General features: G+C 35.1%; 1 long non-coding RNA gene across 1 annotated transcript; it reads right to left on the bottom strand.

Moving 5' to 3' along the window:
- Positions 1 to 18,738: 18,738 nt before the first annotated feature.
- Positions 18,739 to 52,787, bottom strand: LOC101895535 (uncharacterized). Its single transcript, XR_009341607.1, has 3 exons — positions 51,830 to 52,787; positions 31,229 to 31,278; positions 18,739 to 22,744 (listed from the first exon to the last, which is right to left on the bottom strand). It is a non-coding gene; the product is annotated as an uncharacterized LOC101895535 (long non-coding RNA).
- Between the last annotated feature and the right edge of the window lie 19,302 nt (positions 52,788 to 72,089).

Raw genomic sequence — 72,089 nt, 5'->3', positions numbered from 1 at the left:
TTTACATCGCAAAAGTAACCCTAAATAGGGTAAAATTTCCCCCTTCTCCAAATTTTTTGAAATTTTCGAATTCAAATTTTTTGAAATCCTTACATTGTAGGTATTTAGTGTTTTTGGCAATATTACAGATAACACGATGATTATTTTTTGTTTGCCCTCAATCGATCCAGCAAATCTATCTTTTTCTTCCTTTCTTTCAAAATATGACTAAAAACTACTATGGTTTCCAGAAGTCTAAATCCTACCAGAACGACAGGAATTCATAAATATCAAAAACTATGGTTAAGATCGTACTTTATGAGAGTTTATGTAAAATACCCCTACAAGGCATAATTTTAGAAAGTCTTTTCCGAATTGATGTATGAAAGTAACATAAAATTACATTTTAGGCAGAAAGTGTCGGAAAAAGAAATTTTCTACACAAAATTTCACTACACATTTCAGAATAAACCTTACAAGTTTCGAAAATATTGTGGTCCCTTTGAATATTGCCAAGGCTATATTAAAGCCTTGAAAAAGTTTTCCTAAAAACCCAAACCTCTTTTGGAGTTTTGATCTATGCTGTTAAATCACATGGGCTATTAGGCAGAATTTAAGCAAAATTTTTTTTTTGAATTTTAAACAATTTTTTTCTAAATAAAAATTAAGTTATTTTCTTTAAATGTATGAGAAATCTAAATTAAATATCAACCAAACCACAAAGGCCAGCCAAAGGATTTTTTATTGCAAGCTATTTATAAAATCATCATTTGGAGGACATTTCATAGCCTATATTCCTTCTATATTATATCTTAATACATACATTATTTTTGGAGAAGCTCCAAAGTTGTTCGTTTTTTTTTTGTTATGCCATAAGTCTGTTTTTTTTTTGTACTACGACAATGACAAAAAGTGCCAAGTCTTCTTTAAAGCAAAGAAGAAGCAAAAAACTGTATTATGAAATAGCAAGTGAAAAGGGAAAACGCAGTGAGTGTGTGTGTGTCGGAGAGTGTGAGAAAAGAAAATCGTGCCACATTTAACATTGGCACAATTTTCAAGTACTTTGACCAAATGTAAATGCATTTTGTTGTAACTATGTGTGTGTGTGTGTGTGAGTGCATACTCACACCGTCAAACGCATAAAATGCAACACTAAAGGATAATTGACGGTCATTCCAAAAATAAATCAAATGCCAAAAATAAAAATAGTATTGGTCATCCCACCCCGACACCACCATCATTGCCGCCGCACCGCCAACATTTTGCCTTGCCACAAAATTTGTTTTAGTTGTTTCTTTTTTGTTCTTCTTCTCTCGCTGTGAAACAAATCGAAATTGAATGCAACTAAAAGCGTTTTATTTGTATGTGCCATGGCAAAATAGGTGTGTACCAAGAATATGTATAAAATATGTATGTATGTATGTATATACTGTGTACATACATGTGTAAATAAAGACAAACGGTCAAGAATGACAAATAATGTCACCACAAAGTCTTTGCAGCTAAAAATGAAGGAAAAAACTAAGGCAAACAAAAATCGATCTATAATGTCCCAATCGGTGGTAGAACTGCATTTTGGATGTGTGTGTGTCTGTGTGTGCGTGAGCGAGTGTGGCAAATTATTTTACAAATGTTATTTGCCAAAAAATCAAATATTATTTTATTCAAGGTGGGATGGGGAGGGGTGATTTTTACAAATGGAAGCCATAATATATCATCTTCATTTTGAAATGCAGTATTTTTTTCAGAATTTAATTTTGAAAGATGATAAAAATGCAATTTTCAACCATTCGGATCTAAAGGTGAAGTGAATATTTGGCTATAGGAATTATCTACGGGAGACCTACATATCGCTCATTTACTCAAAGAATGTTACATCTCCAAAAAAAGTTTCAGTTTTGAGAAAAACACATTTTAGGTTATTGATTGAAATTTGACTTTGCGAATTAAACAGATTGTTATCATTATTAGGTTAACTACTTTAGCAATCTGTAACTTCTTGATTTTTGGAGATATTATATATGAGCGAAAGATATTATTTTAAATTATGTCACATTTGGAGTAAATGGACGATAAATTATTCCATTCATAAAAGACTAGTGGAAGGACTTTCTTCACTTAAAGACCCTTCGAAGGACATGTATTTATTGTAGACCCAAGAAGGTTTTCTGTGCGGGATTTCTACACATAGAAAACTTCTAAGGGCCTTTCGAAAAAAGAAGAACTTCCAAAGATTTTCTTTTGAAAGATTTTCTATCTACAAAATATATTGAAAATATATTTGTATTTCTTCCTTAGAAAGTACTTATGGGCTATTTCGTTATAAGAAGACGACGACGAAGGTCCCCTACCTACATATGATTCGAAAAGGCCCCTTATTGAAAGGATACCTGTACAAATTCCATTTAGGGTATTTTATTTTTAAAATACTATAATTGATTCTAGAAGATCCTTTATTTAAAGGATACTTTAAAAGGTCCTTAAAGTGTTTTTTTATTTAAAATACCTCCCGAGAGCCTTCTACCTATATATCATTTTAGATAGTCCAAATTAATACCTTTAGAAGTTCCTTCTAGGGTATATTATTCTTGGAAGATCCCTAAAAGGCGCTTTACCAGCAAATGATTGTAGGAGGTCCTTTATCTAAAGGATACCTCTAGAATGTTATATTATTTATATTTTATATTTTATTTTATTTTCCTAAAGACCTCCAGAAGGTCCTCTACGTGCTTCATATGCACTTCATCTAGAAAGTACTTTATCTTAAAAATTTCTGCAGAAAGAGCTTTATCTAAAAAATGTGTTTAGAAGTTCCTTATAGCGTATTTTAGTTTTAGAAGGCCCCTATAAGATCCTCTACCTATAGGTGATTCTAGAACGTCGTTTATCTAAAGAATACCTCTAGAAAGTCCGTATACAGCATATTATTTGTCGAAGATCCCCATCGAGGATATAGATGATTCTAGAAAGTCCTTTATCTTAAGGATATATCCAGAAAGTTTATTACCTAAAAAATGACTGTAGAAGTTCCTATTTTTAGAGGACTTCTGAAATATTCTCTATCCGTAAATGATTCTAGAACGTCCTTTATCCAAAAGATCCCTCTAGAGGATCCTAATAGGATAGAAGTTTTAGAAGACGTATATTAGGTCTTTTGACTGTAGATGATTCTTGAAGGTCCTTGTAAAAGGGCACCTCTTTCAAGTCCTTATAGGGTATTTTATTTTTAGAAGACCCTAAAAGATTTCCTATCTTGAAAATGTTTTATCTTAAAGATATATCCAGAAGGTCCTTTATTTTAAGGAAGACTGTAGAAGGTCCTTGTAGGGTATCTTATGTTTTAAGAACTTCTGAAATGTCTCCTACCTACACCTACTTTATTAAATGTATCCCTCTAGAAGGTCATTATATGGTATTTTTGTTTTAGAAGGCACCTATAAAGCCTTCTAGCTATAGGTACTTTTTTTTAAAAGACCCTAGAAGGTTCTCTACCTATAGATGATTCTAGAAGGTCTTTTATCTTAAGGATATATCCAGAAGTTATTTTTGTTTAATTTTTAGAAGATGTCTATAGGATCTCCTCCAGAAGATCTTTCGTACTAAGGAAGACTGTAGAAGGTCCTTATAGGGTACCTTATTTTTATAGGATTTCTGGAAGATCCTCTAAATTATTCTAGAACGTCCTCTTTCCAAAGGATCCCTCTAGAAGGCCCCTATAGGGCATTTTAGTTCTAGAATATGTCAATAAGGTCTTCTAGCTTTAGATGATTTTAGAAGGTTCTTTATAAAAGGATACCTCCAGGAGGTCTTTCATCTTAAGGATACCTCAAAAGCTTTTTGTATAATTTTCAGAAAATGCCTATAGGGTCCTCTACCGATAAATATCTCTTGAATGACCTTTATAAACGGATTTCTCTGGTAGGTCCTTTTAGGGTATTTTATCTGAAGAGCCTAGAAGGTTCTCTACCTATGGATGGATCTTCACTTTAAAATCTTTTGTAGAAGATTCCTGGAGAGTTTTCTATGAAAGAATCTATAGAAACCCCATAAAAACGTGGATCGATAGATATTTAAAATATCCTACGAGGAATTTTGTCAATGAAATATCCTCACGAAGTCTTCTGTCAATAGAAGACTCTACATAGCTCTTCCGTCTCAGAAAAAAACCCTTAAGTTTGTTTCTAAAGTTGGCGATCCTCAAAGAAAAACGTCTCCCCAAAAAAAAAGATCCTCTGTCTATAAAGGACACTTGGAAGGACTTTGGCATCTCTTCAGTCTATAAAGGTATTCTGCCTACAGATCTTTCAAAATTCTTCTTCTATCAATAGAAAATCTTCCATCTAAAAGAGTTCCTACAATTTGCTTCTATGCGTAGGGGGATTTTGTAAAAGATCCATGAAGTTATTAGATTTAGGTAGGTCTAGATCTAGGATACAGAACCAGAGGTATTTGTTTCTATAAAAAGCTTATAAAATTTCCTGCCTCAATAAACGACTTTTTTGAAGTCAGTAGAGGTTTTTAGGAAATTCTTTTGTTTATAAACGATACTTCAATGTTTCTCTGATTTTTAGAAGGCTTTAGGAATATCTTCTCTCTATATATAAGATCCTGCAAAGATATTCTGTCTATAAAAGATCTTTGAAGGTAAAATACCTTTCTCGTGCAAAAAACTTTCGATAGGTCTATTTGAATAAGGCGTTTGGACGGTCTGTTATCTAAAAAAAACTTTTTGTAGGTTGTCTGTCGAAAGGAAAACATTCTGCCCATTTAAGAGCCTTGGAATTTCTTTATCTATTGAAGGTCTTGGAAGGTATTCTGCCCATAGAAGACTTTTGGAAGATTTTCTGTCTTTAAAAAGGTTTTGGAAGGTCTTCTGTTCATCAAATGTTTTTAGAAGGTATTAAGTATTCTCTTGAAGGGTCTTCTTCCTGAAGAATCCTTACGATATGTCTTCTATATATTGAGGGCCTTCATGTGTCCATAAAATATATTTTTTTTAGTTTTTTTCTACATATGAGGTCTGCTGTCTATAGAACACCTATAGAAGCTCTTCTCTCTATACAGGTCCTCTACAAGGCTTTCTGTCGATAAAAAAACCTTTGTACATGTTTTTCCTATAGGAAATCTTAAGGAGTTCTCCTGACTAAAGAAGACCCTTGAAATATATTTTATCTAAAGAAAATCTGTAAACTTTATTATTTCTTCAAATGGCTTGCAGAACGTCTTCTCTCTATAGAAACATTTAGAAAGAAATGAAGGCTGTGCAAGATTTCTAAAATGTCTTCCATCAATAGGAGATCTGAAAAGTCATTTTTCTCTACAGAACACCTGAAAAGGTCTTTCAACAAAAAATCGGTAGTGGGTATTCTATCTTCATGAGATTCTATCTAGATGAGGAGGGTTTCGATCTGCATCTCCAGAAAAACCTGTAGAAGGTCTTCCATTTAAAAAGATCTGTAGAAAACCTTCAGTATACAGATAATCTTTAGAAGGTCTTCCACCAGAAGACCTGAAAAAGGCCTTTCAACAAAAGATCGGTAGTAGGTATTCTATCTACATGAGATTCTATCTAGATGAGGAGGGTTTCGATCTGAATCTCCAGAAAAACCTGTAGAAGTTCTTACATCTACAAAAGGTCTGTAGAAAACCTTCAGTCTGCAGATAATCTTTAGAATGTCTTCCACCAATTTCTATCTTCAAAAGACCTGTGGAAGGTTTTCTATCAACAGACGAATTCCACCTGTGGAAGACAAGGAGGTCTTCCCAATTTCAGATCTTCAGAAGAGTTTTATCTAGGATTTCCGGGAACCTCTCTTCTTATAATTATTCTAGATATCCGCCACTCTCTCATCTTAATTAATATATAAAGCTTCAATACAAAATAAATATTTAAGAGATCAATCTCCTATCTGCTAATCACCAGCAATTCCGTCATCCAAGTGATGATGCATAGTTTTCTATTTTTATTTTCAATAAGAAAAAAAAACAACAAAATCTAAAATCTTGATAACTTATTGCGCTTTTCATCGATGCAATCAGATATAATCCCAGAGACCAGCTACACAATGTCTACGAAGCATTGTGTTTTTATTCATATAGTATTCCGAACGAAGAAATAAATGAATGGAAATGGTCTCAATGCGGTGGCATGTTTTTGATGTTTACGATACACTTTAATAACTTTATGAGCCATTACATGCTGCTGCTGCATCATCACACATACATACATACGTACACACATTTATATCTACCTATGCACTAGGTTGCTTTCTGTTTAAAATAAAAGATGTTGATGTATTATTGTTCTTCTTGGGTTTGTTATTTATGTTTATATTGTTGTTTTTAATTTTTTTCTATTTTTTTAAGTTGTGTTCTTATCTAATTATGAATGCTGCCATTAGGTGGTGGAGGAGGTCTATTTCATTTCAATGTTGTTTTAAAGTTTTAGAGCATTTCCATTAATCACAGCTTTTTCTTTACTTTTAGAGCGTTAAATACATAAAGATAATGTAAGTGAACATCGGCGGTAAAATGCAAGTTGTTGTTAAGATTTAGATTAATTAATTTTATGTTTCGGTTTCTTTTACCGAAAAATAAAAACAAGGTGCTAACATGGTTGCTAAATAAAATATATATGTGCTCGAGTTTTTAAATGTAGATAAATGAAATATTTTCTACCCTATATTTTGCAGATTTATATAAATACAGCTTATTTGATGAAAACGGTTCAAATATGGCTATAGCTCAAAATATGTAATATGCACCTCATAACAATGATTTTCGGTACAAGATGTCAGATACAGCTAAAAAATACCTATGCCAAATGTCAATATCAATTCAGCTTCCCCATATACCTTGATCCGAATTTATATTTATTGATAACTAAAATTGTAATATCAGTCCAAAATGAAGGGATTTCGGCACATACGACGGACTTGTAGAAGAAAATATATCAAATTTGATTAAAATCGACTCAGATATAGATATAGCTCCGATATATATGATTCACACGATTTTAATTTAAGTCGTATCAAAGGCAAAACATGCACTCTATAGCAATGATATTTGGTGCGAGAGGTCACGTAGCTCAGAAAAATAACTCCGTCAAATTTATGATATAATTTCTAGCTCTTTGTATTTGGTGAAAAATCTATAAAAACAAGTTAAATGTCGGTTTACCTGACAGATATACAGGGTGAGATAAAAAATCTGCAACCAACTTCAGACCGCTGTCATTTCCAAGTCACTCGTCCGACAGCTGTTAAAATTATTCCAGTGACAGCTCATTCTATTGTTTACATGCGTACAAAAGCATTTTGGTGAGAATTTTCCAGAAAAGAAGTTATTCGTGATGGAATTCAAGCGTGATAGTGTGATTTCTTTATACTTGGCTGGAAAATCACAAGAGGCTATCGTTAGAGCACTCCAGCATTTAAATGTAAATAAATCTTTTGTGTCTCATCCACCATCGCTCGATACCGTGATACTGGTAGCGTAGCCCGACGTCCAGGAAGTGGACGGAAGAAAACAGCAACATCTTCGCCTCAAAAAGGCAAAACTCCAAAAAAAAAAAAAAAATCTGCAGAAATGGTTCGAAAAGTAAAGAAGCGACTTGATCGAAACCTGCCTCGCAGTGGCCGAAAAATTGCTCGTGAGCTGAACATATCGCAAAATTCCATTCGGCAACTTAAAAAAAGAGCTCGGGGTAAAGCCATTGAAATTCCAAAAAGTGCAAGAACTTACACCCCAAAGGAAAGAAACTACACTCAAACGAGCTAAAGAGTTGCTGCGCTTGACTGAAAGTGGTGAACTGCCGAATTTGATTTTTTCCGATTAGAAAACAAACGTTGCCCGCAGTTTGTAAATAAACAAAATGACTGAGTTTACTTGGCAAAAGGGGTCAGCTGAAAATGTGCACCTTCAGTTGGCCACCAGAACTCAAGCGCCGGCCATGGTGATGGTCTTGGCCGCTCTCCGCTCCTATTAATCGACTGTGGCATCAGAATAAATGCCGAGTATTATCGCTAGAATATTCTGGAGGATGTATTAAAGCCTTGGACATGCAAACATTTTGGCCGCAGACCTTGGACATTCCAACAGGACTCAGCACGCGCCACCCAAGAATGGTTACAAAATTAGGTTCCTCGCTTCATTTCCAGCGCACAATGAATGACCACCAAAATCTCCGGATATCAAGCCGTTGGACTATTGTGTCTGGAGTATTTTGGAAAGCAAGGTGTTTGAATTTGGTGCACTTTTTTATTTCACCCTGTATATATTCTTGATTGGCGTAAAATTTTAATTAGATTTGGCGATGACCGTCCGATTGCTGAAATCGCAATTGAGCTTTGAAATTTGGCACAAAGATTTATATTATATGCGGGCTGATTTTTATTGAAAATGGTCTAAATGGGGATCCACGTTATTGACATAGCCCCCATATAGCGGTGGTATTTCCAGATTTTCAATTTTTTGAAGGTTTCTGTTACCATTTTTAACAAAATAAGCTAAAACTATACATTCCCATAGATCTATTCGATTCAGGTCACTAATTGATATAGCTACCATATAACGATACCTCCAGACATTCGGTAGTTTGAAGGTTTCTGCCACAATTATTATTATTTTTATACCCTATTATTATTATATTAACGTTGACATTCCGTTTGTAACTCCTCGAAATACTCATGTCAGACCCAACAAAGTTTATATATTCTTGATCAGCGTAAAATTCTAAGTTGATATAGCCATGTCCGTCTGTCTGTCTATCTGTTGTAATCACGCTATCTTTCGAACGAATTGAGATAGAAGGTTAAAATTTTCCACACGGGTTTATTTTTCTAGTAAGCAGGTTAAGTTCATAAATGGGCCATGTAGGTCCACGTTTTTATATAGCTCCCATACATAAGTCCCTCCCGATATTCGGTATTTTGATAATTTTAGCGACATTATTCACCGGAATTGTTTAAACTTTGGTATTTGAAGTTCGAAACGAATACTACAGGTCCACGTCTTCTTATAGCACCCATATAACGGTACCTCCCGATATTAGGTATTTTGATGATTTTAGCGACATTATTCATCGGAATTGTTTCAAATTTGTTATTTGAAGTTCGAAATGGATACTACAGCCTATGACAGAAAATTATCTGTGCAGGTCTACGTCTTCGTATAGCCCCCATACAACGGTACCTCCCGATATTCGGTATTTTGATTATTTTAGCGACATTATTCTCTGGAATTGTTTCAAATTTGGTATTTGAGATTCGTAATGGATACAACAGCCTACGACAAAAAATTGTCTGTGCAAGTCCACGTCTTCGTATAGCCCTCATATAACGGTACCTCCCAAAATTCGGTATTTTGACGATTTTAGGTACAATACCCATCGAAATTATTTGAGATGTCGTATTTGAAGTTCGTAATGGATACTACAGTTTGTGACAGAAAATTGACAGGTCCAGGTCTTCTCACAGCCTCCTCCATATATACGATATTTCGATGATTTCAGCTACATTATTCACCGTTTATTTCAGGTTTCGAATTTGAATATGGTAATGGCTTATAACAAACAAGGCCTATGTAGGTCCACGTCGTATAGACCCCAATATAACAGCTATATTCGGTATTTCTAAAAAATTTAACAGAATTTTTTAAGGACTTTATTTTTTGAAAATTTCCAAATTCGTTCCAAATGGTGGAGGGTATTCAAAGTTCGGCCTGGCCGAACTTACTGCTTTTCAACTTGTTTATTTCAATTTAAATGAACTGACACTTAAAGTTAACATATTTTAGTCTTTTCATTTTTCATAAACCCTACATCACGGGTATAAAAAGTTTGGCCCGACCGAACTTAAGGCCCTTTTTACCTTGTTATTGTTATTTTTTACATATTCCTCAAAAATCGGTTTTGTGGAAGTTACCAGAAGGAATGGTTTGAATGTGCGTACTGTAAAAGTTATGATAATTCAAAATTTTGTTCTAAAGAGAGTGGGTCGATAATGCCAATTCTCGCACTTGACTTGATTTTTGATATAAATACAACTTCCAAATTCTCGGTATCCAAATCGGATATTTTTTACAAAATGTTTGAGATTTATAATTTTTTGAATATTTGGAAGTTTTGTGACACCAAAAGGAGTAGAGGGATAGTATACATAATTCAACCTAACTTAGATCTGTCTAAAACTCTACGATTTGCCCAGCTTGAATGAAATCGGTGACAAAGATAATAATAGTGAAATATTTTTTTTTTTGTATAGTTATTGTTGACCTTTGATAAATATATTTTCTTCTGGTTTTTCGTTTGGCTCGAGGTCAGAATTTAAAAAAAAAAAAAAAACAGACGAATTTGTCAGTTGGAAAATTCGAGTAAAAAGGAAAGGATGGAAAAGCTGCATCAGAGAACTTAAAAACAGAAGAGTTAAAATCCAATTCAAATCCCTGATGATGACTATCGAAGATAGTCGTAATATCGGACAAATAAATTAATATATAAAAAAAAAACAAATTCGTCTGTTTTTTTTTTTTTTTAATTCTGACCTCGAGCCAAACGAAAAACCAGAAGAAAATAGTGAAATATGTTAGGTATTTATAAATGTTATGTCGGTGACAAAAAAAATGCGTTTTTTTTTTTTTTTTTTTGTGTAAATAACATCATATTTAGGAGATAAAAGTTCTTGTATCCATTTCATCACAGATACGATAACATTTCCACAATTATTTTTACATATTTTTAATCTAACCTACAATATAAAACATTAAATAAAGTAAATTTATAACTGCACCATAAATAAACTAATAAAACAATTCTGTTATTTATTTTATTTTTTTTTCAATTGAGTCATAAAAGAAACGAAAATTTCAAACTAATTGTCGGACTTCCAAAATAATAAAATCGAACAACAACAAATAATAAGTAGTGACTTTCTATTGCATTGCATTTTTTCTAAGTGGGTTGTTTGATGATCGATGGATGTATGGCTGTCGGTGGATGGGTGGCGGATGAAATGTTTGTGTCTGGGTGGATTTATGGGTAATAGAGCGATTAGTTGTTTTCTAGAGTCGACGACGACAACGAAGATGATGATAAATGTTTTGAATCTTTTTGCGGTATTTCAGTTTTAGTTTTAGTTTTTTTTTTTTTTGATTTTCGCTATTTGGCCACATACGATCAATCAATTTTGGATTTGTTTGATAGATTTTGTTTTTTTGAAATGAAACAAAATTTTTTGATTTTGTAATTTATTTTTCATTGATTACTAGAAAAAAATGAAAAAAAAAACAACATAAATTCTACAGTTATGCAATTTTTCTTGTCAAAAGTTTTTGCGTTTGAAAAAAAAAATTAATAATATATTGAAATATAACTGGGATCATATTTTTTTTAATGATGTAACGAATCTAGTTCGTATCTATATAATATTTTTTTTCTAATAAATTTTATCCAATTAGAGTAAATAAAATATATAATTTTTTTATATATTTGTATAATAAAATAAATAATATTTATTTGTAAATGAATGTAAATGATAAGCTTAGGCTAGATAATAAAAAATATATGTAAAACTAAATATTGAAAAATGAAAGATTAAAAAAAAAAATTGTAAAAAGTGGGAATAAAAGCATAGGGATCGTTTATTAATTTAAAATTATTATAATTTTATTTTTAATTTAAAATTATTTTATTTTTATACCCTACAACACTATGTGATGAGGTTATTATAAGTTGGATTGGGTCAAAAATTATGTAACACCTCGAAATATTGGTTTCCCACATGGAAAAGTATATATGGATCTTCCTATTTCTCCGAGTTGAGAGTCGATCTAGCTATGTATGTCCGTCCGTCCGTCTGTCTGTGTGTCCGTCTTTCCATTTTAATTTGTAACCACTCTACAGTTCGCAATCATTGTCCGATCTTCTCGAAATTTAGAACGGAGGTGGGGCTAGGTCCAGAATAGAAGACTAATGCTTTTGGAGATGATCGCATAATATTTAGGGGTTGAAATGAACCAACAACTAAAAATATTCCTGATTTTGCAGCCGTTATAAAGCTCACAAATAGAAACCAAAGGACACAAAATCTGGCATGAAATTAGAGTTTAGGACGGCGGGTTGAATGAATCACAACTTTTGTGTGAAAAAATGCCAGCATTAGTTGCAGGCGATATCCGAAATACATAAAAGGCAAACTTCTGGCTTTTTATACCCTCCACCATACTATGGAGGGTATATTAACGTTGTCATTCCGTTTGTAACTCCTCGAAATACTCATGTCAGAACCAACAAAGTATATATATTCTTGTTCAGCATAAATTTCTAAGTCTATTTAGCGATGTCCGTCATTCTGCATGTCTGTCTGTCGTAATCACGCTACGAATTGAGATAGAAGGCTAAAATTTTGCACACGTGTTTATTTTGCCAGTAGGCAGGTTAAGTTCGAAAAGTAGGGCCAGGTAGGTCCACGTTTTCATATAGCCCCCATATAACGGTACCTCCGGATATTCGGTATTTTGATGAATTTGGCAACATTATTCACCGAAAGTGTTTCAAATTTGGTATTTGAAGTTCAAAATGGATGCTACCGCCTAAGACATAAAATTGTCTGTGCAGGCCCAAGTCTTCGTATAGCCCCCATATAAGGGTACCTCTAGATATTCGGTATTTTGAGGATTTTAACGACATTATTTGCCGGAATTGTTTCAAATTTGGTATTTGAAGTTCAAAATGGATACTACCGCCTAAGACAGAAAATTGTCTGTGCAGGTCCAAGTCTTCGTATAGCTCCCATATAACAGTACCTCCCTATATTCGGTATTTTTATGATTTTGGCGACATTATTCACCGGAAGTGTTTCAAATTTGGTATTTGAAGTTCAAAATGGATACTACAGCCTGTGAAAGAAAATTGTCTATGCAGGTGCAGGTCTTCGTATAGCCCCCATACAACGGTACCTCCCAATGTTCCGTATTTGGATGATTTTAGGGACATTATTCACTGAAATTGTATCAAATTTGGTATTTGAAGTTCGTAAGGGATGCTACAGTCTGTGACAGAAAATTGTGTATGCAGGTCCAAGCCTTCGTATAGGTCCCATATATCAGTACCTCCCGATATTCGATATTTTGACGATTTTAGGTACAATACCCCCCGAAATTATTTGAGATGTCGTATTTGAAGTTCGAAATCAATGCTAGAGCCTGTGACAGAAAATTGTCTATGCAGGTCCAGGTCTTCGTATAGCTCCGGTATAATGGTAACTCCGTATATACGAAATTTTGATGATTTATTTCAAGTTTCGAATTTGAATATTTCAAATGGCTTATGACAAACAATGCCTTTGTAGGCCCACGTCGTATAGACCCCAATATAGCGGCTATATTCGGTATTTTTAAGATTTTAAAATAATTTTTTAAGGATTTTATTTTTTGAAAATTTCCAAATTCGTTTCAAATGGTGGAAGGTATTCAAAGTTTGGCCCGGCCGAACTTACAGATTTTTAATTTGTTTTTATTTTAAAGTTATTATAATTTTATTTTACAATTATTATTAAAATTTAAAACTCAGTACATAGTATAAATCCAGTACTCAAGGATTTAAACCATATTTTCTCTCAAGGACCCTTAAAACCTCCCCGTTTTCATCATAACTAAATAAGTCATTAACGGCCATGAAAAAAATGTCCAGCACATGACTACCTTCCCTTTCTCTCATTTTAGCTTTTATTCCCACTTGTTGTTGCACAAAAAAAGTAATAAGTAAATAATAACAAGAAGAAAACAAAAAGTAAATAAATAATAGTTTTTCTTTTTTTTCGAAATAGCACTTACCTTGTAATCAATGTTGAATGTGGATGGATGGGCAATGAATGGTGGTCGTCCATAACTACCACAACCACCTGCAGCAGTATTGGTGTAGTGGTGTGCTGGGACAAAAACAAAAGCTTCCTCTGCTTGCATTAAATGGGAAATTCAAATAAATGAAATAAAACAAGAAACTCAAAAGGAAAAAAATGCATAATAAAAATGGAAAAATATGGGTGTGGGATAGAAACAAATCAATATTACTGTTCCCAAGGACCACCATCATTGTTGTAGGACACACACTTTCACTTTTACCTACCAACCTACTAGATAGGATATATGGAAAACGCTTTTTTAGCTCGTTGCAAAAAAACATGCCAGCTACCACTGAGATACCACCAGCTGTGTTCACTGATATCAAATTGTTAGCTTAAACTTCAAAGCGAGCACAGGGTGTATCCCGGTAGTAAAGACATTCATTTGAACTTTTTTTCTTTTTTTGTATTCACACACAATGTGTTGTTTCTTTGGATGCCTGGGGTGAAAAGCTTTTCACCTTTGGAAGAAAAGCTTTCGTTAAGTTTGTTGAAATCAAAAAGTTTATCTGTTTGTGTTGAGTTTAATTAGTCAAGACATTTACCAGTGGCTTCTGTGGTAATGATTTGCTGTATAGAAAAGCTTTTTGTGAGAGCTTTTCGTCATACATTGGGGAAATAGCTTTTTGGTTCGGTAATAAAGAACCACAATGTAAATAATTTTTACTAGTATTTTTTTTAAATGAATTAAAATTTTATTGTTATTTTATATTATTTATAATATTAAAAATATTAAAGATTAATAAAAGTTACTTATTAAGCGTTTTGTTTTATTACCTTATATAAAACTGCAAGCCTGAAGATGATGTTCTCAAAGAGATGGAGCATTGAATATGGGCAATCAAATGGACATTGTTTAGGTTTTTACTTTCTTGGATTGAATGCCAGGGAATTATAAAAAAGTTTCATCATTCATCAACAGATGAAGAAACAAAGTTTTTAAAAATTTGAATCTTAATTGAATCGGACCTATTTATAATGTGGATAAAATGTCCATATATAAGTATATTATACCTTCGAAAATCTTTATGCTAAATGAAACTTAAGGAACAGATGTGAATGAATATTTGGTTGACTGACCTCAGACTCAGATTTGAGATACCCATTTAGCATTTGCTAAATATAATCATTTTTATACCCTCCACCATACTATGGAGGGTATATTAATTTTGTCATTCCGTTTGTAACTCCTCGAAATACTCATGTCAGACCCAACAAGGTATATATATTCTTGATCAGTGTAAAATTCTAAGACGTTTTAGCCATGTCCGTCTGTCTGTCTGCCTGTTGTAATCACGCTATCTTTCGAGCAAATTGAGATAGAAGGCTAAATTTTTGCAGACATGTATATTTTGCCAGTAGGCAGGTTAAGTTCGTAAATGTTCCCGATATTCGGTATTTTGATGATTTTAGCGACGTTATTTAACAGAATCATTCCAAATTTGGTATTTGAAGTTCATAATACATACTGCAGCATAAAAGAGAAAATGGGTCATGTAGGTCTACGTCTTCGTATAGCCCCCATATACCGTACCCCCCGATATTCGGTATTTTGATGATTTTAGCGACATTATTTACCGGGATTGTTTCAAATTTCGCATGTGAAGTTCGTAATGGATACTTCAGCCCATGCCAGAAAATTTTCTGTGCAGGTTCACGTCTTCGTATAGCCCCCATATAACGGTACCCCCTATATTCGGTATTTTGATGATTTAAGCTACATTATAAATAGATTTTTCTTCAAGTTTCGCATTTAAATATTGTAAAAAAATTGCCTATGCAGGTCCACGTCGTCGTATAGGCATTCAGTATTTTTAAGATTTTAACAGAATTTTTAACGGATTTTTTTTTTTTGGAAATTGCCTAATTTGTACCGAATGGTGGAGGGTATTAAAAGTTCGGCCCGGCTTTTTTACTTGTTAAAACTAAATCTCTGGTAGTGAAAAGGTTAGGCTTTCTTCAAAAACAATTGAGATTTCAGAGCTTTTGTAGAGCTAGGTGTATTTGGTGTTCGATTGTTCAGTTGTGTCTTGTAGATCCATATCACTGAGCTCGGGAGGGTGAGGATGTACTCCCGTTCAACTCCCAACGATTACAAAATCGACTATACCCTACGCTTGAAATGCAAAAATATCCCATCTGAGGATTAAGCAAAACCTTGTGGCATGGTTATTATTTTTAAGAGGACGAACAACCTGTTTATGGAATAAATATGAAGGGGCATGCCCTCAAATCCTGATGATCTAATGAATGGGAGTTTAATGCTTTTAATCCATGAGCATGCCGGGAACTCGGAGGAATATGAAGCTAATGTCCCTTTTTTCTCCCCTTTTTCTTTTCTTCTCAACATTTTGAAATTTTTGAACGGAAAGGTATATTCTGACGGTATCTTGGGAATCAAATTTTTAGATATTATATAATCCACCACAAAAAAGAGGTTTTAGAGGTTTTCCAACCTAATCAGTTGTAATCCGACATTTCGGTTTCTCCATGGGTAGTTTAAATCCGAACTCAGTTATGCTACATTGAATTCGTGTTGAGAGGGAATCTCGTTCGAATTTGAGCCGGTTTACTCCTTAGAGCAGAAAAGATAAATTAAGTATATTCTATTTTCTCTTCGCCACTCTAAAAAGAGCTAGAATGCTATACTCGTTCTTCAGTGGGAGAAGAATTCGCTCGAAATCAAGGAGATCCTGTTCTTGCCGAGTAATAAGCACAATCATACGAAGTAACGGTCACTTTGTGATGAGCAATGTTGCCAAAATGTACTCATTGAATTCATTATTTGGTAATGAGATTATTTGCTTGGCAACCGAGAGTGAGTGCATGGTGTGACCGACTACCAATCAAATGATCGCCTATCAGGAAAACAACATATCAAAATTTAACTCGAATGTCGTAAAAATAGAACGATTGCATGTTTAACTCGTAAGTACTTGCTTAAAATAAGGATTTGGGATGCAGATAAGTAAAATGTACTTAACAAACCTATTATGACTTTGTTTTCTTGTTAACTTGATATTTTGGGCTATCAGTGGGTAGATTAACTCCACTCAAAAGTAATTCAATATGCATATAGCCTTCATATAGGGAAACTTTTAAATTTTAAGGATTAAGGGGATAGCTGATTCGACGACAAATCAATTTTCGATAACAAAGTACTTTACTGTTGTTTTTCTTTTCCTGACTTTTGTGCACGATCCTCAACCTTCCTCCCATGGGAACATAAATTTTTTTGCTACTAAATACGAGCACATGAATCAGGCAAGAAAATTTTAATATATCTCCTACCTCCTTCTGGGATATTTTTTACTCGTATTTAAAAACGTGCAAATAAGTACAAACTTCAAACTTTATAGCGACTTGATTGAAACCCGCGTCGCAGTGGCCGAAAATTGGCTCGTGAGCTGAACATATCGCAACATTCCATTCGGCAAGTATTGAAAAATGAGCTCGGGGTAAAGTCATTGTAATTCCAAAAAGTGCAAGAACTTACACCGTAACAATAAAAAATAGACTCAAAAGAGCTAAAGAGTTGCTTCGCTTGGTGTGGTGGTGAAGTGGTGAACTGCCGAATTTGATTATCTCCGATGAAAAAAAATCGTTGTGCAGCAGTTTGTAAACGAAAAAGATGATCGTGTTTGCTTGCCAAAGAGGTCAGCTGAAAATGTGCAACTTCGCTTGGCCACCAGAACTCAAGCGCCGGATATGGTAATGGTGTGGACCGCCATAACAGCCGATGGTCGCTCTCCGCTCGTATTAATCGACCGTGGCATCAGAACAAATGCCGAATATTATCGCGAGAATATTCTGGAGGGTGTATTAAAGCCTTGGGCACGCAAACATTTTGGTCGCAGACCTTGGATATTCCAATAGGATTACAAAATCAAGTTCCTCGCTTCATTTCCAGCGCACAAGGGCCACCAAAATCTCCGGATAGTAATCCGTTGGTCTATTGTGTCTGGAGTATTTTCAAAAGCATGGTAGACACTAAAAAATACCAAAGTGTCGATCACCTTAAGCAAGCGCTTTGCCAGGAATGGACCAAAATACCGCAAAGCAACATTCGGGCAGCGTGTGACGGTTTCATTGACCGTTTGAAGGCTATAAATCGTGCCAAAGGTGACCAATTCGGACAAATCTAAACTTATTCTAAAATTTGATGCTATTTCCGACATTTGTTGCTTTCATTCAATAAAATTAAGAAAAAAAAATGTAAAAATTATGACGTTTGACTTTGTTGCAGTTTTTTTTTTATCTCAGCCTGTATTTTCGATGAAAAATGCTTGATTGTACAAGGAGCTGAAGATGCTGCTCTTCTTCCAGGATCCGTAAGCAATTTTCGCACACATTTTAAAACATTACCATGATTTTCAAACTAATATCGTAATATTTTCCAGCATTGGCAAATGGGCTAAGGTAAATATTAGATTGCGGAGCCAATATTACCGATATGAGGTTCAGTTATTGGATGATTGCCCTTATAGTCATAGGTCGGATACAAATATTACATTGTTTGAAATGTCATACTGGGATACTCTCTACAATTTTCATGAGATTAATACCAGTTTTTCAATACTGGGGAGTTTTGTGGGAAATGTAGAAGAATGAATGGATAGATAGTTGTTTTAGAGAAGTATTTGAAAGCCCAAAGTTTGAAGAAAATCGGTAACTCATTACGCATTTGATGAGTGTAAAGATTATTCGAAATGTTTCTCCTTTTTGTGGGAGGTACCAGAGGAGTGGACCGATATTGATCCTTTTCCCGCTGAACCCAGGTCAAATGGAAATATAATAATACAAATATTCTCATCGCTTCCGTTTAGATATTAATTTTTTAAATTTTTCCTAATTTTACCATTTGTAGGGGTACCAGAAAGAGAAGAACTGGGCCAGTACTGCCCATCTCTGAACTTGATCGAAGTTTGTCAAAAATATAAGGATGATATAAGATTTATCGTGCGAAAACTGAGTTTTTAAAATAACAATAAAGATCAGTAGCCATACGGATGAGGTTATAATAACCAAAACCAAGCTGGACCGATTTTATCTGCCCAACAAAGATATGATTATTAAATTTCATTTATCCGTCCAAAAGGTAAACAATTATAGCGCTTAGATTATACAGAATCGCACATATATTTCTTGTTTGGAGGCAAACTTTTGCAGGAGATTTTTAGTACAGCACAATTACATTTTAAGCACATCTTAACACCGCTCGGCTTGTAGGATTTGAAATAATTTATATTCTTAATTTTTACACCCTCCACCATTCTATGCAGGGTATATTAATTTTGTCATTCCGTTTGTAACTATCCGAAATATTCATACAAAGTATATTCTGCATCAGCGTAAAATTCTAAGACGATCTAGCGATGTTCGCCTCTCTGTCTGTAATCACGCCATCTTTCGAACGAATTGAGATAGAAGCCTAAAATTTTGCATACATGCATAGTTTAACTGTAAGCAGGTTAACCTCGTAAATGGGCCATGTCGGTCCACGTTTTCGTATTTCGTCCCCATATAACGGTTCCTTCCGATATTCGGTATTTTCATGATTTTAGCAACGTTATTCTCCGGAATTATTTAAAATTTGAGTATTTTGAGTTCGTAATGGGTACTACAGCCTATTTTTGTATGCAGGTCCAAGTTTTCATATAGCCCCCCATATAACGGTACCTCCCAATATTCGGTATTTTGATGATTTTAGCGTCATTATTCACCGGAATTGTTTGAAATTACGTATTTAGAGTTCGTAATGGGAACTACAGTCTGTGACAGAAAATTTTATATGCAGGTCCAGGTCTTCGTATAGCCCCCACATAACTGTACCTCCCTATATTCAGTATTTTGATGATTTTAGCGTCATTATTCACCGGAATTGTTTCAAATTACGTATTTAGAGTTCGTAATGGGAACCACAGTCTGTGACAGAAAATTGTATATGCAGGTCCAGGTCTTCGTGTAAGCCCCACATACCAGTACCTCCTTATATTTGGTATTTTTACGAGTTTAGGTACAATACCCACCGAAATTGTTTGAGACGCGTATTTGAAGTTCGTAATAAATGCTACAGCCTTATTTCAAGTTTCAAATTTAAATATGATAATGACTAATGGCAAATGCCTATGTAGGTCCACGTCGTATAGACACCAATATAACGGCTATATTCGGTATTTTTAAATGTTAACAATTTTTTTTAAGGATTTTATCCCAAAATTCATTCTAAATGGTGGAGGGTATTCAAAGTTCGGCCCGGCCGAACTTACTGCTTTTTAACTTGTTTACTTGTTCAGTTTTGCTTTGTTAAGGCGAATCAAATATTTTTATGGTGGAGGGTATAAAACGTTTGACACATCCCAAATTAATTACGTTTTAACTTCTTTACCACGAGCCTTTTTATGGCATAGTATTTTTGTACGGATATATAAATACTATAAATATGCCTAAATACATACACTTATACGCTTCTATATGTAGTCACGTTTTTCACCAATTTTGGTTTTATTGTGTTCTTTTCAGGTAAAGAGGTTCCCTCCATCACATCAAAAATGGTCGACGAACGAAGTGTTCTTTTTTTTGCGCTTCACTTTGAGGATATTCGGTTTTATTTCGGTAAACTCAGTTAGTCACTCACTCACATAACACACAACACGTACTACAAAATACGCTCAATGCCATAGAAGAAGGGGCAACAAGTGGGCATGTGAGAAAAACTGATACTAAAGGAATAAAAACGAAGTCCAGCGAATGATGTGGCTAGGAGATGGAGATACAAATAAAACGGGCCATGGCAATAAAACAAAACGCTTTTCCAAATTTTTTTATGGTTTTTCTTTGCTTTGTTAAACATATGCTAAAATAAATGACCTTGAAATGTCTTACTTGTGTGTTTTTTTTTGTTTTAAATTAATTATGTAAATTATTTAAGGTTCTGGATATTAAATTTCAAAATAGTGTAGTTTTTGTTCTACCATCACCTTTTTTTGATGTTTTGGTGTCTTGAAAATGATGACGTGTTATTATACAAACATTTTCCAGTTTCGTTTTCTTTTTTCAAATATCGGTGGCACTTTAGTTTTATTTTTATATGGCGGCGAATTCTATTTATGTTTTCTGTTTTTTTATTTTTGTTACGAAAATAACTTGAACACTTTCCGTTTTTGGTAATTTGAAACTTTTTGTGTTTTGCACAACACCATCACCATTAAAAAAAATAATAATAAAAATAAAAAGAACAACAACACAATCACTTGAAAATCTATTTTAATTTACGGCATCAACACCTGTATGGTGCTGATGCCACAAAGGCTTTGTTCATCTGGATACGCTGTGGAGTTGATGAGCCAGCCAGGCAACCAGCGAGCGAGCGAGCCAGCCAGCCAGGCAGGCATAAGGACAACAAAACAACAGGATTTGTTTTTGTTCTGAAGGACGTTGGCAGGAAAAACACAGATATCACACACAGATATTCAAGAGCACATACACGTCCACTGATACACAGAAAGATAGGGACTCTGTGTATGTGTGTGTGCGTGTGGAAATGCCACCCACACACACTTGATTCAGATTGGAAAACGCAAAGAAAATTGATTTTCATCAGTATTGAAAAAGCTTTTAGGGGAATATTTTGAAAGCAGGAACTTTCTCTCTAAATTTAGGAGAGAGAGACAGAAAATAATGGAGAGTCAAAAGGAGAATGAAACTCTCTTTGTTTATTTCTCCCAAGAATTATTTTCAAATAGTTTTTAAAATTAGAAAAATAATATTTTTATAAATAATTAAAACAAAATTGTTGACAACTTACCCATTTGCTAGTCCTTAACTTCTTCTCTCTCGCTCACTCTCTCTCTCTCTCTCTCTCTTTAATTTTTGTTGAATTCTCCTTCCAAGAAAAAACTGCACATCTTTTATGTATCTGGACATGTTTTGCCATTTTCCTTGCCATCCTTCCATGCATTGTCCTGTACATTCGGGATACTTTCATTTGGGAGCAGCAACGAGATTTCACTTTCATTGCAATCGATTACAACCCTTGGGGCAAGGTAAAAAGCCCACAATCACCACCCATCCAATGACGTCCAGGTCAGATAAATAATTGTGAAGGAGTAGCGGGGAGGGGTGAGAGAGGAAGAGTAAAAGCATTTGGGGGATCCTCCCACCACAAAAAAATGGAATTTCAGGTTCAAGTGCAGTTGCGCAGTTGCCATGGCCAGATGGGCATTGCCCAACCAAACCCAGAGACGTTTGACATTAAAATGCATTGCTGCCCCAATCCCTCCTCACAGTGGAGCAGCCATTAGTGCAGCAGCAGCAGCTGTGGGGGTGGTGGTAAGGATACAGCTCGATTGAAAATTAACCTATATTGACACATACATATACAACGGCATATGTGTGTGGGTATGGGTGTGTAGGCTGATGTTGTTTTGCGTGTTGTTTTTCTTCAGCTTTGCTTTGGTTTGTTTAGAGCAGCAGTATTTCAACTAGTCGTCCTTAATGACTTGCTGTCGTCATTTCAAATCACACACAAACACACACACATATATATGGAGAATATATATATTTAGCTATGCATATATACCCAAAGCCAATATATGACACATTATATACCCATTCAGTTATGGCTATACGAGTGTGTGTGTGTATGTTTGTTACATGTTTGTTGATAGTTAGTTATTGAATTAGCAGCCATGTATTTTTTAATATCCGCCGTTATCGTTGCCGCCGCCACCGTCGTCATTTGTTGTTGTTTCAGCTCACTCAGCTATAATCGAATTTCCATTATTTTTTCCTACCAACGGCATGGTATGGTGTTGTTATTTTTGTTCTTTGTTTTGTGTTTTTTCTTCTTCTTTTTCTCCCATCAACTGCATTGCAAGAAATCGAGAATGAAAGAGAAAGAAAGAAAAAAAAGAAAATAATTAATATTTTTTTATTGAAATTATATTTACTTCGTGTAAAAGGTCGCCGTTTAATAACATTAAGTAATAAAGCAAAAGAGGAAATTAATTTTCAAACAAGTCGCGTGGAATTGCAAAAACAAAAAACACTCCATGGGTGGGTTGAGCAAAATGTCCGCGTTTTTAAGCTCTCGGCCTTACATGAGTAATAGATTATTTGATTTATTATTTGATTTGATACTGCCAAATGGCAGTTGATCTCGACAAGTCCGTCCGTCTGGCTGTCAGGCTGGTGTACTGGATAAATTTGTAAAGGGAGTACCCGATTCGGTCCAAACATTACACGGCGTCTTATTTTCAAACTAAGATTCACTATAAAGACACAATTTCTTTAAAAAAGGTCCCTGTTAAATTTGGTTAGGGTTATACATTTAGGACCCAAATTAAGTTTGGTCTGAGCACCAAAAACTTTTTTTTGGTTTTTATTATACCCTTCACTTTGTGAAGGAAGGTAAATATTCGCCGCAGACCCCATAAAGTACATACAAGGTGTGATGAAAAACCTGCAACCAACTTCAGACTGCTGCTGTCATTCCTAAGCCATTCGTCCGACAGCTGTTAAAATTATTCCAGTGACAGCTCATTATATTGTTTACAAGCGTACAAAAGCATTTTGGTGAGAATTTTCCAGAAAAAAAGTTATTCGTGATGGAAATCAAGTGTGATAGTGTGATTTCTCTATATTTGGCTGGAAAACCAGAAGTGGCTATCGTTAGAGCACTCCAGCATTTAAATGTGAATAAATCTTGTGTGTCTCGTACCATCGCTCGTTACTGTGATACTGGTAGCCTAGCCCGACGTCAAGGAGGTGGACGGAAGAAAATAGCAACATCAGCAGAAATGGTTCGAAAAGTAAAAAAGCGACTTGATCGAAACCCGAGTCGCAGTGGACGGAAAATGGCTCGTGAGCTGAACATATTTGCAAATATTGAAAAATGAGCTCGGGGTAGAAATTTCCCAAAAAGTGCAAGAACTTATACCGCAACAAAATGAAAATAGACTCAAAAGAGCTAAAGAGTTGCTTCGCTTGGCCAAAAGTGGTAAACTGCCGAATTTGGTTTTCTCCGATGACAAAACATTCGTTGTTCAGCAGTTTGTAAACAAACAAAATGATCGAGTTTACTTGACAAAGAGGTCAGCTGAAAATGTGCACCTCCTGTTGGCCACCAGAACTCAAGCGTCGGTCATGCTGATGGTGTGGGTCGCCATATCAGCCGATGTTCGCTCTCCGTTCCTATTAATTGACCGTAGCATCAGAATAAGTGCCGAATATTATCGCGAAAATTTTCTGGTAAGTGTATTAAAGCCTTGGGCACACAAACATTTTGGCCGCAGAGCTTGGACATTCCAACAGGACTCAGCACGCGTCACCCAAGAATGGTTAAAAAATGAGGTTCCTCGCTTCATTTCCAGTGCACAATGGCCACCAAAATCTCCGGATACCAATCCGTTGGACTATTGTGTCTGGAGTATTTTGGAAAGCAAGGTTGGCATTAAAAAATATCAAAGTGTCGATCACCTCAAGCAAGCGCTTACCCGGGAAGGGTCCGAAATACCGCAGGGGAACATTCGGGCATAGTGTGACGGTCTCATTGGCCAAACGTGATCAGTTCGAACAAATCTAAACTTATTCTAAAATTTGATGCTATTTCCGACATTTTTTGTCTTCAATCAAAAAAATGAAAAAAAAAAAAAAAAAAATGTAAAAATTATGGCGTTTGGCTTTGTTGCAGTTTTTTATATCACCCTGTATAGTTTTCAGCCATAGTTCGATTATTAAAATATATTTTTTTGATATTGGTTACTCCCTTCACTTTATGTGAGATATGTGAGAATTTTTAGAAAATGTTAAAATGTGCGTGAGGTGAAATTAGAGCACAATATCTGATGTCAAGGCCGGATTGAAAGGACCATTCCTTCTGGTACCTCTCCAACAATGGGTCAATATTTGGAATAACCATGACATAACAATTAAAAAAACAGTAAGTTCAGATTTTTAAAATCCATTAAAAATTCTTTAAAATCTTAAAAATATCGGAAGGTGCAGACATATGGGGGATATATGATATTTTGAATCTACATAGACAACTCTCCTTCAGGGAGTAAAATACTAACAAAGAACTCCTTGTGTGGAATATCAGATAATTCCATTAAAAAATGTAGATAAAATCGTCAAAATACCGAATATCGGAGGGTACCGTTATATGGGGAATTTTGATATCGTGGAATTATATGTATAATTCTCTTCCAGGAGATAAAGTACTCACAAGGAACTCCTTGTATATATTTTCAGATCTAAATATATATTTTCAGATCTAAATATATATTTTCAGATCTAAAATTACTATTTCGATGAGTTACAAACGGAATGACTTACTTTATATACCCTCCATACTATGTATGGTGGAGGGTATATAAATAAGCATCAGATTCTTTTCAAACCTGGCACATCCTAATCTCCCTGCCAACACAAGATCTAATAACTCCCCCCACAAAGGGTTAAACTTTTGAGTAATTATGATTTCCATTTTACCAACACAAAATCTGGTATGAACTTGAAATATATCGAACAACTCCTTTTGGGACCTCCAACACAACGGGTTAAAATGTTGAATAATTATATATCTCATAAACTGTGAATTAAGCTCCCGATTTCCGATTCTCTTTAAATTTCACATATCCTACCTCTACTGGAATCACTTCCACAATGGGTCACACTTGTCAGTTTTTATATATCTCATCACTTGGGAAACAATTCTGCAATTCTTTCTGAAACTATATATATCGAAAGATTTTCGATTCAGGTCCACTAAAATTAAAATTGATGTAGGGTCAGGTTTTGGTATAGCTTCCGAATAATGGCAACGTCTACTTTGTAATATTTTGAAGACAGTATCGCTGGAATCTGCAGCTTAAAATTAAACTTGTTTAAATATAAAATCAAAGGGTTTCTACCTCATGTTGGATGGTATAAAAAGTTCGGTCCAGCTGATCTAGACGCTTTTTTACTTCTTTGTTAACTCACAACGTATTTGCATGATTTTTGGTAGCTTGGGTATTATTGTGTGAAAACCCCCAATAACGTTTGGCATGTTTCTATAAAAAAAAAAGCCAGTAAAGAAAGTCTTAAAGTCGGGCCAGTCCGACTTTATGATACCCTACACCACTTTGCTAATTTAGTAGAGCTCCGCATAACAATTAAAAGTTTTTATGGGAGAATTAAATCATACACGCTATGATTATAATTATAATTTAAAGTTCAAAGGACTAAATATGCCGAAGCAAATGTATCTTTTAAATTCGGACTTGTATTGCCCATTTGGCGCACAATTAATTTGAAATCGGATAAAAATATATATGGGAGCTATATCCAAATCGGAACTGATCTCGATAAAAATTTTCAAAGATATCTCTGAGCTGTATTTGAAATATTTCCGTGAATTTCGTTGTTACGGAGTGCATATTACGGCTGTGGGTAACAAATACAACAAATCGGATAAACAGTATATATAGGAGCTATAGCTATATCTGAACCGATCTTCACCAAATTTGACATACTTGCTTCTAGACTCAATTCGGTCGTAAGTGCCAAATTTGATCCAATTCGGGCAGATATTAGACGTTTGGTGCACAATCAAAGGTAAATCGGACGAAGTTATATATGGGAGCTATATCCAAATCTGAACCGATCTCGATAAAATTTAGCAAAGGTATTTTTGAGCTGTATTTGATATATTTCCCCAAATATTGTTGTTACAGAGTGCATATTACGGCTGCGGAGGACAAAAATAACAAATCGGATGAACAATATATATGGGAGCTATAGCTATATCTGAACCGATTTCGATCAAATTTGGCATACTTATTTTCAGGTCCAATTTGATCGTATGTGCAAAATTCCATACTATTCGGACTGATATTACACGTTTGGTGCACAATAAAAAGCAAATCGGACGAAGATATATATGGGAGCTATATATAAATTTTGACCGATTATCTCCAATTTCAATAGGGTTCGTCCTTGCGCCAAACAAATGATTTGTGGAAAATTTCATCTCAATCGGATAGTAAATGCGAACTGTTCTTTGCTTACAAAAATACATGGACAGACGGACGGACGGACATGCATAAATGGACTCAGAATGTGATTCTATGCAGATCATCAAAAGGAACTATGGGTCTATCTCGTTTCCTTTTACCTGTTACAAACAAATGCACAAAGACATAATACCCTGACCACCTTGTGCTGTAGGGTATAAATATTAATCATGGTGGATCTAACAGAAAGAATGATGATGGATAGGTTGGTTTAAATGTGTTTGATACCTACTTTTCATACCCACCCATGTATATTCGACATTTTCGACACTTACACGTTTTTTGTGCCCATGATAAGAAACCAAAACACTCACAAAAGATACGATAAATTATCCATTCCCGATATGAACGACACAAAACAGGCGGAAGAACTTTCTCACTAGGTAAGTAAAGTTGTTTACATCTCTCAGCACTGCGAACTGGGAACTCTTTTGAGAGAGTATCTTCCACCGAGAGTTCTTTACCAAAAGTGAGTACCTACCTACCTCCAAAAGATAAAATTCATTGTGGTCTTTTTTATTTCATTTTGTAGATAGCCGCTCTCGCCAGGTTTCGTATTCGTTGTGGCTTTTTTAGTTGTTGGCTGGAACCAACAACAACAACAGCAGCAGCAACAAAACAAAGCTAACATTATATCAGTGGCAACCACAATTGTTGCTGTCGCCAATGACTGCGCCGCCAGTCAGTAGCTGCGGCGTTAGCAGCAAAAGTTGGCAATAAAAAAAACTACGAACTGAAAAAAGTGAGTTTGTATCTACAACAGAACAGCACACTCATACACACGCACACTCACACACTGACTCACTCACTCACTCGCATGCCAACTGAAAACTTAACCTTGAACTTGAAATACATTCGGTTTTGTGTATCGCGTGTGGCTGTGTAGTTATTGTTGTTATTCGTTTCTTGTTCTCTCTCGTTTTCTCTGTTGTGTTGTGCTGTGTTTGTTTTTTTTTTGCTTCACAGATGGATGCGTTGTTGACTACAAAAAAATAGGGTGCTGGGAGGGAGGGAAAGAGGTAGGGCCTGTGGTAGTTGTGTGCAAGACCCATAAAGCGGTGTGCAATTGTTGTATGGAGATAGGTCGGTCGGTCGGTCGGTATTTAGGTAGCTATATACCAGTGTTTGTGAATAATTTTCATACTCTGCACATTGTAGATATTTGCCGCCGCATTTGCTTGTAGCTACCCTACTTCGTTCTCAATTCAATTGTTTGAATTTGCTCTTTGCTTCATATTCGTTTATTTTGTGTGCATTATTTTCTTTGTTTATTTTCACTTTTTCTACTCAGTCGCTCTCTCCCTCTCAGAATCTACATTAATGGAATATACCAGGTGACAGTGGGGGACCCAACCGACCGCGTTAGGCATTATATTCTTTTGAGAGTGTTTTTTTTTTCGATTTACTGCACCAAACAATTTCAAATAAAATATAGGTTTGAAATATTTTGTCGATGACTCGTTAGTTAATTATTTTATATTTTTTTTTTGCAAAAATTCTGAGAGGGAGAGAGAGAGTGCGCGCACAAAATTATCAAAGAACAATAACTCAGGAAGTTATTATGAAATCGGGGTATCTATCAAATTTGTTATTGGGATGGCTCGTTTTGAAATCTTAAAAATTTTGTCGGAATGATTAACCCGTAATTTTAAAGGAAAAGGGCAGTAAAAAATTCCCTGATTGAATTGGGTCCAATTAATTGTTGGAGGAAAATATGCCTTTGTAAATAGCAACACCATTTCCAAAATTGTCGTAAGGAATTAGTCCAATTATCTAATTAAGCCGAATTCTGATTTAAGAAACAAAAAAAAAAAAAAAAAAAAAAACAGCTAAGTTCGGCTGGGCCGAAATTTTTTTAACCTCCACCACCCTCAAAAAATTACGTCGAAACAAATACGGATGTTGTAAAGTTTCCAAACTTCAGATACGAAATTCGAAACAATTCCGATGAGTAATGTCGCTAATATCATCAAAATACCAAATAAAGGGAGATACCGTTGTATGGAGGCTATACTGCGACGTGGACCTGAATAGCTATTTTCCGTCATATGTTGTAATACCCATTACTAACATCAAATAAGAAATTTAATGCAATTCCGGTGAATAATGTCGCGAAAATCCTGGAAATACATATCTATACATTCTAGGACTACATCCTGTTCCAGGGTGTAAAGTTCTCAGAGGGAACTCCTTGTATGGATTTTCAGACTTTTCCATTGAAAATGAAAAGAAAATCGTCAATTTACCGAATATCGGGGGCTATACGATATCGTGGACGTTCTCATTCAGGGGGTAAAGTACTCAAAGAGAACTCATTGTGTAGAATTTCAGACAATGCCATTGAAAACCGTCGAAATAAGGGATGTCGGGAGGTACACTTATAGGATATCGTGGACCTATATAGACAATTATTTTTCAGGGGGTAAAGTACTCAGAGGGAACTCCTTGTTTGAATTTTAAGCCAATTCCATTAAAAAGTGTGGTTCAAATCGTAAAAATACCCAATATGGAGGGGGCACCATTTTATGGGGGCTATACGATATCGTGGACATAGACAATTCTCATTCAGGGGGTAAAGTACTCCCAGAAAACTCCTTGTGTAGAATTTCAGACAATTCTACTAAAAAATGTGGCTAAAATAATCAAAATACCGAATATCGGGAGGTACAGTCATATATGGGGGATATACGATATGGTGCACTTTTCATGGGGTAAATTAGTCATGTGAATCGATATAGCCCGTCTTCCAACTTTTATTGCCTGCAGACAAAAGGCAGATCGGTGAAAAATGTTAGCTTCCTATCTTTATTCGTTTTGACTCTAGCGTGATTACAACAGACGGACGGTCCGATGGACAAATTTTTTTTACGCTGATCAAGAATATGGGTCTAATATGATTATTTCGATGAGTTACAAACGGAATGGCGAATTTAATATACCCACCATACTATATACAGGGAGAGATGAAAAAATTGCAACCAATTTTAGACTGCTGTCATTTCTAAGCCACTCGTCGGACAGCTGTTAAAATTATTCCAGTGACAGCTCATTATATTTTTTACGTGCGTACAAAAGCATTTTTGTGAGAATTTTCCAGAAAAAAAAAAGTTATTCGTGATGGAATTCAAGCGTGATAGTGTATTTTCTTTATATTTGGCTGGAAAACCACAAGTGACTATCGTTAGAGCACTCCACCATTGAAATGTGAATAAATCTTTTGTGTCTCGTACCATCGCTCGTTACCGTGACACTGGTAGCGTAGCCCAACGTTAAGGAAGTGCACGGAAGAAAACAGAAACATTAGCAGAAATGGTTCGAAAAGTAAAGAAGCGTCTTGATCGAAACCCGCCCCGCAGTGGCCGAAAAGTAGCTCGTGAGCTAAACATATCGCAATAATCCATTCGACAAAAATTTAAAAATTAGTTCGGGATAAAGCCATTGAAATTCCAAAAAGTGCAAGAACTTACACCGCAACAGAAAGAAAATAGACTCAAAAGAGCTAAATATTGGTTTTCTCTGAAGAGAAAACATTCGTGGTCCCGCAGTTTGTAAACAAACAAAATAATCTTGTTTACTTGCCATAGAGGTCAGCTGAAAATGTGCACCTTCGGTTGGCTACCAGAACTCAAGCGCCGGTTATGGTAATGGTGTGGACCGCCATTACAGCCCATGGTGCCTCTCCGATCGTATTAGTCGCGAAAATATTCTGGAGGTTGTATTAAAGCCTTGGGCACGGAAACATTTTGGCCTCAGACCTTGGACATTCCAATAGGACTCAACACCATCGCACTCAGAACGCGCCACCCAAGAATGGTTACAAAATGAGGTTCATCGCTTCATTTCCAGCGCACAATGACCACCAAAATCTCCGAGTATCAATCCCTTGGACTATTGTGTCTGGACTATTTTGGAAAGCAACTTTGGCACTAAAATATACCAAAGTGTCGATCACTTCAAGCAAGCGCTTCGCCGGGAATGAACCAAAATACCGTAGAGCAACATTTGAGCAGCGTGTGACGGTTTAATTGGCCGTTTGAAGGCCATAATTCATGCCAAAGGTGACCAATTCAAAGAAATCTAAACTTATTCTAAAATTTGATGCTATTTCCGATATTTTTGCTTTCATTCAATAAAATTAAAAACAAAAAATGTAAAAATTATGGCGTTTGACTTTGTTGACGTTTTTTTTTATCTCACCCTGTATATACTGGCGTAAGTTATCAATTGGCAATTAAGGTGTATTTTTTTTTAATTTTATATAAATAAGTAAAAATATATATTTTATATATTTACCATAATTTTGTACAGTCATCAAGCATCAATCAACTGGATCTCTGGGTATACTGAAAGAAGAAAAATAAAAAAATATTATAATTTTTAAATCATAAATTTAGAAATAAATTATTTGTTAGGTAAATTTGTATTTAAATATTTTACAAAATTAAACTAAAATATGAAGTAATGAGATTTCTTAAATAATTTTATTAGAGCAAATTATCTCTAAACAACGCAAAGACTAATATTTACACCATTTGGAAGGAACTTGAAAATTTCCAAAAAAAAAGTCCGAGAACTACCACTTAAAGGAAAACCGTTATATGGAAACTATACGAAGACGTGGACCTAATTACGAAATTTTTTGTCATAGGCTGAAGTTACCATAACGAACTATAAAAACGAAAACTGTTACAATTCCTGTGAATAATGTCGCAAAAATCATGAAAATACCGAATATTGGGAGGTACTGTCATATGGGGGCTATACGAAGACGTGGACCTGCACAGACAATTTTCTGTCATAGGCTTTAGTATCCATTACGAATTTCAAACACCAAATTTTAAACAATTCCTGTGAATAATGTCGCTAAAACCATCAAAATACCGAATATCTGGAGGTTCCGTTATATGGAGGCTATACGAAAACGTTGACCTGTACAGACAATTTTTTTGTCTTAGGCTGTAGCATCCCTTACGAAGTTCAAATATCAAATTTGAAATAATTCTGGTGAATAATGTCGCTAAAATCATCAAAATACCGAATATCGGGAGGTACCGTTATATGGGGGCTATACGATGACGACAGACAATTTTCTGTCTTAGGTTGTAGCATCCATTTCGAACTTCAAATACCAAATTTAAAACAATTCCGATGAAAAATTTTTTGCCATATCTTGTAGTACCCATTAAGATCTTACAACACGAAATTTGAAGCGATTCCGGTGAATAATGTCGCTAAAATCATCAAAATACAAAATATCGGGAGGTACAGTTATAAGGGGGCTATACGAATACCTGCGAGACAATTTTCTGTCATAGGCTGTAGTATTAATTTCAAACTTCAAATATCAAATTTGAAGCAATTCCGGTGAATAATGTCGCTAAAATCATAAAAATACCGAATATCGGTATGTACCGTTATATGGGGGCTATACGAAGACGTGGACCTGCACAGACAATTTTCTGTCTTAGGTTGTACCAATCATTTCGTACTTCAAATACCAAATTTTAAACAATTCCGATGAATATTGTCGCAAAAATCATCAAAGTACCGAATATCGGGAGGTATCGTTATATGGGGGCTATACCAAAACGTAGACATACATGGCCAATTTTCAATGCCAAAAGTCCTGCAGACATAATATACATTTGAGTAAAATTTTATCAATCTACCTTAATTGTTCGGAAGCTAGAGAGATTTCCACAGACGGACGGACATCGCTAAATCGACATAGAATTTAATGCTGATCAAGAATATATAGACTTTGTGGGGTATAAAATGTATATTTCGAAATGCTACAAGCGGAATGACAAACTTAATATACCCTCCATACTATGGTGAAGGGTATAAAAATATATATATTATTTTTGTTGTCAAATTTATTTTTCTATTTTTGTGTTAATTTCCTTTTTAGCAACATTTTTATGTTACGTCCCAATCGGTCATCAATGAATGACAGTGGCAGCAACGCCGACAAAAAGTCTTCGAAAAATATAAATTAAATTGAGAAATAAAAAATCAACCAAAAACGACTAGAGATGACAAATTGGCATATAAAACCATTAAAAAAACCCAAAAAGCAGAGAACATAAAAAGACAAAAACAAAACATACTCTTACGTATGAATTACGATTGACTCAGTGACTTTGGTTCGCTGGTTGGCTGTTCGATGATTGCTTGTTTGTTTGTCATTCATTGTTAACTGGCAGACATTGCGACTGTAAACAATGGGGAAAAAATAATAATTTATTTCTATTTTGCTGCTATTCTTAATTACTATTCTATTGATTATTATGATGTTGCTGTTTCCTTTTTCGAATTTGGTTTTTTGGAAATTTTAAAGATCGTAAAATGACGAAATAAAACAATGAACATTAAGAGAGAATTAAATTGTTATTATTAATTTTTCAAGTAGTTTTTTATTTATTTTTTGAGATTGTGAAATAGAACTTATACAAAACGTAGTCTCCATGTATGTAAGTGAGTGTAATTCATTTTTTCCTCTTCTTTCTGCCAATCAATGATTGCAGTCATCTTTATCATCATCGCCATTGTCGCTATCAGTTTTTGTATTTCTTCTGTTCACATCATCTTTTCACACACCCACACGTTTGTGGTGTAGATGTTTGCTTTACATTTGCGTTACGTAAACGGAATATTGGCTGTACGTACCTACGTTGTGGCATATTTGAAAATTTGTCAATTAATATTTGCAATAATTGTTATTATCATTAGCGTAAATGTTATTGCATTTTTACACACCTATACACATTGAGAGTTATGACAAATAATTTACTTCCTTTGTTTAAATGTATAAAAAGGTGGGTGGTAGAAAAATTGATATTGTCACGATATCTCTGGGATTTCGGGAGAGAGTAGAAGAAATTGTCCTTTAAGGAATCAGCTTGTGTTTTCGACAACTATATTCCCTTAAGCAATGACTCTGGTATGATACTTTTGGGGGAATATATCAAGTAGTTTGACTTTGTAGTTAATATACATTTGATAATAACACTGTTATATTGGTAGTTGAGATCAAGTTGCAGAGTTTTTGGGCTATTTTGAGATCTACCATAAAAATAATAACAGAGACAAATGGGAAAATCAATCCGCTTTTTTAAATACGTGCTGGTTGTATTCGAAATTAATTGAATTTTCGTAAAAGTCTATCTTTTTTGTTAAGGCGGTTGTCAGATATAGAAGATAATATAATTCTCATTTATCCGAATATTTTAATTACTTTTGAGCCAACTTTTAAACTACTGCTACGGACTTATAAGCAAACTTTATCCCAGAAACCCTTGCATTGCTAATATTTTAAATATTGTCCTTGTTTTGCCTGCATAGGGGTTATAAGGGTATACAGGGTGAGATCAAAAAAACTGCAGCAAAGTCTTAAATTTCATTGACTGAAATCAAAAATGTTGGAAATATCATCAAATTTCAGAATAAGTTTAGATTTGTTCGGATTTTTCACTTTTGACACAAATTATGGCCTTCAAACGGCCAATGAAACCGTCACACGCCCGTAATTTTGCTCTCCGTAATTTTGGTCCATTCCCGGCGAAGCGCTTGCTAGAAGTGATCAACACTTTGGTATTTTTTAGTGCAAACCTTGCTTTCTAAAATACTCTAGACAAAATAGTGCAACGTATTGGTATCCGGAGATTTTAGTGGTCATTGTGAGCTGGAAATGGAGCGAGGAACCTCATTTTGTAACCATTCTTGGGTGGCGCCTGCTGAGTGCGATCGATGGTGCTGAGTCTGTTGGTCTGCGGCCAAAATGTTTGCGTGCCCAAGGCTTTAATACGCCCTCCAGAATATTTTCGATATAATATTGGGCATTTATTTTGATGCCACAGTCGATTAATACTAGCGGAGAGCGACCATCGGCTGTTATGGCTGTCCACACCATCATCATAGCCGGCGCTTGAGTTATGGTGGCCAACCGAAGGTGCACATTTTCAGCTAACCTCTTTGGCAAGTAAAAACAATCTTTTTATTTATTTACAAACTGCTGGACAACGAATGTTTTCTCATTGGAGAAAACCAAATTCGACAGTTCACCGTCTTCTTGAAAGCGAAGCAACTCTTAAGCTCTTTTGAGTCTAATTTCTTTCTGTTGCGATGTAAGTTTTTTACACTTTTTGGAATTTCAATGGCTTTACCCCGAGCTCATTTTTCAAAATTTGCCGAATGGAATATTGCAATATGTTCAGCTCACGAGCCATTGTTCGGACACCGCGACGGGGGTTTCGATCTGGTCGCTTCTTTACTTTTCGAACCATTTCTGCTGACGTTGCTGTTTTGTTCCGTCCACTTCCTTGACGTCGGGCTACACTACCAGTATCACGGTAACGAGCGATGGTACGAGACACAAAAGATTTATTTCCATTTAAATGCTGGAGTGCTCTAACGATAGCCACTTGTGGTTTTCCAGCCAAATATAAAGAATTCACACTATCACGCTTAAATTCCATCACGAATATTTTTTTTTATTTTCTCACCAAAATGCTTTAGTACGCTTGTAAACAATATAATGAGCTGTCACTGGAATAATTTTAACAGTTGTCAGGCGAGTGACTTAGAATTGACAGCAGTCTGAAGTTGGTTGCAGTTTTTTTATCTCACCCAGATATCATTTGATACGACCAAAAGGTACTTCATCGATATAACGGTTTTTGGCCCCAGGTATGTTTGGGCCAAATCCAAGAACTATAAATATGGGTCCATGCTCTTTATTCAGTGGATATACAGCTAAAGAGCTAAAAAAAAACAATTAATAAAATTTTCAAATGTGCAATCGAAGAATTCTGGCTTCCGTAAATATATGGAATTTGTGGCGTATGATTATTGTCAATGATTATACGCCACCGTGTAAAATACACCACAATAACAATTACTATACCATCAGCCATATGACTACAGAGGGTATATATCATTTGATATGGCCAAAACGTGCCTCACCGAAATAACGGTTTTAGTCCCTAGGACACTTTGGACAAAATCCGTTTCAGTACATTAGTACTCTATACCCCGTCCGTTTGTCTCTCTGGCTGGTGCGCAAGATAACTCTCGAAGTGAGTTTCCGATTTCGTCCAAACTTGGTACATCGTAATATTATTGTCAAAATTATATCGGGTTCGGCGATGGACAAGATCGGTCCACTCCTTCTACTTTTGTGCCCAATATTGTTGTTAGAGCTAGGTCAGTTGCGAAAATTGACAGTATCGGCCATTCCTTCTGGTACCTCCCCCGCAACGGGTCAGAATTTTGAACAGCCTTAAATTCTTAAAACGCGAAATCAGCATCCGGCACCTTTTAGACTCGGCACATCCCAATACATCTATTAGCACAAGATCTGGTGTGAAGAAGAAATATATCGGAACACTCCACACAAAGGAACAACATTTTGAATTATCGCAACGCTTACAAAATGAGAAATGTGAGTCCGCATATTCTAATATTTCTATCAGCTCTAGGTTTGGTATGAATATTTATTGGTCCACTCCTTCTTGTATCTCCCCCACAAAGGGTCAACATTCTGAACGAGAAATAAGTGTCCGATTGTCTTCAAATTTCGTTACTAGCTGATTATACAAGCCCATAATTCGCATCAAACTGAGACTTTTTCCGGACGCATTGAATATAACGGTACCTCCCGATATTCGGTATTTTGGTGATTTAAGCGACATTATTCACCGAAAATGTTTCAAATTTGGCATTTTAAGGTCGAAATGGATTCTACAGCCTAAGACAGAAAATTGTCAGTGCAGGTCCACGTCTTCCCATATAAGGGTACCTCCCGATATTCGGTATTTTGATGATTTTAGCGGCATTATTCACCGGAATTATATCAAATTTGGTATTTGCAGTTCGTAATGGATACTGCAGCCCAAGGCAGAAAATTGTCGTATAGCCCCCATATAAGGGTACCTCACAATATCCGCTATTTTTATGATTTTAGCTACATTATTTACCGATTTTTTTTTTAAGTTTCGCATTTGAATATTCTAATGGCTTATGACAAAAGCTACCTAAGCAGGTCCATGTCGTCGTATACCCTAATATAACAGATACATTCGGTATTTTTAAGATTTTAACAGAATTTTTAAAGGATTTCATTGTTTTTTGAGAAGTGCCAAATTCGTTCCAAATGGTGGAGGGTATACAGCTTTTTTACTTGTTTTATATTCTGAAAATTGTTAAACCATTTTTCTACGGATTTGACTCTAATTAAAGATTTGAAGTTCTCAAATGGTAGTTTGATAGGAAATCGTTAGTAGGGTCTAAAAATATTCTACCCGATTTCTCACTAGTTTTACGTCCTTCCTCTTTAATTAAGAAAAAATATTAAAAAAATGTCAGCACAAAATGCAATGGGTCAGGAGGTTTCCCCTCCTAAAATCTAACCTGTCACGATATTTTTAATTTTATTCTACTTCAAATGTATATTGAATCGAATGTGACACCCTTGTTTGAATACTCCCATTTATCTTCTTACCGGTACACTCCACTTTAAAACACTTCTCCAATACAACGTTTACACCCATTTGGAAAATCAAATAAAAAAATCTGTTTTCCCTATGAGGTAATATTTATTTTTAAACAAGTTTTTTTTTTTTTTTTAATTTCCATCTACCCAAATAAAGTCATAGAATTTTCTAAGCTGTTGCCAATGAATGACCACCAACAGCGTCAGTGCTACCAATACAAACGACGTCTTTATTTTTTTCATTTTTTTTCGAAACAACATTTCATTTTTCTTTTTTGATAAATGACTGCAAAACTAATTTACACGGATAGTGGCAGCGATGTTGTTGTTGGTGTTGTCATTTTTCCTGTGGTTGTTGCTATCTTCCCCATTAGCTTATATCTAATGATTTTTGGTTCAAGCATTTTCATTGTTGTTGTTGTTGCTGCTTTTGTTGTTCTGATGTCAATTAAATTTATTATATTTTGTGTTTCAGTTGTTGTTTTACTTTTTTTTCGTTCTGCTATGACTTGTCTCGGTTTGGCTCGAATGCACTTTGTGCTCACGTAACTTAAATTCGATTCCAGTTCAAACGTTCAAACCCCATAGTTCCTAGCCTCCTCTTCTTCCTCACTCCTGCCCCACTCCACCCCCCGACTAATGAGCCAATTGAATTGTCGTAATCATAAGCTGGCTGTATATTGTCACCATCATCACCAGCAGCAGTAGAGCAAAAAAATTTACTTACGTCTCTGTCTCATCCTTTTTGTTTGCACTGTGTGTGCAGTGTTGTTGTTGTTGCTGCTGTGTGTGTTTTGTTGTTGTTTTTTTTTTTGCTAGTTTGCTAAACGTTTTTAGTGTATTTATTTTCATTTACGTAATTCGTTGTGAATAATCGTTATATATGGCAAAATGCTTACAAATGTTTTTTATAGTATACGAAATGAAATACAGTGGGACGTCAATAGAGAGGAAAGAACGTAATAATAATAACGTTTCGGAATGCTTTCAGATTTACGGTAATGATTTCTCATGAAATATGTTACACTCAGAGGGAAAAATAAAAAATCGAAGTTAACATAGGTCTTGGAACTTTTAATACCCCCCTCCATCATGAATCATACCTAAGCCTGTGAAAAAGTATTTAGCACCGAATTTTGGAGATATTTGGTCTCAGAGTGTGAAAAATATAAAAAAAAAACAGTAAAGAAAGTCTTAAAGTCGGGCGGGGCCGACTTTATGATACCCTAACCCACTTTGCTAATTTAGTAGAGCTCCACATAACAATTAAATGTTTTTATAGGAGAATTTAATAATACACGCTATGATTATAATTATAATTTAAAGTTCAAAGGACTAAATATGCCGAAGCATTTGTATCTTTTAAATTCGGACTTGTGATGCCCATTGGGTGCACATATAATTAAAAATCGAATAAAAATATATATAGGAGCTATATCCAAATCTGAACCGATCTCGATAAAATTTGGCAAAGATATTTCTGAGCTGTATTTGATATATTTCCCTGAATATCGTTGTACGGAATGCATATTACGATTGTAGATAACAAATATAACAAATCGGATGAGCAATATATACGGAAGCTATAGGTATATCTGAACCGATCTTCACCAAATTTAACATACTAGCTTCTAGACTCAATTCGGTCGTAAGTGCCAAATTCCATCCTATTTAGACGAATATTAGACGTTTGGCTCACAATAAAAGGTAAATCGGACGAAGTTTTATATGGGAGCTATATCCAAATCTGAACCGATCTAGACAAAATTTAGCAAATATATTTCTGAGCTGTATTTGATATATTCCCCCAAATATTGTTGTTACAGAGTGCATATTACGGCTGCGGAGGACAATAATAACAAATCGGATGAACAATATATATGGGAGCTATAGCTATATCTGAACCGATTTCGATCAAATTTGGCATACTTATTTTCAGGCCTTGTTGTATGTGCAAAATTCCATACTATTCGGGCTGATATTACACGTTTGGTGCACAATAAAAGGCAAATCGGACGAAGATATATATGGGAGCTATATCTAAATTTTGACCGATTACCTCCAATTTCACAAATGAATTGTGCAAAATTTCATCTATATAGGGCAATAAATGCGGACTGTACTTTGTTTACAAAAATACATGGACAGACGGACAGACGGACGGACGAACATGCATAAATCGACTAAGAATTTGATTCTATGCAGATCATCAAAAGGAACTATGGGTCTATCTCGTTTCCTTTTGCCTGTTACAAACAAATGCACAAAGACATAAAAAAACATCGCCCAGGCCGAGGGAAAATTTCTGGGGCTGAGCTGTTTTTAATTGTAGTTTTACATGTTGGCATGATTACGTAATTTAAATGGTTTCTTAAGAGAAGTATACGTCTCAGAATTATTAATTATTAGCACCAATTTCTAAAATATGATGCGATTGGTAGTAAATATATCGAAATTAAGTTAACCATAACTAAAGTGTTGGTGAAGCGTTATTCTAGCGACAACTGGTAGCGTGGCTCGACGTCAAGGAAGCAGACAGAAGAAAACAACAACATCAGCAGAAATGGTTCGAAAAGTAATGAAGCGACTTGATCGAAATCCGTGTCGCAGTGGCCGAAAAATTGCTCATGAGCTGAACATATCGAAATATTCCATTCGGCAAATATTAAAAAATGAGCTCGGGGTAAAGCCATTGAAATTCCAAAACGTGCAAGAACTTACATCGCAAGAGAAAGAAAATAGACTCAAAAGAGCTAAAGAGTTGCTTCGCTTGGCCGAAAGTGGTGAACTGCCGAATTTGGTTTTCTCCGATGAGAAAACATTCGTTGTCCAGCTTGACAAAAAGGTCAGCTGAAAATGTGCACCTTCGGTTGGCCACCAGAACTCAAGCGCCGGCAATGATGATGGTGTGGGCCGCCATAACAGCCGATAATCGCTCTCTGCTCTCAGATGTTAATCAATCGTGGCATCAGAATAAATGCCGAATATTATCGCGAAAATATTGTGGAGGGAGCATTAAAGCCTTGGGCACGCAAACATTTTGGCCGCAGACCTTGGACATTCCAACAGTACTCAGCACCATCGCACTCATCACGAGCCACCCGAGAATGTTTACAAATATTCGTGTGCCGAAATATTGTATGTATGGGTCCACGCTTTGGTACCTCGTATCCTCTGGTATCTCGGGAGGTACCGTTGTATGGGGTCTAATATAACGGTACCTCCCGAGATTCGGTATTTTGATGATTTTTGCCACATTTTATCATGGATTTGTCTAAAAATTGGTATATGTTGATCATAGTGGGTTCTAGCTCCGGTGGCATAGCCCTATATAGCGGTACCTCCCGATATTCGGTATTTTGATGATTTTTGCAAAATTTTCCCACGAATATGTCTAAAATTGGGTAAAAGTAGTTCATAATTGGTTCTAATGTTTCCATTACCCTAAAGTGAGGTTATTAAAAGTTCAGCCTGGCCGAACATAATGTTTTTTTACTTGTTAGTAATTAACAGGTAAAAAAGCTAAAAATTTGACAATTTTCAAAAACAATAAAATCCGTTAAAAATTCTGTTAAAATCTCTAAAATACCGAATGTAGCCGTATATTAGGGTCTATAAGACGACATGGACCTGCATAGGCAACTTTTGTCACAAGCTATTACAATATTCAAATGCGAAACTTGAGAAAATCTGTTTATAATATAGCTTAAATCATCAAAATACCGAATATAGGGAGGTACCATGGGGGTTATAAAACGTGGACCTGCACAGACAATTTTCTGGCATAGGCTGAAATACAAAATGTGAAATAATTCCGGTAAATAATGTCGCTAAAATCATTAAAATACAGAATATCGGGAGGTACCGTTATATGGGGGCTATACGAAGACGTGGACCTACATGGCCCAATTTCAATACCAAGAGACAGACATGATACACATTTGAGTAAAATTTTATCAATCTACTTCATATCGTTCGGAAGCTAGAGTGATTTCCACAGATTTACAGACGGATAGACGGACGGACATTGCTAAATCGACGTAGAATTTTATGCTGAGCAAGAAAATATATACTTTGTGGGGTCTAAAATGTATATTTTGAGGTGTTACAAACGTAATGACAAAATTTAATATACCCTCCATACTATGGTGGAGGGTATAAAAACCCCCCTTGTTATAAACTTATTTGAAGTTTTTACTGGCCAATGCCTTAAATATTTTCAAAAATTTCCAATAAAAGATAATGGGGCTAAAAGTTTTTGTTCATTAAAATAAAACCAAAAACCAAGTGACTGGTACAAAAATCAGTCAGATAGATAATATGCAATCTAATAGGATTCACTGTTTACCTAATATATACAAAATATATTGTTATATCATTTCTGCATAACGTCATCGCGAAAATCTAACAAAGCATTCATTCCATAAACGAGTACATTATTATCGAGATTAAATATCATCAGGCGGCATTCTACAAATGTGAATTGTACTTTTTTGTACTTATTTGCATTTACTCCTTTGTATCGTAATTTAATTTCCCACTTACAATAGTTTGAACAAATACAGACATAATAAAAAAATATATATTCATTTTTTTTGAAACACTCTGGCGATAACCTATCTATTGTCCATATTAAGTACTACCACCGAAAGATAACATCAAATTGTCAGAATGAAAGTACATATGTATGTATGTGTGTGTATTTGAGACAAATGATTACAACGATTGTTTTTTGTAAAGTGTACATGAGTACGTACGATAATTAAAGGCAAATGAAAACTATATATTGTTTTATATTTCGCACAGTGGTTACGCGTGGAGAACCCCATCTGGCTACATCAATTAAATTAAACAGAAGCATAGCGTTCATAAAAATAGAGTTTAGTTGAACATAACCAAATAAAAATTGGTAGAAACTGCACTAAACTCCGGGTTGCACTTTGTATGCCCAAACATATAAAAATACCGATTATTTTTGCCAGAAAATCTTAGAACTTCGGACCGATAATTCTAAATTGAAGCCTATTTAGTTACAATCCTGATTAGGTTGTGTGTAAAGTTTCTAATGTATACTTTAAACATTTTCTGCTAGGATGTATTCTAGGCAATAAGACTTTAAATATCTAATTACAGATACAACGAAAAGCAACTGATAATCCTATATTGAGCTTATTAAACGTAGACATATTTTTGGGAATATACCCAACCCAATTGATATCGACATAGAAATCATCGATTTCGAAAAAATAATTAAACGATCGATGGAGTCACTTTTTATACCCTCCACCATAGTATGGAGGGTATATTAAGTATGTCATTCCGTTTGTAACACCTCGAAATATACATTTTAGAACCAACAAAGTATATATATTCTTGATCAGCATAAAATTCTATGTCAATTTAGCGATGTCCGTCCGTCTGTAGAAATCAGTCTAGCTTCCGAACGAATTAAAGTAGATTGATAAAACTGTACTCAAATGTATATTATGTCTGCAGGACTTTAGGTATTGAAAATGGGCCATATAGGTCCACGTTTTAGTATAGCCCCCATGTAACGGCACCTCCCGATATTCGGTATTTTGATGATTTTAGCGACATTATTCACCGGAATTATTTCAAATTTGGTATTTGAAGTTCGAAATCGATATTACACCCTAAGCCAGAAAATTGTCTGTGCAAGTCCACGTCTTCGTATAGCCCCCATATAACGGTACCTCCCTTTTTTCCGTATTTTGGTGGTTTAAACGACATTATTTACCCGAATTGTTTCAAATTTGGCATTTGAAGTTTGCAATGGGTACTACAGCCTATGACAGAACATTGTCGATGCAGGTCCACGTCTTCTTTTAGCCCCCATATAACGGTACCTCCCGATATTCGGAACTTTGATGATTTCAGCGACATTATAAACAGATTTTTTCAAGTTTCGCATTTGAGAATTATAATGGGTTTTGACAAAAGTAGCCTATGCAGGTCCATGTCTTCGTATAGACCCTAATATAACGGCTGCATTCGGTATTTTTAAGATTTTAACAGAATTTTTAACGAATTTTATTTTTTTTTTTTTTTTGAAAATTGCCAAATTCATTCCGAATGGTGGAGGGTATTCAATGTTCGACCCAGCCGAACTTACAGCTTTTTTACTTGTTTTAAAATAAATTTTACTACTCATCTCAGGTTTCGGGTCGAGAAAATAATATTTAGATATAGCAAGTTGTAAAGAACCGCTAAATTGTTTCATAAGTTAAGACAGATAAAAATACTTAAAATTGTGACCCTTTGTGGGTCAAGTACCGGAAGGGGTCGCGGATATATATCATCTTCACAACAGCGTGAAATTTAAAGAGAGTTGGAAGCTTATTTCGCATTATTTGAGCGTTTTGTTTTTCAAAATTTTGAACCTTATGTGGGGGAGGTATCGGGAGAAATATTTCGATCTCTACCATCTTTATAACAAATCTTGTCTTGATGGATATATTGAGATATATCAAGATTGAATGGAATCGGATGTCAATTTCGCGCTTTTTAAGCTTCATGAATATTAAAAAATTTTACCCTTTGTGGGGTCGTATCATAAAGGGTGGAATATATTCCATCTTTACAGCAGATCTTCTGTTAGTAGAAATATTATGATGTGTGGAATTTGAAGAGAATCGGATGCTTATGTCGGATTTTATAAACGTTTTGGTTATTCAAAATTTTGACCTTTTTTGGGGAACGTACCAGAAGGAGTGGTCCGATCTCTAACATCTTTATAACAGATCTTGTGCTGATGGAAATATTGAGATTTGTCAAGTCTGAATGGAATCAGCCGCTAATTTCGCGTTTTATGAGTTCACGGATAGGGAGTTACCAGAAAGAGTGGACAGATATTTTTAGTTACACAGAAAATTTTCAGTTAGTAGAAATAATGGGATGTGTGAAATATGAAGAGAACCGGATACTCATTTCGGATTTTATGATCGTTTTGGATATTCAAAACTTTGATCCTTTGTGGGGGAGGTATAACAGATCTTGTGCTGATAGAAATATTGAGATGTGCCAAGTCTCAATGGAATCGGATGTTGATTTCGCATTTTATGAGTCTCACGGATATTCAAAATGTTGACCCTTTGTGTGGGGAGGTACCAGAAGTAGTGAACCGATATATCCCATATTTACACCAGTCTTTGGGTTAATAAAAATATTGCGACGTGAGCAATTTGAAGACAAACGGACATTTTTACAATTTGTAGGGGGAGGTACTTGATGGATTGGACCGATATTGTCCATTTTTGCACCTGACCTAGCACTGAAGCAAATATTAGAATTTGCAAAGTTGGAGCAAAATCGGATTATCGTTTTTCTTTCGGTGCGGTAAAATATCTTTTTTTTTAATATTTCGATCTTTTGTAGGGAGGTATCAGCAGGAGTGGACCAATATTGCCCATCTCCGAACTCGATTTAAGTTTGGTAATAATATTACGATGTACCAAGTTTGGACCAAATCGTATACTCCCTTCGAGAGTTATCGTGTACACCAGCTAGACAGAAAGACGGACGGACATCGCTAGATTGACTCCAAATGTCCTGAAACGGACCTAGGGTCTAAAACCGCTATTTCGATGAGGCACGTTTTAGCCATATCAAATGATATATACCCTCTCTAGCCATATGGCTGAGGGTATAATAAAACCAATGCCAGAAATCCCAGGCCCTAAGCTCAAATAGTTATGTCGCACATTGCTATCAAACAAAATCATTCATGTGTAAATTATTAAGATTAATAGCGAATAAATGAAAATTATTTACAAAAACTTAGAAAACAAACATCTGTGTGAACAAAGAACCCAGAATATTTTTAGTTTTGTCAATTAAACAAAAATGAGAAAAATAAGAAATAAACAAAAAAAAAAAAGTTTTGCCATGAAATAAAAATTTTCACAAAGATGTTTCAAAAGATTGACACATCTGGCGTAACTGGCTTATGAAATAAAAGCTATTTTCTTTGGCATTAAAATTTAAATGAAAAGAAAAACGACGTAAAGAAAGGTTGGCGAACAAGAGGAACAACTACAACTATGAAGGCGATGAAATGCATACATAATACATTGTCTTTAAAACGACAAATTGCTACCATAATATGTAAGTACATTGGGGTGGGGTGGTGAAAATTGAATAATAAATGTTAAATTATAGAAATGGTGAAAATTTAGCATTTAAAAAAAATTGTATTTAATTTTTAATAATTATGGTCTGTATTAACAATATCCTGAAAAAAGCACCTTGGTAACTCGCTTTAGGGTTAACGTTTTATACCCAAGTATATCGTGTTCTTATCTGAAATATTTTTCGGCAATATTTTTACTAGACACCTAAAGTGAAGGTATTCCAAGTAATTTTATTTAGAATCTGATATAGGATGTTCTAAAAGTTGTCAAATCTACACCTATTACAATTGTTTTCTTTAACGTCAAAAATAAATTAATTTAGTTCTCTCATAGCAAAAAAGCACCCACACTAATATATTTTAATATAGAATTTTTATATATATTATAAACAATTTGTTTCCTCATTGAAATGTAGAACAAACTCGCAATGAAATTCTTTGCTGTTTATTACCATCAAACTGACGATAATCGTCATCTCAGAATTGCAGCCATTAACATCAAAACCGGATGTTCACATTGCACCCATCTATACACATACACTCACACACATGCATATGGCAAACTGACGATGTAAGAATGTTTGAATGCATTACCATTATTATATAAATAAATATTTGTTTGATTTTATTTATCGATTTTTTGTTTGTTCTTATTGCATTGCAGGTCTTCGTTTTTCTTTCTTGTTTGCATTTTAAATTTTCTGCCGTGCACTTTTTGTAGATTTGGATATTGTTTACATTCAAGTGTGTAGGGAAATTTTGTTTATTTTTTTTGCAGAAGAAAAAAAAAGTAGATTGAAAATTGAAAATGAGCTTCAATAAAAGAGGGGGGAATAATCTACAAAGAAGGAAAAACAACTCTGCAAGAAGTTATTTTTCTTCTGAGCAAGATTAGAAATGCTGCTGAAATAATATTTCTTTAATAATCCCAAATTTTAAAAGATTACTTTTAAGGAATCGAAGGCTATAGGCGTGGATTTTTAAAGAACATTATTCATGTATGTCTGCCAAGGCAATAATCGTGAATTTTTTTAAGAAAGTTTATTCAAAGACTATTACAGCGATAATGGTGGACTTTTAAAGGAGATTTTTTCAAGGACCTTTGAAGCTATAATCGTGGATTTTTTTAAAGAAAATTTGAATCTTGAATTTTTAAAAGAATATTTTTTTCAAGAATCTTTGAAGCTATAATCGTGGATTTTTATAAAGAAAATTTGAATCTTGAATTTTTAAAAGAATATTTTGTTCAAGGACCTTTGAAGCTATCATAGTGGATTTTTTGAAAGAAAATTTAAATCTTGAATTTTTAAAAGAATGTTTTTTCAAGGACCTTTGAAGCTATCATCGTGGATTTTTTAAAGAAAATTTCTTCATGGATTCTAATCATGGAATTTCGAAGAAAATTTCTTAATGGACCTCGGAATTTATGATCGTGGATGTTTGAAGAAAATGTCTTCTTGGGACTCCGAAGTGAAGATAGTGGGTTTTAAGGAATATTTTTTCAAGAACCTCCGAAATGAATATAGTGTATTTTTTAAAGAACATTTTGTTTTAAAAAAACTTTCATGGACGGCCGAAGTTATAATCGCAGGCTTTTTTAAAAAAATTTGAATCGTGAATTTTTAAAAGAATATTTTTCAAAGACCTTTGATGCTATAATCGTGGATTTTTTAAAGAAAATTTCTTCGTGGACTTCCGAAGTTATAATCGTGGAATTTTGAAGAAAATTTTTAAATGGACCTCGGAATTTATAGTCGTGGATTTTTAAAGAAAATGTCTTCATGGACCTCCGAAGTTATAATCGTGTATTTTTAAAGAATATTTTTTCAAGGTCCTCCGAAGCTATAATCGTGCTTTTTGAAAAGAATAATTTTAAGGACATTTAAGGCTCCAATCGCGAATTTATAAATTAATATTTATAATGGAATTTAAGGCTATAATCTTGGATTTTATAAAGTATATTTTATACTTTAATTCACTAAACGTGAATTTTTAATATATATGCAATAATCGTGGATTTTTAAAAATTTATTTTGAAGGACATTTGAGGCTCTAATAGTGGATTTTTTTTAAAGAATGGTTTTGCAAGCACTATCAATGCAATAATCGTAGATTTTTAAATTATTATTTTATCGAGGACCTCGGAAGTTCTAATTGTGGATTTTTTCAAGAAAATGTATACCAGAACTATGAAGGCTATAATCGTTGAATTTTAAAAAATATGTTGAATGACATTTAGGATTATAATCTTGGATTTTTAAAAGGATATTTTGAACGACATTTAAGGCTATAATAGTTGACTTTTAAAATAAAAATTTGTAAAGGACCTCGAAGCTATAATCGTGGATTTTTCAAAAATATTTTTTCAGGGAATATCACGGCAATAATCGTGGATTTTTTAAAAAATATTTTTTCAAGGAATATTACGGCAATAATCGTAGATTTTTTAAAGGATGTTTTTTCCAGGAATATCAAGGCACCAATCGTTGATTTTTTTTAAATAATCTTTTGAAGAACATTTAAAGCTCTAATAGTAGACTTTGTAAAGAATATGTTTTCAAGACAATCAAGACAATAACCGTAGGTTTTTAAAATACTTGTTCCTTCGGGGACCTCCGAAGCTATAATCGTTGATTTTTTAAAATGTGTTTTTTCAGGGCCTCCGATAATTGTGTTTTTTTAAAGGTTTTTTTTCAAGGACTATCAATAATCTTTGGATTTTAAAAAAATATTTTGAAGTACTCTTAAGGATCTAATCGGGAATTTTTAAAAGAAAAAATTTTCAAGGACCTTCAAAGCAATAAACGTCTGTAATAAAATCTGTAATAAAATTCTGCTATGGGTCCGGAAGACATTAAATGTCTTAATCTTACCTAAACGCGAGGAGTTCACATATATTAAAACACACACACATTTAAGAGTTAAATCAGTATGAAGTTATGCAAAATACTCATATATAGCATCATTTAAAAAGAATGACGTCAAACACAAAAATATTCTTCACCAAATTTTACTATAGGTCGCTGAAGAAAAGTATTTTCTATTTTCATCATACATCAGAAATTGTTGCCAAAAAAGCGAACATGTTTGATTTTTGAGCCCTAAAAAAACTTTTCACCGTCTACTATTTCACCGTCTCCATATGTAAACCCTAGAAACCCAAAATGACCTCAATGTCAAATTGCAGACATTCAGCTCTATCCCTTTACCAAATACCAAATCTAGTAGCATTTATTTTTTTTTCGTACAATTATAGTACACATTTTCAAAACAACATCAATATATCAACCTCAGATACAAGCAGTGACATCTTTATCAAATTTCAGAATTTAAGCCATATTCCTTCACCCAATACCAAATTTAGTCCTATTCACTACTTTTCGTACAACTACAGTACACATTTCCAAAACCGTCTCCATTTCTCAATTTCATGTGGTTTTCAGCCCTATCCCTTCACTTAATAGACATTTAGTATTTTTCGTATTAAAAGGGGGGTGAAAAGTACTCAATAGTATTAAATTTTGTTCTGGGTTTAGAAATTTAAACACAGATACCATCAGTAATCTAAATATGAAATTTCAAAATATTATCTCTATTTCTTTACCCATTACCAAAGATAGTACGATTCGTACAATTAAAATACACATTTCCGAAACCAACTCCATATTTTAACCACAGAAGCCAATAGTTACATCTATGTCGAATTTCCTGATTGCAGCTATTCTATTTCTTCGCCCAATACCAATTTTATTATCACTTAGTACCTTTCGTACAATTATAGTGCACATTTCCAAAACCGTCTCCATTTCTCAATTCCATATGCCTATATATCAAATTTGATATTGATATTCACTTAATACCAATTTTAGTAATTTTAAGTATATTTCGTACAATTATAGTTCATATTTCCAAAACCACCTCCATATCTCAATCCCAAGTACCAACACTGACCACAATATCAAATTTGAGGTTTTCAGCCCTCTCCCTTCACTTATTACCAAATTTAGTACCATTAAGAACATTTCCTTCACTTAATACCAAATTGATTACCATTAAGTACTTTTCGAACAAATAGAGAATGAAAAGTACTGAATGGTACTATATTTTGTACAAGGTTTGGAAATCCTAGAAAACACAAATCGCATCAGTAATCTAAATGTCAAATTTCAGATTTTTCTCTCTTTACCTTCACCCAATACCAAATATAGTAACTACCATTCAGTACTTTTCGTACAATCATTGTACACATTTCCGAAACCACCTCCATTTGTCCAGCCCACATATGAACAGTAACCCTATTAGCAAATTTCAGATTTCAAACACTGTATGTTCACCCAAATACCAAATTGTACCAAACTTAGTACTATTTGAAACTTCGTACACTTGAAGTATACATTTCCAAAACCAGCTCTTTATCACAAACCTACCACCAACAGAATAAATTTCCAAATTCTAACTTCATCCGTTCTCCCTAAGACAAACTGTTCCAAATTTGGTACCATTTAGTAGTGTTCTCACACTTAGCACACACTTCCAAAACCACCTTCTCATATCAAACCTACTTTCCAACCTTGATTCTCAAGTTTTTAGCTCTATTCGTTCACATAATACCAGATGAAATCATTTTAGAAGTTTAGTGCCACTTTAGAACTTTTTGTAACCTCAAGGTTCGAATTTCCAAAAAAAAACCTTTGGTACTTCTATCCTACACTCCATCAGTGACTCTAATTCCAAGTTTCAGAATTCTAGCTCATTTCGTTTGTCCAATACAAGATATTACATTTTTATCCATTGTACCATTTTGTACGAATTTCCAAAATTTCAAGATTCAAGCTTCAGCAATTTCATGTGGGCGTTGATCCTCCGTCCGTCAGTCATTCCAAGCTAACATATTATTCCGAATTCGGTACGAATCTTTGCTAAAACCCCCGATTCTAATTCCGATTTTGGTACAGAAGTTGTATGGATGTGGTTCTTGAAATCGGAAAGTTTTTCTAAATCAGTTTAATTTCTAAAAATAATTTAGAGAAATTGGTAAATTTCTAAAAAAAATTAGTAGAACAGTGTTGGTTTGTTTGTTCGGGATACCGTAGTATTTTGTTGTTGCAAAATGGTCAGGCTTAATCCTTTTATTGAACGATGGTTACTTGGGTAAAAAAAGTTTTTTTGTCACAGAAGTTATTTTTAAAATAACTTCTGGGAAGAATATCCCAGAAAAAAAAACAAGGAAACTGATGAGGATTGGTGGCTCTTTCCGAGACCTAGGTATTCCCTGTCTTACCCCCTGCTAAACATTACCATCGTTCTCCACTAATAAACAAATGTTGTTTTTATAAAAACAACAATAAAGGGATTAAGCCTGACCATTTTGCAACAATAAAAAAATTAATTAAAATTTAAAAATCTCGGAAAAAATCTCAAGCCACATCCCTCGAAAGAAAGGGTTAACAGAGATTATTTGCTGGGACCATAAGTCATTCATTGTGCATTTTTGAAGTTAAATTTGGAACCACCGTAACCATGGATTTTTATTATTTTTTTTTTTTTTTAATTAATTAAGGACTCAAGACTTTTTTGTTTTGATTTTTTCGAGGACCCACAATGCCTGGACTTTATTGGGAATATATTCTTCACTATTCCATTTTAATTATTTTCACTGAAAATCTATTTTTCAAAATTGTACTATTTTCACTTTTTTTCGTTGCTAGATATACCGTCGGCAAATTGTTGCACATTTTTTCACCCGGCGGTATTAGTTTTATTCGCAGCTAAGGTATTTTGCAAGCACTTGGCTCCGCCCACTTTTTTTTAAATTTTCCTTTACATTAGTGTCTCTATGCAAATAACCAACACTGTAACACTAGCAGAACTTGGCGTATAGTTTTTCCCTCGAGAACAGTAGAGAACAAATTAAGCTTGATTTGCATTTGCAAAATATTTCTGTGATTGGTTGGTTGGTTGGCTGTTGTGTTCCTTTTTCGTGTTCACAAATAGGTGGCAACATTGTTGCAGCGATGTCATCAATGAAAAACTGTTTTAGGTTTTCACAATTTTTCTAATTTGTTGCTACATTTTTTTTCTTCGTCTTTTTTCTAATTGAATTGTTGCAAATTTACATATAAAATTAGAAAGAATTTCACCACAAATGTTTTTTGGTTTCTTTTTTTGAGATGAAGGAAAAGGGACGGACCTCCGGATGTGGAATTATTATTATTATTAGTTTGTAGAAATACATATATACACACATACATACTTACAAGCAGAGTAAGAAACGAACAACAACTAGGTATTCACTATCGATTTCAGTGGTTGGGCAAAAGTTTTCTTTCGAAATTTAGATTACGACGCAATTTGTTGCCATTTTTCTTGGAAGGTAGGGTTTTGGAACAAAATTTGTGTGTTATTATTGTTTGTTTTGTTATTAGATTTTATAAATTTGTATTCTTGTAAATATTTTCACTTTTTTCGAAATTATTTTTTTCTCCTTATTTTGGCAATTTTATTTTTTGTCATGTTTTTTTCTTCCGCTTTATTTTCTGTTTCACTTTTGTTTCTTTTGGCAATTACTACCACTGCTATATGTTGTTTGAATGTTTGTTGCTTTGCCTTGTTTCTGTTTTTTTTTTTATTTTTTTTGTTACTACGCTTGCAATTCTGGTGTTTTTAGTGCGCTGCTCTATATCCGTTTTGTACGATCGCACAAAGGTTTCAATTCTCAATGCCACAGCCATCCGAAGCAGTCCATATGGAAAGTTTAGTTTGCTTCTCTACCTTCGGTTTTCAATGGCAACGCCAACGGCGACAGCGACGTTGCTTTTCGTCGTAACCGTCGTCGCCGTTTAGAATCGTAGACGTCCCCGTCATCCAACAATTGCTACTGTCTCTAGAATTCATCATCATTCCCTGTTGTTATTTTTTTGTTGTTCAATTTTTATTTTTGCTACGTTGATTTCATTATGACAACAGCTGCGCTGCCGCCGTTTGCTGTTGCTGTTCATTCTGTTGTTTGAAGCAGCGACAACTGTTGTTAACATTTACGTTGTTGTTGCTGCTGCTGCTGCTATCGTTACTGGTGAGATTCTACCACAAACAGGGAATACAAAAATAGTGAGTATGGATTTTGCCATATTTTCCAATATGGGACATTCCATACTGAATGGAAAATAAAAAATATGGAAAACTTTTAGAATAAATAAAAAATCAACAGACCTAAAATAGTGTGATTTTTTTTCAATTAAGGCTAAAATCATGTAGTTTAAAATAAAAACATTTTTAAGCTATTCAACCATTTTGAAGCACCCATAGCCACCATATTACAGTACTTCCAGATATTCGGAATTCTGGTAATTTATAGCCACATTATTGAGGAGATTTTTGTTTTTAATTATGTATGTAGAGTTTGAAGTGGAATCTGTATTTAACGGCAGAGGACTGCTGTGAAAGTTCCATTATTTCTTATATCGCCCATAAAGCGGTACCTCCAAATATTTAAAATTTTGATTATTTTAGCCATATTTTCAACAGCATTTTTGAAAATTTTATATTAAAGTAAACTAATTAAAAGTTCGACCCGGCCGAACTTAACACTTTTCAGATTGTTAATGTTATTATAATGGTCCAAAGCGGCAATCGTGCATATTAAAATAATTGTTTTCAATCCAGATTTTAAGACTCAAGCGATGGACTTTTACAATAATATCTTTTTAAATCAACACTAAAGCTACAGTCCGGGCTTTTTTAAGAGATTCTCTAAAGGACCATCTAGTCTATGATCCGGGAGGATGTTCTAACATTTGTTTTGACTCTCAGGGCAACGATTTTGATATTTATACCCACCACCTCAGTATGGAGGTTATATTAAGTTTGCCATTCCGTTTGTAACACCTCGAAATATACTTTTTAGACCAAACAAAGTATACATTCCCCATCAGATAAAATTCAATGTCGATTTAGCGATGTCCGTCCGTCTGTGGAAATCACTAGAGCTTCCGAACGAATTGAAGTAGATTGATAAAATTTTACTCAAATGTATATTATGTCTTCAGGACTTTTGGTATTGAAAATTGGCCATGTAGGTCCACGTTTTGGTAAAGCCGACATAATTCACCGGAATTGTTTAAAATTTTGGATTTGTAGTTCGTAATGGGTACCACAAGCTCATGCCGCACCTCCCGATATTCGGTGTTTTAATGATTTTAGCGACATTATTCGCCGGAATGGTTTCAAATTTTGAATTTGAAGTTCGTAATGGATACTACGGCCTAAGACAGGAAATTGTTCGTGCAGGTCTACACCTTCGTATAGCCCCCATATAACGGAACCTCCGGATATTCGGTATTTTGATGAGTTTTAGCGACATTATTCACCGCTGTTGTTTCAAATATCGTATTTAGAGTTCGTAATGGGAACTACAGTCTATGACACCAAACTGTCTTTGCAGGCCCATGTTTTGGTATAGCTCCCATATAACGGTACCTCCCTATATTCGGTATTTTGATGATTTTAGCGACATTATTCACCGGAATTGTTTCAAATTTGGTATTTGAAGTTCGTAATAGATACTACAGCCGAAGATAAAAAATTGTCTGTGCAGGTCCACGTTTTGGTATAGCTCCCATACAATGGTACCTCCCTATATTCAGTATTTTGATGATTTTTAGCTACATTTTTCACCGATGTTTTTCAGGTTTTGCATTTGAATATTTTAATGACTTATGACAAAAGTTGCCTATGCAGGTCCACGGTGTCGTATAGACCCTAATGTTACGGCTGCGTTCGGTATTTTTTAAAATTTAACAGAATTTTTAAAGCATTTTTTTTCTAAATTGCCAAATTCGCTCCAATTGGTGGGAGTATTCGAGAAATTATTATAAGTATTTTTAAAGAACAATTTTATGGGAATAATGGTATATTTACCTCTTGTTGGAGAGGTACCAGAGCTGATAAATTTTAAATTCACATCTCTGGTAGAGAAAAATATTTATAAATACCAAGTTTGATATGGTTTCGCTAGTTATGAGAGATATCCAGGGTGAGATAAAAAAAAACTACAACAAGGTCTAACGCCATAATTTTTACATTTTTTTATTTTATTGAATGAAAGCAAACAATGTCGGTCACCTTTGGTACGAATTATGGCCTTCAAACGGGCAACGAAAGCGTCACACGCCCGAATGTTGCTCTGCGGTATTTTGGCCCATTCCCGGCGAAGCGCTTGCTAGAGGTGATCGAAATTTTGGTATTTTTTAATGCTAACCTTGCTTTCCAGTATACTCCAGACACAATAGTCCAAAGGATTGATATCTGGAGATTTCGGCCATTTTTCGATCAAGTCGCTTCTTTACTTTTCGAACCATTTCTGCTGATATTGCTATTTTCTTCTGCCCATTTCCTTGACGTCGGATGAGTTGACACTGGAAAAATATTAACAGCTGTCGGACGAGTGGCTTAGAGATGACAGCAGTCTGAAGTTGGTTGCAGTTTTTTCATCTCACCCTGTATAGACAATTCTCTTTCCGGGGGTAAAGTACCCACAAAGAACTACTTGTGTAGAATTTCAGACAATTCCATTCAAAAATGTGGATAAAATCATCAAAATACCGAATATATGGGGGGCGTTGTACCATTATATGTGGGCTATAAGATAACGTGGACCGATATAGCCCATCTTGACCAGTCTGCAGACATAGGACAGATTTTTTCAAAATTTTAGCTTCCGACGGACAGGGCTAAATCGTCTTAGAATTTCACGTTGATCAAGAATATATATACATTGTTGGGTTTACAATTATTATTGGTACAAATGGAATGAGGAACTTAATATACACTCCAAACAACGTATGGTGGAGGGTATAATAACATTTTTTAGGAAAGTGGAGAACCGATCCCTTCAGAAAATATCGCTTATATTACAGGAACATCCACGCATTCTTTCAAGGATGGTTTTTAAAGGACGCTTAGACCATTTTCATGCATTCTGTTAAGGATTTCGATACTATTTACTTTAATTTCAGACTTCAATTTTTAATTTCATATTTCCGAATTTACCACTAAGTTGGTCCTTTTGTGATGTTCTACACACTCAAACCACCGCCTTACGGCTTATCAACAACCTTAAACTTTTAAGTGCTTTGAAAGCATGCTCCTACCCGTGGTAGTGTTTTTCATTTTGTGCTGATCAGCTCTTTCAGAATGACTCCACTCCCGAAATATGAGTAGGGATTTTCTATAAGCAAATTTGTAATTAGGTGTTCATAACTTAGAATCTTTACAATACAATTTCCCCGTTTTTCGGAAAGACCCATATAAAGAAAACGTTTAATTTGTTTTCATTTTATTTTGTTTATATTTTTTGCAATTCCTTCCCTACCATCCATCCAAGCGTGTGGGCTAAGGTGGGAAGTTCTAAAAAAGAAAGAAATAAAAATAAAATCAAAATAAACGCACAAGGGGTTGTGTGTGAGGAGCAATCAAATGGACAATGGCAACAACGTTGGACGTGGACGGCAACCGCAACGTTGACAGTAACAGCAGCAGCAGCAGCATTCGCAGGGCCCTTGTATTTTGATAGCAACAAACTACCGACCCCGAACCAGAAAATCAAAAACTTTTTCTTTCATTCTTAAGCTCAGTCAGTCAGTCAATCTCTTTCTCTCGTCTATGCATGGCAATCATGAGCAAGTGTGCGTGTGTGTAATAAAATTACAAAACACTCTTGTTTTCACGAGAACATGATTACAATAACTCAAGCTCTCCGCAAATGAGTACTCTCCACACACAAATTTGCATTCATTCACACAAATATTTACCAAGCTCTCAGATTCTCACTTCGTTCTCTCACAAATTGCAAATTTCTTTTTGTATTTGTTGAACTTGTACAGTTGGAGGGAGATGCGTTTGAATAAGACTGTGTGTGTGTGTGCGTGTGGTGTTGGTGCATTGGTATTTGTATTACTTTTGCTGCTCGCCTTCCTGTCCTACCCTTTGACATGACATGTTTTCGCTTTGTTGTTTTCGTTGTTGCTGCTGCTTACATTGCACACACAATGATACACTTGAATTGTAGTTGTTACTTTCGTTGTGTTCTCCTAACCCAGACTCAAACCCTTTGATGTTTGGGATGATGTGGTGTTGTAGCGAAAAATGAAATTGAAGCAAAAATTAAAAAAAAAACAACACCAACAATCTAAATGAAAATGAAATGCAAAAGATACATCGTACATATGTACGTATGTACATATGTATATATGTCGGTATCTGCTGATATTATATCAGCGAAAATAGATATTCACTTGACGTAAATACAGTGGGGCAAAATAATTTAAAGTACATTTCTTAAAAAATAAATACATAATTTAAAGTGAAATTAATGTCATTACTAACTACTAATAATTCTCAATCACATCAAAAGCTATGTTCTTATTACAAAATGTCCCAAAGTTGGGAGGTTGGATATTGGGCTTCACTCTGAAATAGCAGTATGTTGCCATATATCTATTACTGACCAACTACAGCCGTCCGGTCCGACTGAGAGTTGGTGTTGCAGGAAGTCCCTCTTTTTGTATCAAAACACTCAAAATTTGATTATAAATCAAATTTATAAAAATACAACGTCACAAAAGTTAAGTTCGGCCTTTAATAATTAAGAAAGTAAGAATTGTTATCGCTTTTTTCTGCTTTATAGTTAGGAGGTGGAACCCACATTTCTAAAAATTATTAAAACACCGAATATGGGAGGTAAGTTATATGACGTACCATATGACACATAGTACCTACCATATGACGCATAGTACCTACTATCAACACCAAATACAAACTTCAAACTTATCAAAGTAGCTAAAATAATCAAAATATCGGTTATAGGGAAGTACAAAAACATAAATCTGACTGCGCCGTTATATTAAAGTTAAGGCGTGGACATATCTGTCCCATTTTTAATACCAACAAGTAAAAAAAGCAAATAACATCGGCCGGGCCGAACTTTTAATACCCTCCACAATTTCGAATTAACTTGAAGACGAAGACATGGACCAGCATACGAAATTTTTTGCCATAGTACCAAATATCGGGAAGTCCCGTTATATGGGGGCTATACGAAGAAGTGGACCTGCATATAAACATTTTTGTCATAGGCTGTAGTATACATTACGAACTTTATAATTTAAAATAATTCCGGTTAATAACGTCGCTAAACCAAGGTACCCTTATATGGGGGCTATGCGAAGATCTGGAATTGTATACAAAATTTTCTGTCATAGGTTATAGTACCCATTACGAACTTCCAATACGAAATTTGAAATAATTCCGGTTAATAATGTCGCTAAAACCATGAAAATACCGAATATCGGGAGGTACCGTTATATGGGGACTATACGAAAACGTGGACCGACATGGCCTATTAACGAACTTAACCTGTCTACTGGTAAGCTATGCATGTATGCAAAGTGTTAGCCTTCTATCTCAATTCCTTCGAAAGATAGCGTGATTACAACAGACAGACGGACAAACAGACAGCCAGACAGACGGACATCATCTTAGAATTTTACGCTAATCGAGAATATATATACTTTTGTAGGGTCTATTATAAATATTTCGAGGAGATACAAACGGAATGACAAAGTTAATATACCCTTCAGAGAATGGTGGAGGATATAAAAATTCTGGGGACATTAGATACATCTGAGTAAAATTGTACAAACCTACTTTATTTAGTTCGGAAGTTAGAGTGATTTTCAGAGACGAACGGACATGGCTATATCGACTTAACCTCAATACCCAAACACTAATCAAGAATAAATATACTTTGTTGAGTCTTAAAAGATTAATTCGACGGAATGACAAACTTAATACATCCTCAATGCTGTGTATGGTGGAGGGTACAGAAATGCAGTTATGTTCGATCGGCTCGAACTTTTTATACCCTCCCACATTTGGAAAGTAAGGTATATTAATCAGACGTTGTTATTATTTCGATAGTAAACAAAAACAAAAAATCTACAAAAATGTATAAAAATTGGACTATTTGTCGGAGAATAGGGATGACATCCTGCTCCTGACTATGTTGGTGAAATTTCGTGAAGCAAATTATGTTTTTTCTATTCTAACATCTCAAGTCTGTGATAATGGATCATTTTTAAGTAGTTTTCTGACGACAAAATTATGTGGTCAGAACCTTGAAACAAAATAACTGTCTTTCAAAAAAATACTTTGAACTAATGGATCTTTTCAGGCCGATTGCCTGGTGACCAAAAATCTCAAGTTTTCGAAAAGGTCTTAGGATTATGTATTAATTAATTTAAACTTTATGGAGTTTTCAGGTTGACCGAGATTAGATTGTCTCCGTTTAATATTGTTAAGAAGGATATGGTTTTTTCCCATGAGAAGACCTCAAAGATTGTTGTATTAATTGAAACTAAAAATTTTGATTTTATACCCATACAGGGTGAGATGAAAAAACTTCAACCAACTTCAGACTGCTGTCATTTCTAAGCCACTCGTCCGACAGCTGTAAAAAATATTCATTATATTGTTTAAAAGCTTACAAAAGCATTTGGTGAAAATTTTCCAGAAAAAAAGTTATTCGTGGTGGAATTCAAGCGTGATAGTGCGATTTTCTTCATATTTGGCTGGAAAACCACTAGGGGCTATCGTTAGAGCACTCCAGCATTTAAACGTGAATAAATCGCTCGTTACCATGATACTTGCAGCGTAGCCCGACGTCAAGAAAGTGGACGGAAAAAAACAGCAACATCAGCAGAAATGGTTCGAAAAATAAAGAAGCGACTTGATCGAAATCCGTGTCGCAGTGGCCGAAAAATGGCTCGTGATCTGAACATATCGCAATATTACATTCGGCAAATTTTGAAAAATGAGCTCGGGGTAAGCCCATTGAAATTCCAAAAAGTGCAAGAACTTACACCGCAACCGAAAGTGGTCGTGTTTACTTGCCAATGAGGTCAGCTGAAAATGTGCACCTTCGGTTGGCCACCAGAAATCAAGCGACGGCCATGGTGATGGTGTGGGCCAATATAACAGCCGATGGTCGCTCTCCGCTCTTATTAATCGACCGTGACATTATCGGCCGCAGAGCCATTCCAACAGGACTCAGCACCATCGCACTCACCCAAGAATGGTTACAAAATGAGGTTCCTCGCTCCATTTCCAAAATGGCCACCAGAACCTCCGGATACCAATCCGTTGGACTATTGCGTCTGGAGTACTTTGGAAAGCAGGCCCAAATACCGAAGAGCAACATTCAGACACCGTGTGACGGTTTCATTGACCAAAGGTGACCAATTCGAACAAATTTAAACTTATTCTAAAATTTGATGCTATTTCCGACATTTTTTGCTTTCATTCAATAAAATTAAAAAAAAGTAAAATTAAAATTTAAAAAAAAAAATTTGATTCGAAATATTGCCGGGAGGATTTTGAGCCTCAATCGTGAAATTATCATTTGAGACCTTCTTATCAAAAAAGATCCCTTATATGTGGCCTTGTGAGATATCGGTCTTATAATGAACCTAGAAGAGATATAATGTATTTAGCATGCGAAATTTCAACTTATAACAGATTATTGTGGGCCTTATTGCTAAATATTTTTAAACAAAGGTGATATCTTGATTTTAGTAGGCGCCAAGGTACTGTAAACTAAATGATAAATATGTTAAGAATGTCCCAACCTTATGTTGGTGGGTATAAAACAAAAAAAAAACCCTTTTGATGTTAAAAATAAAGGTTTCCATCTGCAAAGGAAAGCACCATCGAATTGGTCAAAAATGGTAAAAAAAACCGTTTTAAGGGTCCCAACTCACAAGTTATAAATAAATCATAGATGTGAATAAATAAGAACATATGGAAAATTGTATAAAAACTGGCAAATTTGAAAGAGGAGCTGGGGAAATTCCTGTCTCTCAGATTATGTTGGTGAAATTTCTTGAAAATTATATTCGATGTTTGAAAAAAAATTGTGAGTTTTTTTTCAACTGAGCAACCGATTTTCCAAATTATAGGTTGGAAAAATACTGTGGACATTTTTCGACCTCATTGCTAGAGGACAAGAAATTTTAAGTTTTTAAATAGGTCCCACATCTCAAATTTCATTTGTATGAGTTTTATCAAAGATAGGATTAGTTTTTATACCCTACACCACAGGGTGGTCAGGGTATTATGTCTTTGTGCATTTGTTTGTAACAGGCAAAAGGAAACGAAATAGTCCCATAGTTCCTTTTGATGATCTGCATAGAATCACATTCTGAGTCGATTTATGCAGGTCAGTCCGTCCGTCTGCCCGTCCGTCCGTCTGTCCATGTATATTTGTAAACAAAGTAGAGTTCGCATTTATTGCCCTATTCAGATGAAATGTTGCACAAATCATTTGTTTGACCCAAAGACCAACCCTATAGAAATTGGAGATTTAGATATAGCTCCCATATACATCTTCGCCCGATTTGCAATTTAATGTGCACCAAACGTGTAATATCAGTCCGAATAGTATGGAATTTTGCCCGTACGATCAGATTGGATCTGAAAATGAATATGACAAATTTGATCGAAATCGGTTCAGATATAGCTTTAGCTCCCATATTTATTGTTCATCCGATTTGTTATTTTTGTCCTCCGCAGCCGTAATATGCACTCTGTAACAACAATATTTGGGGAAATTTATCAAATACAGCTTAGAAATACATTTGCTAAATTTTATCGAGATTGGTTCAGATTTGGATATAGCCCCCATATATAACTTCGTCCGATTTACTTTTGATTGTGCACCAAACGTCTAATATTTTTCCAAATTGGATGAAATTTGGCACATCCAACCAAAATAAGTCTAGAAGCTAGTATGCCAAATTTGGTGAAGATCGGTGCAGATATAGCTATAGCTCCCATATATACTGTTCATCCGATTTGTCATATTTGTTACCTACAGCCGTAGCATGCACCCCGTAACAACGATATTCAGGGAAATATATCAAATACAGCTCAGAAATATCTTTGCCAAATTTTATCGAGATCGGTTCAGATTTGGATATAGCTCCCATATGTAACTTCGTCCGATTTACATTTTATTGTGCACCAAACGTGTAATATTTGTCCAAATGGGATGAAATTTGGCCGAATTGAGTCTAGAAGCTAGTATTTGTGAAGATCGGTTCAGATATAGCTATAGCTCCCATATATATTGTTCATCCGATTTGTTGTATTTGTTACCCACAGCCGTAATACGCACTCCTTAACAACGATATTCAGGGAAATATATCAAATACAGCTCAGAAATATCTTTGCCAAATTTTATTGAGATCGGTTCAGATTTAGATATAGCTCCTATATATATCTTTATGCGATTTCAAAGTATTTTTGCACCAAATGGGCAATACAAGTCCGAATTTAAAAGATACAAATGCTTCGGCATATTTAGTCCTTTGAACTTTAAAATATAATTATAATCATAGCGTGCATGATTGAATTCTCCCATAAAAACTTTTAAATGTTATGCGCAGCTCTACTAAATTAGCAAAGTGGTGTAGGGTATCAGAAAGTCGGCCCCGCTCGACTTTAATACTTTCTTTACTGGTTCCCTTTTGAAAATTAAAAATTCGAAAAATGGTTATTTGAATTGAGACTTGCAATTTTCATATTAAACCATAGTTTAATGGAATAAAATTTCTAGAATATATCAATTTGATGATCCCCACCCTATCAAAGATTTCAGATATTTCGATTGATTCAAAAATTAAATAAATTACCTCATTTCATCTCCGTATACTGCTGGCATTGATGTGATGGGCCACAGGTTTTATTGAGCAATTAAAAATTAATTTAATTTGAAATTTGCATTTTTCTGGTAATACCTGGGATTTGTATTATTTCACAATGGTTCGAGATATACACACACAGAGACATACGTTTGCATACAGATACATTCTTCAATGATTGGCTTCAAACACTTTCATTCACATTTTTGTTGGACGGACGGACGGTCGGTTTGTTTGTTTCATTCCAATTTTGTTTGTCATAAATTATTTAATTGACATTATAAATCTGAATGGCAACAAATCGGAGATGGTTGATGTCATTTGTTTGTTTGTTTTGTTTTTGTGATTTTTCACTTTTCCGCATTTTCCAGAAACTGTACTTTTTTTGCCACTTTGGATGTTTTTCCCATAAAATTTTTCATTTTTTTACATTTTCTATTTTTTGCACTGGATATTTATTTGGAATTATTTGAAATTTATTACAACTGCGATTCGATTCGAAACTTGAACTGTGTCTTCGAAACTTGGCTTGTGTATGGAGTGAGTGTTGGCCTTTTCTGTTTCACTTCTTTTTTCACTTTGGCCTTTGTCACATTGTGGCTGGATAGATGGCTGGTTGGTTGGTTGGTTGGCTGCCTTTTTGGTAGCGTTTTGTTTGATGCTTACACTCTGCTCGTTGAGCTTTCAATGGCAACTAGGAACAAGGCCGATGTTTAGCAAACCCAAATTGCCAGCCGAGGAAAGATAGAGACTTGTACGTACGACGCAAACGAAACGAACGAACGGCGAGTGTGGTGAGTGTGCGGATGGGGGGTACATCGATGCATGCAATCACTTTGTATGGATGGAATTGTTCGGTCGGTCGCTTGTTCGTTTGCTAGTGTAGTTCACACAATACACTGGCATTGTTGGTATGTATACATATGCACATGTATATATGTACAAGTACATATATATAGTATATATACATATATACATATACATACTTATATACAATTTCTTCCCGTGCATCTACCAGTCAGTTGGTCAGTCAGTTAGTTAGTCAGTTAGAATTATCTGACAGTTCGCTGAGCAATTAACCAGTCAGTCAGCCAGCTAGCCAGCTAGCCAGCCAGCCAGTCAGTAGTACAAAAACAAAAAACCTCATTAACTTATAAAAAAATTAAGGCAGCTCCGGGTTAGGTACCATCGAACAAACAGCAATCATCTCACCCATCGAAGCGAACAACAACAGCAACAACTGCCATAAGGACCAGCAGACTACCCGGCCGGTCTGCTCTGCTCTGCTCCGAAGAGACCCGGCCAGAGAAACAGGACTTGTGTGTGGCACAACAACATGCCGATCGACATAAGTACATGCAGGCTATAAAAGTCAATCGTTTCACTATTGACATTATTCTGTCGTATTGACTGAACCCAATGCAAGCAGCTGTTTGAATGCATGACTGACTCGCTGACTGACTGAATGGTTGGCTGGTTGGTTGGCTGGTTGGTCGACTGGTCGTTGGGTTGCATAGATGGATGACTGACATTCTTATGGATAAATAGTTGGTCAAGATGGTTTTGCAATAATGGTTGACTGCCATCCATCTATCCGTCCGTCCATCCATTCGTATGTAAGTGGATATGTAGAATGGTTCTTTTTTACATAAAAGCCCGTCCAATGGTAGCTTGGTAGCTTGCTTTTCCAGTATTTTCTTCTCGACGGGCAAGTAAGGGATGTTCTACTGTTTCTGTTAATGGGATTTAACTAACACTCAGTCTTATGCTGAGGGGCCTTTTTACGGGCTTCATCATATGATGAAAGGAGCGTTGGGAATGTTGCCAGCAAAAAAATTATTACCAGGTAATGCCCTATTTGACACCAGTAAGTACCTACAAAACAATACCGTAACGCATTACTTTAACATAAATACATCGTAGTAAGTAAATACTTGTCGAATTGCCATCAGGTGCCACTAAATGAGTTCAGAAGACCTATTTTTCCAACATTAGTGGGGAATTTGCCACACTTCATTGACGATCTTATGATTGGCATTTGGACACAGAATTCACTCAGCCGAACATTAATTGTTGTCTAAAGACATATGTATGGGTCTGCAAACTATTCGTATGTTCTTAATTTTTGTTTGTTTGCTGGTGTGGAGATTCGAAAGTCGATTCAAGCGTAAATTTGAAGTAGAATTTGAAGTCCGATATGCTTTTTTTGGATATAACTTATTAATTCAATGCTTGGAAAGGTGGTCGATGCGTGGAAAGGTGGTCTGGAATTACCTTTGTGTAAAATAGTCATGGTCATTTTTGTCTATTTCATAATTTGAAATGTATTTTATTTAACTTGCAAATCAGTTAGCTCTTAGAAAACCCCCTTAATATCAGCACCTTCTGGTTTGAAGAATTTTGTAGTTTATGACCCAATTTCCAATCAAATTAGTTCATTCTGTATATTTTCACAGGGAATAAAGGACAATATAGGACCACTACTTGGCGCTACATATGGCCACAATTTCCAACCGAGTCAATTGTACTGTGGCATTTAAGGTTCTTTATTGGGACTGGGGCTTTAGACCTAATAACATTTTCCAGGTAGTAGGTTTTAAAAATCGTAACTAGCGAGATTTTCGAAATCAACATTTTCGAAAAGTCCCCATATAACGGCACCTTGAAATGTGACATGTATTTTTAAAACCAGTAAAAGAAGCTGCAAAGTTCGAATTTTTCATATCCTCCACCACTTAAAAGAAAATTGAAATTTTGTCAAAAGAAATTCCGTCGAAAAATACCGCTCAAATGAAAACCGCTGTTAGGGGGGCTATACGAAGACGTTGTTCTGCATGACTAATTTGTGTCATAGATTGTAGTAACGGTTCCGAACTTTATATACAAATTTTGAAAAAATTCCGGTGAATAATGTGTCAAAAATTATGAAAATACCGAATATCTGGGGGTATCGTTGTATGGGACTAAAACGTGGACCTATTTAGACAATTCTCTACTAAAGGGGTAAAGTACCCAGTAGGAACCCCTTGCGTGGATTCTAAGACAATTCCATTGAAAAATTTGGCTAAAATCATTAAAATACTGAATATCGGGGGGAAATGTTATATGGGGGCTATACAATATCGTGAACCTATAAATATAATTCTCTCCCAGGGTATAATGTACTCACAAGGAGCTCCTTGTGTGTAATTCACTTGAAAAATGTGGCTAAAATTATCAAAAAAAAAAATAAAAATTAATAAATAAATAATAATAATAATAATAAATAAATAAATAAATAAAATTACATCGGGGGAAAACGTTATATCAGGGCTATACGATATCGTGGACCCAAATACATAATTTTCTTGCAGGAGATACATTACAGGGTTGCCCATATTCGACGGACCCATCTGGCAACGCCATAACTTTTGACAGAGATATTCATCGCTTAATGACATACCGCGTTTGAAGCGTCAATCCAAGCAGATTTTTACCATGAACCAATACACGCCACGCGAGCGCTCTGAAATAGTCAATTGTGTCAATTGAAGTCAATTGTGAAAACTCAACGTGCTTTTAAAACATTAAAAAATGCGAGAAGTGCGCCTTCTAAGAACACCATAAAGCGTTTATACGAAAAATTTTCGACTGGTAAGGCTCTTTCTAATCCGAAGAGGCCATATAAAAGTCGACCAAGGCGATCGGCCGAGAATATCGGAGCCGTACGAGCCAGTGTTGAGAGGTCCCCAATAACATCCCAAAAACGTCGTTCTCAGCAGTTGGGCATGGCTCGGTCCACTTTACAACGGATTATTCGCATTGATTTGCATTTGTCCCCGTACAAAATTCAATTGACGCAAAGAATGTTGCCTGCGGACAAGCCTCGTCGATTGGAATGGGCCCAAAGGTCCGTCGAATATGGGCAACCCTGTACTCACAAGGAACTCCTTGTGTGAACGTCCAGGCAATTTCATTTAAAAATGTAGCTAAAATCATTAAAATACCGAATATTGGGGGTACCGTTATATGGGTGCTATACGATGTCGTGAACATTTATAAATAATTCTTTTCCTGCGGATACAGTACTCACAAGGAACTCCTTGTGTGAACGTCCAGACAATTTCATTGAAAAATGTGGCTAAAATCATCAAAACATAGAATATGGGAAGGTGACGTTATATGGGAGATATACGATATCGTGGACCTATATAGATAATTTACTTTCAGGAAATAGAGTGCTCACAGAGAATATTTCATGTACATAGTAAATGCCAACACTTGTAGAAGAAAATTGTAAATGAATATTCACGTTTTGGTTTTGGCCCCCATTAGTGGATTTTATCAAAAATTCGACCCGACTGAGCTTAGCCTGTTATTTCTTAATTTCCTTAATTCATTGGTTAAATAATTCAGTCAGGGCCTGGGAAGCTATTAAACTAACAGTTTTTTAAATAGGATTTTTTCGTTGTCCAAAAGTCACTCCGGAGTTAAAGTTTGATCATAAAAAGAAATCGTCAGCCACAACATGAACTATACCTCATTTATCGACTCCGTCGGTGATGCCAAGTTGACCAGATATAGTGGACCGAAGGTACCAGATATAGTTATGTCAGATATATTGTACCGAAGTATTCCACTCTAATACTAATACAAATATTAGGATGTGCAAAATTTAAAGAAAATCGAACATATATATCCAATTTTATTCGAATAATAGTTTATAAAAATGTTAATCTTTTGTGGGGAAGGTATCATAAGGAGTAGGCTGATAAATTCTATATTCACATCAGATCAGAGGCACCACACCTTCTTCACACGTTATCTTGTGTTAATACACATATATGGATGTGCCAAGTTTAAAAAAATCGTATGCTCATTTCACTTATTATGAGCTATATGGTTATTCGATATATAAACCCATTATGGGGGAGGTAGCAGAGGGATAGGTGTGTTTTATTCTATCTTGATACTAGGTCTTGGGTTGGTATAAATATTGGGATGTACGACATTTTATATAAGATTTCTCTTTCTATGAGGTTTTTTTTTTTTGAAACGTTGGTTTTTTTGTGAGGAAGGTACTAGCAGGAGTGTACCGATGTTGCCCATCTTCGAAATCGATCAAAGTTTGATAATAATATTATGATGATCCAAGTTTGGACTAAATCGGATACACCATCCGTACAAGCCAGACAGATAGACAAACGGAAGGATCGACAACACTAATCACCCTAAAATGTCGAGAAACATATTTCGTCCAAAGAGACCATATGAAAAGAGCTTGCTTGCACTTGCTTTAACTTAGAGTACGTTTACATATAATCCACTACATTTGAATAAAAATTGTCATATCAATTATGCACACTTCAAATAACTCCTCTAAACCCTACAAAAAGTTCTAACATAAACTTGGCATTAGGTCAATAAAATATTAGTATGTGCTAAGTTTGAAGATAATTGAGCACATTTTATGAGAGCTATTGGAGTTCAGACTTTTAACCTTTATGGGGAAGAAGAAGTGGACCAATATTCTCATTTTCGCACCTGATCTAAATTTCAGCAGGAATCCCTATTGTATGATATAAATTTTGTTTTTTTTTTTTCGCCAAATATCTAAATTTTGTGGAGTTGTTGTAGAAGTAGTAGACCGATCTCCATCTTAGTTTACTGAAAATAGTATGATGACCCAAGTTTGCAAGAAACAGATGATTCCTTTAAGAGCTACTGTGCTTTAAGGCAGACATGATCTATACCTTCATTAGCCATGCGGCTGAGGGAATAATTATGCATATTTTGAAGTTGCAACTTAAAAAACCTAAAAAGTAACTACGTTCGACCGGGTCTCCACCATTTTGCCATAGGAAGAAGTATCATTATGAAATCTAAATACAAAATTTGAAGCAATTTTTGTGAAAAGTGTGTATCTGGCATCTGGAGATACAGTCATATGGGGTATACCAAAACGGGGACCTATATTGCCTTTTTCAATACTTAAAGTTCTACAAACTTAAAATACATCTGAGTAAAATTTTATCAAACTACTATATTTCGTTCGAAAGCTAGAGTGATTTCCACAGTCAGACAGACGGACGGATATCACTAAATCGACATAGAATTCTATGCTGATCAGCGATATAAATAATTTGAGGGCTCTAAAATGTATATTTCAAAAAAAACAACAAGTAAAAAATCAGTTAAGTTCGGCCGGGCGGAACTTTTAATAGCCTCCACCATTTCGAAGGAAGGAAAAATTAAAAAAAAAAAATCCGAAAACTATGGGGACTATACGTGGATCTGCATATGCATTTTTTTGTCATAGGCTGTAGTGCCCATTGCGAACTTCAAATACGAAAATTGTTACAATTACGATGAATAGTGTCGCAAAAATCATGAACATACGGAGTATCGGGACGTACCGTCATATGAGGGCGATTGAAAAGATTCCGATGAATAATGTTCCTGAACTCGTCAAAATACCGACTATCGGGAGGTACCATTGTATGGGGTCATACGAAGCGTAGACCTGCATACAAAATTTTTGGTTATAGTCTGTAGTATCGATTACGAACTTCAATTACGAAATTTGAAATAATGCCGATAAATAATGTCGCTAAAATCATGAAAATATCGAATATCGGCAGGTACCGTTATATGAGGGCTATACGAAGATCTGAATTCTTTCTGTCATAGGTTGTAGTACCCATTAGGATCTTCCAGTACGAAATTTGAAACGGTGAATAGTGTTGCTGAAATCATCAAAATACCGATTATCGGGAGGTACCATTATGTGGGGGCTATTCGAAGACTTATACCTATCTCAATTCGTATGAAAGATAGCGTGATTACAACAGACAGACGGACATCGCTAGACCTTCTTATAATTTTACGCTAATCCAGAATATATATACTTTGTAGGGTCTAGTATGAATATTTCGAGGAGTTACAAACGGAATGACAAAGTTAATATACCCTCCATCGAATGGTGGAGGGTATAAAAACATCAAATCTACAATTTTCAAGATTTTTCAAACTTCTAGTCATTTAATGGAGTTACGTGCTAAAAGAATTGGACCAAGTACTCTATTTTTAACGTTTATATAAGTATGGCAACATTATTTGATCTAAAAAATTTGGACTATATATCGTGTTTATCTGGTCTTCAGATACCCATATTTACGTGCGACGTAATTAAAATAAAGCACTTACTTGGAAAAAGGGCCCCTTCAATGGCAAAAATAACCCATCGAAACAGATGTCATTGCAAATTGCCAACACGAAACAAAGACCAAAAAAACGATTGCATCGCTGCGGGAATGCTGTTATGTGAGAAAACTGTGTTCAACTCATGGGTACACACACATTTCTGTATGCATCTCTCTCAACGCATATGTGTGTGTGTGTGTGTCTCTTCGCGTGTGCAATGCATTGGTGTTGGTAATGAAGAAGACCTACCAACCGAGAGACCGACCGACCCAAAACGCAGCTCAAGTTCAAGGATGTTATGTAACATTGATTCTTGTTGTTGTTGTTGCTGCTTCTGTCGTTCTAGATGTTTGTTGTGCTGGTTGGTTGGTTGGCTGGCTGACTGGTGTTTGTTGCCATCCACACACACAGTCGGTACAAAATACAAAAAACTGAATATCGTTGTTGTCCAGGCCTTATTATATCAGCCAACGATAACGAACAGCACCATACCGCACCACACTACACTGCATTGCCCATCAAGAACCTCCTTGGTTTGTCCCTATCGAGGGGGACAAACTAAATAAAACAAGATTTCCTTGCCCCGTTTTTTGCACCGGCATCTCTCCAACTATCGAAACAACCTTACTCAACCAGTTTTGGTTTTCGTTCTTTTTTCATTTTTTTTTGTTCTTTTCCCATTCCCTGGATACTCAGTTCTCCGGGTTTTGTTGATTTCATATCCATCCATCCATCCAGCATGTCATCATCATTAGGGCAATACAGACAGCAAAAGAGACTTGTAGATACCGAGAGAGAGAGAGAGCAAGTGATTCCTTTGCGTCCCTGGGAAATTGCATCGCTTGAGCGCATCTCTGGTTTTGTAGCTTTCGTTTTTTAGATTTTTTCCTACCGCTCTCCTCTTGGTGTTTGATTTCATTTTTGTGTTTCTTCCAGAATATATATCGCACATCTTCTGGTGTGCATTCCCTACTTCCATATGGTCGTCTATTCCATGTTTTCTTTCCATTTTCTGCCATTACTCGTCTTGCCCTGCGCGCCTCTTCGGCACGTAACTAAGTTACAATAAAACTTTAAGTACATTTGCACGTGTAAATGGTTTTTATGGCTAGTAGGTACCTTATATTACGATTATATATCAGTATACATATATGTATATGTACTTGGCTATGAACCTATCTATTTACACACATATGTAGGTATTAAGCTATCGGCTAAACATTTGTATCTTTGGTAAATGCTTTTGTTTAGATACTTTCGATGGTAGATACTATCTGGTGATATAAGTTCATTGTGTTAAAAGGGAATACATTTTCACACTTCACTCTCGCACACACACACACTCACTCGAATTCTCAAATGTGCAATCAAGTTGGTGAGTATTGGTGTAAATACATATGTAATAGTTGTCATCTTGGCCATAATGGCAATGATGCCTTTGTGATATATATTCTGGTCGTAATCTTCGTTTTTTTTTCTCTTCCACTTTTGCATCGGCAGTAACTGTGTGTGTATGTGTGCATTGTTTTAAATATTGAGATTTTTCCGTTTAAGCCGTCTATTAAAATCCACCTGATGAATATTGTTTCACTTCAAATGGATTCTGTTGGATGTGTGCAAATATTTGATATTTCGAGTACCGGTGTTTTCGATTTCCTTTGTCATTCCAGTCGCTATAAGAAGAGGCTACAGAAGATGGATGATTCAGTTGAGTTTAGAACTAACTTCACAACCACGTTTTGTACCCTCCACCATGCTTAAAATTGGCATTTCATTTGTAGCATCTCGAAATATCAAATAGGACTCCTCAATATAAATTTTACGTCGATTAGCCAGGTCCGTCCGTCTGTCTGTGGAGATCACTCTAACTTTAGAAGGAAATGCGTTAGGTTAATAAACTTTTACTCAGATGTAGTCCAGATCCATATAATTTTGAAAATATTGAATATTAAAAGAGAGAGTCTTATAGGTCCACGTTTTGGCATAGGCCCCATGCACTGTGTCGATAGATTTAAGGAGTTTTAGGTGTTACATATTATTCAATCGAATTTGTGGTACTTTTATATGGTCTTGACAAAATGTACAATCTTCTTTGACAGAAAATTAATATCACAGACCTGCACCTATCGATATTCGGTGTTTTGATTAAATTATACCAGATTTTTTTGACGAATGATACCGCTTCCTATGGCAGAAAATTACAGATCTACATCTTCATATATCCTCCATATAATTGTACCTTTCGATATTCGGTATTTTGACAATTTTAACCATATTTTTTAACCGAAATATCTCAAAATTTGTCATTCGGAGTTAGCAATAGTCACCGATTTCTCCAGCAGGAAATTGAGTATTCAGGTTTACGTCTTCTAAACCCATGAAACTGTACCACCCGATATACTACTTTAAAAAGGTATATTTTTCAAAACTTAGCAAGTTCCTTCCAAATAGTCGAGGTTATTAAAAGATCGGCACGATAGAACTTAACTGCTTTCCTAATTTTTATACCCTCCACATTGGAAAGGAGGGTATATTAACTTTGGCATTTCATTTGTAGCACCTCGAAATATCAAATAG

This window comes from Musca domestica, unplaced genomic scaffold (genome assembly GCF_030504385.1).
Source record: "Musca domestica strain aabys unplaced genomic scaffold, Musca_domestica.polishedcontigs.V.1.1 1, whole genome shotgun sequence".
Taxonomy (NCBI): Eukaryota; Metazoa; Arthropoda; class Insecta; order Diptera; family Muscidae; genus Musca; species Musca domestica.
Note: the sequence above shows the minus strand (reverse complement) of the source record. Positions and strands in the feature narration are given on the sequence as shown.